The 72089-nt window shown below is 45.6% G+C and overlaps 1 protein-coding gene across 1 annotated transcript; it reads right to left on the reverse strand.

Annotated features, from left to right (window-relative positions):
* Nucleotides 1–533: 533 nt before the first annotated feature.
* On the reverse strand, nt 534–41152 carry SCG5 (secretogranin V). Its single transcript, XM_086937029.1, has 5 exons — nt 40929–41152; nt 30672–30821; nt 22093–22205; nt 16344–16397; nt 534–816 (listed from the first exon to the last, which is right to left on the reverse strand). The coding sequence occupies exons 1-5, from the start codon at nt 41140–41142 to the stop codon at nt 721–723; spliced, it is 627 nt and encodes a 208-aa protein (XP_086793155.1). The 5' UTR covers nt 41143–41152; the 3' UTR covers nt 534–720.
* Nucleotides 41153–72089: the final 30937 nt, after the last annotated feature.

Consider the following 72089-nt stretch of genomic DNA (forward strand, 5'->3'; position numbering starts at 1 on the left):
TACAACTTGGGTTGTGTAATTTTAACCTTCAGTGCTGATAGTACTGTTCATTCTAATTTGTTTGTGTTATTTTGATGCCATTGGCACATAAAAACGGATATACTGAGTCTCTTTTGTCTGTCAATGATAATGTTTGTACATATCTTTGTAACTGTCTAAATGAATGATACCTGTTGGGATACTGTTTGTTTATACACTTATTCTTACCCCAATCCCAACGTGGTTGATGGGTCATACTCCTGTTCTTTTTCATAAGTAATGCAATGCAGCGTTGTTTTGGAAACCCCCCAAAAAGTTTTGCGTCTGGTTTGCGTTAAAAAAAGTCAAGCGAAACCTTTGTAAATCTTGGCTTAATTTCCCTCCAACCAAACCATTTCTTTGCGGCGGGGGTGCTCATGTTCAGTTCTCAATTGCTATCGAGCCGTGTCCGCGCTCTACAAGTTCTCATACATACATATATTCAAGGTGGCAGAAAACCTGTGCTCTTAAATCTGAAACCAGCACTGGAGTAAGACAAGGAAAGAAAAACTTCAAACAGAAACAAATTATATTTTATTGAATATGACAACATGATGATGTGAACAGTGATTCCTTCCAGTCACAACTTCATAAATAATAAATGCAGCTGTCTCCACCAGGGGGCGCAATCAGGGGTCTATGCAGGCGCTATGGGGTGCTGTCGAGGGGACTGCATGTGGTGCCAACAGCCAAGGTCCATTCTTACTCTGCATCTTTCTCCTCTTCTGAAAAATGCGGCACTGACTTCTTTGCTACCACGGTGTCGAGCCGCTGTCCTTGGAGGTACGGGTTTGTGCTCTAAATGCAAACAAAAAACTGTTAAACCACAACACCAAAGGCCATAGGTACGAACAAATTTTTCCATAGACACAGAATGGGTAAAACCCTTTGATACATCTGGCCCTAAATCCAGCAAAGCGAAGACGCAAAGAAGCAAAGCAAAATCTAGGGGCTGTCAACAAGTATCACAACACCAGAGCCACAAAGCGAAGACAAGTAGGAAGATGTAGGGACCATCAATAAGTATCAAAACAGACAGAACTGTGTTGGTCTAATGGTAATCCTGTTACCAGCCCCATTGGGCATTCAGAGGGCCTTGTAATCGGCCCCCACTGCTCCACTTTAGAACATTTTTAAATCCAGAAAAAGTCAAAACACCTTCAATATATGTAGCAGAAAGTCAAAGAGTTCCATGGGTTTCTTCATTGTGTTTTTAATTATGATTTTCAGCATTAATGCTTTCACTCTGAAAGTAGCATGTGCCTATTTTCTTTCTCCATCACAGTGTCCATGGATCCTTTCTACCACCCCCTGCCTAGACAGGAGTTAAAATAAACCAAAGTGGCTGCTTTACCCTCCTGGTAAAATAAATAAAATGTGAATAAAGAATATTCCACATGGCCCCTCATCCGACTCACATTCCTTTTGTTTTAGAGGTCCCATACTTCCAAAATGTTAAGCATAAAATAGTTACAATTCCCAAAATGTAAAAAGACATCCAACATTTAATGGACTTCCTCTTTACAAAAGATGAACCTATGGATAATGTAATTTAATTATTTAGATTACATAAAACTGGTGATTATTTGAAGTGTTATATCGACGCTGGCAGACAAAGCAACAATTTCTTATTTTAAGAACTATAATTATTAGTATGTGACATGATCAAAAATGATATGGAAAAATCTAATCTGAGAAAGAAAGAAGAATTAAAATCAATGGGCTCAATATTTTAAATAGTTTTACATAAACAGGTGGTGTCTACATTCGAAATATTTAGCAACAAATAGGTAACATAGATGATTTATATGAGTTAATTGAAAATTAGGATTTCTTCTCTTAACCACAGATACAAATTAGAACCCTTGAAAGTTGCCAGAAACCTGGGGCATACTTTCATTTCTCTGGGTGTTCAGATTTGTTGGCAGCTAATGTCGAATGTGTGACTGTCACTTTAAAGAGCAATAATAGCCCTATTTATATTTTTCAGTAACTTCAAATTAATATTCTCTTTTATAATTAAGTCTTTGATATTTTAAGAGATCAGTCGTGAAGATGGATACTTACCGAGCTGTGATTAACATTGTTTTTGTTACCTAAACTAGCTACAGGGTGGGGAAGCATCCGCTAGTTTTTATTTTGAATTTACATCTAGTAAAACTAAAAAAAAAACTAAAATAATGCTTCACAAGTCCTTTAATCACATTTAGATTTTGGATCCTGTTTATACTGCTTACGACTTGAGCAGTTTGATATATCGTAGAGGTTTTAATAACTATTCAATACAAGTTTAATATTATTAAGTTTGGAGCCATAAAAATCAGTAAAGCACCTTAAGTAATATAAATAAAATAACTTCAGATTTCAGCTGCATACACTATATGTGTTCAAGGAGTACCACATAAATATACATAAGCCTTTTGGCCACTAGATGGCAGGATTCTGCCGTCTATGTCAGACTATTACACAGGAATGGATCCCTGTCTTAAAGGGTCATTCAGGGAAAAGGAAACGAAAGAATCGCTCCCTACTCACTTCTGACTCACCAAGGACCCCCGACTACAAGGCACCTAGAATTTCCATTTCTCTGATGAGGTCTACTGCGTGTTTTGGTCGCAGATTTTTAAAATTCATATTTGAGGTTTTATGTAGCAGACCACAACATTGTCGACATCAGATCGGTTACCACTTATGGACACGTAATAAAATTACAAACAATTGTGATTTTTAATATCATGGGTAACTTTATTACTATTGTAGAAAGAAAGTGCTTTTTTAAATCATCTGTTGCTATTGCTGGTCTGGTTGAAGTATAAACCACAAACACGTGGTGGATAAACAATGGGTCACCGTATGATATGTTCAATAAACCCACAAATGGGTTCTGGCGACATTAAAAACCGCAAAGCTGAGGCCGAAGCAGTTTTTAAATGTCACCAGAAATCCAAGATGGTACTGGCGGACTATAATTCACATTTCCTGTTATGTAGTGTTTTATTATGTTTATTTTGAGGGTAGTAAATTGTTTTAACAATGGCCACTGATTGGCATTAAAATGTTTAGGTTAACCTTCAACAAGCGAGTTACTTACCTTCAGTGATGCTCTTTCTGGTGGTGGACACTCTATCTAACTGCAGGTTCTCACCTTTAGAATATCCCCAGGCACCAGAGTGGATCCAGATGTTTTTAAAGCAGTGCGCCTGCGTGCAGCGCAGCTCTGCGCTGACTTTGCTCCACTCCGGAAGCGACAGAGCAGAGCTGCATATAAGCGCCACCCCTGAGCACTGACGTCAGTTTCTTGCTTGACTCTTTCCGTGCTGTCGGACACAGAGCCCAAAACAATGGGAGGTACCAATGTACAGATTATAATTTGGGACCTTTTTAGATGGTAAAAGGAGACCGCTCCACAGAAAGGGGAGGTGGTAGGGCAGGTATACGACGTTTACAACGCGAGCGTTACAACGACGTACCATTAGCACGCGGTTATAACAACGAAAGTTGTTACAACGAATTGCGCTGGGTGGCGCTCAAGGATAGTAAATCATTTAATTTACTATCCCAACACCTTCCCTACTATCTTTTTAATTTGCGCCCCCCCAACGCAAGTCGTTGTAACGACTTGCGTTGTTACAACCGCATTGTAATGGTACGCGTTGTAAAAGTGTGCGTGGTAGTGACGTACATCCGGTAGGGCAATGAGGAAACTGCAGTCGGATGCAATATACAGCGCAAAGAGCGTTACTGAAGGTAAGTAACTAGTTCTGTAATGGATACTTGTAAATGAAAATTCCTCACCTTTAGAATAGATGCCAAAGCAGTACCAGGTGAGGAGTCAGTGGAGAGGGCACGACCGAACTGGCAAAATGCCCTTCCCATCGGGCGTGGCTGTCAAGGCAGTAGTGCTTCGTGAATGTGTGCATTGGCACATGGCACAGCCTGGCAGGTATCAAGAATATGGACTTTGCGGGCCAATACGGTGGTAGCAACCTTGGCCATGGTAGAATGGGCCCCAAGTCCTTCCGGAGGCTGGTCTACGGCCAGTGCATAGCAGATTTTATTGCAATGGACTATCCATTTTGACAAAGTCCTTTTCTCCACCTCTGTACCTTTCTTAGCCCTAGAGAACCCCACAGAAAGCTGATTATCCACCAGATAGTCTTTTGTGCGATCGATGCAAGGTTTAGGGCTCTTTTGGGGTCCAATAAATGACGTCTCTCCTCTTTCGATGGGAGAGGCTGAGGAAAGAATGCTGGGAGGGAGATGGATTGCCCAACGTGAACAGGAGTCACAACTTTTGGCAAAAAGACCACCCTGGTCCTCAACACTAGTTTGTCTGGAACAAAGGTGGTGTCTGCCTTGCACTCACTCGTCGGGCAAGCTGAGGTGATCGCAGCGCAAAGACAGTCTTGAGAGTCAGAAGCTATGCAAGACCAAACTGGCATCCCACTGTGGCATGACAAATGTTTGTGATGGGACATGTGTGCCATAAACCACAACACGTGACTTAAACAAGGATGGTTGGTTTAGTAAATGCAAAAAGGTAGAAAGGGCTGGAAAATAACCTTCAATGGGGCGAACTGGCAGACCTTGCTGGGCCAAAGACAAAACAAACTAATAAAACAACAACAGTTTGGCTTGCAAAGGGCCTATCTTGTAGACTCCACACCAGGCCAGACTTGTCCCAGGATCTGGCAAACACAGACTTCATAAACAGGCGTCTGGCAAAAGAAGAATGACGTACACAACCTCAGGTGGCAGATTGAAAGCCATCAACAACAGCAACTCACTGCATGCATGGAGGTGTAGATTGCACAGGCTCAGGTGCAGAACCCTGCACTGTGAGACAAAATATCTGACCAGGCCATCAGCAAAGCTGCAGCATAAGGGGGCAATGCTGAGTGGTTTTTTTTTAACTCTTCCTGCAGCCCGTGGCACTCCTTCAAGCCTCAAAGATCTGCAGGGGCCTCCAGTCATGTTACTGCCAGAGGATCTGCCCTCGGCGCCATCTGAGATCCTCAAACCCACCTCGGGTGCTACCCGGACACCAGTGATGACTTCCATTACAGCTCCAAGACCTGTGCCGGTCCCTTCTTCGTCAATGTTGGCTCCAATGTCACCAGCGCTGGAAGTGGATCCTCTGCCGAGTGACCCCAGTGTCCAAGCTGAATCCTCCTCGACCCCATTTGACATCACGCTCTGATTCCACGCGTGCGCACCTGATCCCTATACTGTCTGATTCAAACAGAAACTCCTGCTACCATGGAGCCGTCCTCAGTTGCTCCACCAGCTTTTTGGTTCTGACAAAACTTGGCAGTCTATACACAGGTTTACAGGAGGTCAGTAGGCTGGATACTTCCTATGATGCAGGCTTTATTTCCAAAGTTGAGCTGCCAATAGAAGAGAATACTTCCCTTGCCGCAGTTATCAGAAGTTCTGCTGAGGTCTTGGATTTAGAACTTCCGTTTATTGAGGTTAAAATTCTTCAGCCTGGGCCATCATCTTCTAAGCCCTTTCTGCCATTTAGTGAAGCCCTACGTGACCCTTTCGGTACTCGATCTAAATCTTGTTTGTCTGACCAGACAGGTGGCCATATACCACTGACAGGCACCTGGCGTCCCTGATTTTCTTACACAGAACTCTTTGCCTCAGAGTTTGGTGGTCCAAGCATCCACCAGCAGGACGAATCCTAATACATTCTCCACAAACCTCCCAGAAAGCGAGCAGAAGATGGAGGCATTTGGTAGGCAAATCTTCTCTTCAGCCAGCCTAGCTTCAAGGTTGATCAATGCTAGTTGTCTACTAGTCTGTTATATGCATGCCCTCTCAGACAAGGGCAGCAAGATTTTGCTAGCGGTCCAGGAGTGTTCAGATCCTCCTTGGCTCAAACTGGTCAGGATGCAGCCAAATATATAATTTGGGGCAGTCTGGACTCATACATTTTTGGTGGGGACAAGGATTCGGCGCTAGTGTGATGCTTTGTCACAACACATGGATGAGATCTACAGGCTTCTTCTGAGATATGCAGGCAGACAATCTGGTTCCATCCTCTTGCACTTCATAAGAAGCCAGGCTACGGCGCACTCTTTGGGCCTTCCAACCCATGCCAGACAGTTCCCTCATCAGTTTCGGTCCTTACGGGTCTACTCCTGAAGTTTGGGGTAGAGACAGTGCCAGGTCCCCGAGCCCCTTCTTCAGGTACCTCCGCCCTTTTGTGGCAGGGGACAGGATCTGGTACTCTACATGCAGGCTATCAGGGGCACAAATCTTCCCAGTTCCCCTCCTCTGCAGCATCTGCCTCAGAACCACTTTAGTTTTCCCTTAGCGGCACACAACCACCCTGTGGAAGGCAGGATTTTACATCTTCTCCAAGGACGGTAGTCTATCACATACGACGGATGGGTCCTCCAGATCCTCCATCAGGCTCTGCCCTTCTGTTCCTCTTCGACCCTCTATAACTTCCAGCCACATCAGAGTGGCTCTGACAAGCACCATTTCCATTTTACTGGAAGAGATGCAAGCTCACCTGTCCCTAGGGCCATTGAGAGGGTGCCATAATGTGTTTACGACAGTAACGGCATGGTTTGAACCCATCGGGAATTCCAGGGCACTCGTAATGAGGCTGTAAGTGCCTTAAATGAGCATGATTCTTCCAAGTGTGCTTGGCCTTTGGATTGTCGCTGTAAGTTGTGGTCCCAGCAGGTGTTCTTCAGGGATGCATGGTAGGCTCCAAAACTGTTGTAATTTGGTAGATTTGTATATTGATGGGAACATGGCTTCAATTACACCAGGTTTCTTATTGCCTCTTTGTTTGATGGCATATGGTTGGGTTTTAGGTTCCAGTCCTTGTGTTTTATAATGTCTATACTGGTCATAGATTGCAGAAGGTCCCTTTGCTTGATGACATCTCAATGGGGTTTGATGCCTAAAGTCGCACCATTTACTGATGGCCGCTTTAAAGAGCAACTATCGGGCCAGCTAAGTGAATGCATGTATATATAGTAACTGATTATTTGAATTCATTCCTTGTTTGTCTGCTCAAGGGCTTCCTTCATTCACTCATCTGTGACCTATTTGTAGTATGGGGGACTTTCTGAAACTGAGCGACAGTGTCCACTTAAGAGAAGGATCCGTGTCTAAGGTCAGTAGCGCATAGCCACATGAATGCTGCTGTGTATAACGAAGGAAGTACAGAGCAGAAACTACCCAAGGATTGCATAAGCAAAGAATGAAGTGCATTTTCAAAGCCTGTAGTGACACGACTATTATTACGTAACCAAGTGATATAGACCATTGCCAAAAGGGGCAGTGCATTAGCAACGGGTATTAGTGCACAGCCTGGGGGTGGGGCTAATGCATAACCAAGAGGAGTGGTGCTTAGTGCTAACTATGAAGGTAGTACATATCCAAAGAGTGGAATGAACAACAAAGTTAATGCATAACTGATGTTGAAAGGAAATAGTCAAGGGTAGTAGGGCAGGGTGTCTCCCCAAACGAAACAGTGCAGATAATAATCAGTGGGGTGTAGTGTATAAGCAACTAGACTGGTGCAGAATGAAAGGAATTAGTGCAAGGGAGAGGTGCAAACCAAGGGGTGTAGTGCATAACCATGGGTTCAGTATGTAACCAAAGGGCAGAGTGCATAACTAAAGGGTGTAGTTATCCAAAGGTGGTAGTGCATAAATAGAGGGTGTAAGGCTTAACCTAGAGTGTAGTGCATAACTAAAATAAGCAGTGCATAATCAAAGGGAGCAGTACATACCAAGGAGTATAGCGCATAACAAAAGGGTGTAGTATGTAACTAAAGTATGCAGTACATAGCCCAGGAGAATAGAGAATAACCAAAGGGTGTGATGCATAAACAAAGGGAGTAGTGCATAACCAAATGGTGTAGTGACTACCAAAGGGTATAGTAAGTAACCAAAGACTTTCATGTATAACCACGGGATGTAGTGTGTATCCAAAGGGTGTAGTGTACAACAAAGGTATAAGTATAATCAAAGAGTATAATACGTAACCAGGCTTCCAAACAAACTGAAGTGTAACCAAAGAGCAGACTGTGAAGGAAAATATGCTACTCTGGGCAATCTGACAGACAAATAAAAGTCAGCCAGAGCTGACGCTACTAGTGAGGAATGACAAAATATCAAAGGTAAATTCTGGGAATAAATAGGATTTGAAGCATTTACCTAGATAATAAACAGAATTTCCTATTTTCAGTTTCTATTTGTTGTGGATTCTGATTGGGTTTATTCAGTGTTTTCAAAGAGTGTGAAAATCAGTGGTTATCAGAACTTACTCTTTTTTTTGCTCCATACGAAATCACGGGGATGGTGTTTTTTCTAGTACTTTTAAAGAAATATTGTTTTATTTCCTTCTCTTCATTTGTATTGCCACATATTCCTCCCATCTATCTTGCTTTTAACTCCCTTCTTTGCACCTGTTTTTTGAGTTTGCTCTTTCAAATATCTTTTCATTATTTCACCTCATTGCCTGTCTGATTTCTCGTTACTCAAACCCCTCTTTTCAGCAGTCTAAACACACCCACTGGCAAGCATGTGCCTGGATGGAGGTATGTTTGTACCTCATTAAGATTAAATTGTAGTTGACAAAGATTATTGTTGGACATTTAAAACACTTTCCTACTCTGTTCATTGGTAAAATTGCGAAGATCAGCAGAATGACGATTTTCTACTTAGAACATAAGATACTGAGCTGTGTTTGGTGCTTGGTTATTTCAAGCCAGTATCAGACTGTCCTGTTTTTTGTCTCAAGATACCAAGGAAGAGTTTTCTACAGTCACATCTGAGCCTGTTTCTGCTCTGCTCGGTCACAGGGATATGACTGCTAGGGTATTGACATTCATACTGTTAGCTGTAAGGTATCAGGGGCGGCTCCTCCGCCATGGCTCAGGGGCGTCGCCCACTGGCAGAGCCAGCAGCTTAAAAAATTAAACAATATTTGATTATCCTTGTATTTTTAAGCGGCTCGCTCAGCCAGCGAGTGCAGGGAGAGGTGGGACATAGGAGGGGGAATGAGGGGTGCTAAGTGCACTCTCTGAGTTCACATGTGTGTTTGGCAAGGGAGAGGTGTGAGGCAGCAGCCAGGGCAGCTAACTCTGGAGCACAGGGCTCACGGTTCGATCCCCGGATCCGGCGGCAGTTCAGCCAGCACCAAGTGACTCTGGGCAACAGCTCGCTTAATCTTCCCGACAGCCCCCAGTGCCTTGAGACACTTAGGGGTAATTTGTTTGTGCTTTACAAATACCGGGTTACTTTTGGCCGGCCGTCTCAGGCTGACCAAAACACGCATGCACACTTAGGTTTCTCCAGCCCGGCTGCATTGAGCCGCCGGGCTGAAGAAACCCCACAGACTCCCTTGTATGAGCAGGGCATCTTTCTAGCCTGCTCAGGCCAATCCCCGCGCTGCAAAGTAGTGCAGGGATTGGACAGGGAGTCTGATGCAGCCCCATTGCTTGCTGGGACACGGACGAAGAAGCACCCGGAGCGACGCGTCCGTCAACTTCAGGCAAGATGTTTCATTTTATTTTTATTCTCCCCCTCTTCCCTCCCTCCCCGGCGCTCCCCTTCCCACTCACCCCTCCTCCCCACTGAGGGTATTGGTGACAGCAAAGTGTTGTGCTGCATGAAGAAGCAGCTCAGGTAGTAAAAAACTTTATAACCTGCAAGATGTCTTGGGTAATTTTCCTTTGCAGTTCATACCAAGAATTACATTTATTTATCGGATTTTACCTTTTTTGAAAACCACAAGAAAGATATCTTAGCATTGATTTTTATGAATCATGTAGATATTTGAAAGCATTGTGGGACTACTGTGTTCCTGCTGAGAATGTGAGAGAACTTCACACGGCACTTTAACTTTGTGTTCTGTGCAGAGTTCGATCGCACTTTTCGTCTTGAGGTAAAGATCAAGCACAGGTGAATATGTTTCTATTAAATGCAGTCACATGAGTTTGTACAAGTGATGCTGCTAAGTGTCCAGCCTTGTTTCAGTGCCATAGGTTTTAAGCTTCTATTTTGAAATGAAGGAAGTAGGAATGAAAGCTTAACTTAGTGACCCTCGGGTTGTTCTATGAACATGTCCTACTTCAATGTGCTGATCAGAATGGGTCGATGCACCTGCTTTTCTTGAAATGGTGCTGCCTGCGACAAATACTATGAAATACAGAGTAGTGAACATTTCTTCTTGTTCCTGAGCTGTACTGACTAAAACTCATGCACTCATTTGTAAGCTTTCTGAGTCAATGTATGTGCCAGAAGCAGCACAATATCAGAAAAACCGGTACAGAAACCCCATCTGGACTTTGATCCTTCTATGCTTGGGGATGTGGCTCATATAGACATGCTTTTCAGAACATCATCAAGTAAACCAAGGAACAGGAGAGCTGGGTGACCAGTTTTATGGGGGACTTTGATTCTGGAGGCATTCGTAAGCACAGGGATCTTTGTTGCCACAAACGTGATACCAGAGTCTTGAGAAAGGAAAAATCCATAACAGTCTCAGTGAAGGAGGAAGACGTCATGGAAGTCCTGGTTTCCCTGGACTGAGCGTCTGCCTATCTGCTACAACGCGGTATTGGTGATCAGCGCTGCTTTGCTTTTGACTGTTATAGTGCTCTAAGTGTAGAAATCGTATTTGTGTATTTGTTTATTTTGTGCCTGGACTTGCATTAATAGCGCGACTTGCCCCGGCGCCCTGCTCTGCTCCCCCCTCCATTTTGGCTTCGGTGTTGTTGTTTTCTTACTCCCTGAGCCCGCCCCGCCTCCCAGCTGAGACGCCCTCCCACTACCTACTTCAGCGCCCCCCAGACCACGAAGCGCTGTGACTCCTCGTCGCTCCTGCCCGAGTGGTCGCTCCCTGGTCTGCCTATCTGCTACAACGCGGTATTGGTGATCAGCGCTGCTTTGCTTTTGACTGTTATAGTGCTCTAAGTGTAGAAATCGTATTTGTGTATTTGTTTATTTTGTGCCTGGACTTGCATTAATAGCGCGACTTGCCCCGGCGCCCTGCTCTGCTCCCCCCTCCATTTTGGCTCCGGTGTTGTTGTTTTCTTACTCCCTGAGCCCGCCCCGCCTCCCAGCTGAGACGCCCTCGCCCCTCCCCCCCTACATCCATTTATGGCCAATGACTCCACGCGCAGCGTCCACGCGCTACGGACACGCCGAAGGTGCGCTAAAGGTAAGCCCGTCTACGCCCGTCCGCGCCTGGACCGCGCCTAGCGCCAGACCCCCTGCCCCTCGCGCCGCCCAGCCCCCCCGCATTACCTACGATGCCGCATCCCTCCTAGCCCTTAACTCCGGTCGCGCCCCGAACTGCGTCCAAGCCGCCCCTGGACACACCCATGGACCCTTCTCCTGCTACTCCTGCAAATTCTGCGGCACCAACAACATCTCCGCTACAACCACACCACAGACTCCCGACCCCAACCACCTACAATGCATCCTTCTCAACACCCGATCGGTCCACAGGCACGCCATTGACCTATGGAACCTACTAGACACCATCTCTCCAGACGTCGCCTTCCTTACGGAAACATGGATGAACGCTTCCTCCGCACCAGACATCACCACTGCCATCCCTGAAGACTATAAGATCACTCGAAAAGACCGTACCAGCCACACAGGAGGAGGAATCGCTATCGTCCATAAGAAATCAATCCGCATCTCAACCAGCTCTGACGCCAACCTCGCCAACTCCGAACACCTTCACTTCCAGATCCACATCGACCCCAAAACCACACTCCGAGGCACTCTCCTCTACAGGCCACCAGGACCTCGCGCAAAATTCAGTGAAGACATCACGGACTTCATCACCCCACACGCGCTCCCCTCCAAAGACTACATCCTTCTGGGAGACCTCAACTTTCACCTTGAAAAGAACAACGACCGCAACACCGCCACCCTTTTGGACAACCTCGCCAACCTCGGACTTAAACAACTTGTCACCACCTCCACCCACATCGCAGGTCACACACTCGACCCCATCTTCACTTCCAGCAACCATGTCTCCTTCAGCCACACCACAGACCTCCTCTGGACTGACCACAGCTGCGTTCACTTCACCTACAACAAACCAAAACCCAGCATCCACCTCCAACCTACCCTGCAAAGAAACTGGAACAAAATCACCACGGACCAAATCTCCGCTTCGCTCCTTCAAAACACCCCAGCCCTCTCCTCCAACACTAACGAAGCCGCCGCCAACCTCACCATTTGGCTATCCAAAACCGCTGACACCCTAGCGCCACTGAAAAAACGTCAAAACAAACCTGGCAGCAAGAAGGCCTCATGGTTCAACGATGATCTCAAGAAGTCCAAGAAACTCTGCCGCACCCTTGAAAAGACCTGGAAAAAAGACCCAACCACCAGCACCAAGGACGCCTTCAAAAACGCCACCCGCATTCACCACCAACTAATCCGAAAAGCCAAGAAAACAGCATTCAAGGATCGACTTGACAACAACGCTCACAACAGCAAGGAACTTTTCAACATCGCCAAGGAATTTTCCAATCCCTCGGCCAACTCCAACGACATCACCCCCTCTCAAACCCTCTGCGACTCCCTAGCCTCATTTTCCACAACAAGATTGCAGACATCCATAACAGCTTTGACAACCAACCCGGAAACCAACCCACCCTACCTATTGCTGATCATCCTCCCCCCGCGAACACCCTTAACGACTGGAACCCAATCTCCACTGAGGACACCATCCGCCTGATGAACTCCATCCACTCAGGATCTCCCACAGACCCATGTCCTCACCACATCTTCAACAAAGCAGACTCCGTCATAGCACCGCACCTCCGAGACGTCATCAACTGCTCCTTCAACTCCGCCACCTTCCCGGAAGACTGGAAACACGCTGAACTCACCGCCCTTCTGAAAAAACCCACAGCGGACCCCACCGAACTCAAAAATTACCGCCCCATCTCACTTCTTCCATTCCCGGCCAAAGTCATCGAGAAAGCTGTCAACAACCAGCTCGCCGCCTTCCTCGAAGCCAACAAATCCCTCGACCCCTCACAATCCGGATTCCGAGCAAAACACAGCACTGAGACCGCCCTCATCGCAGCTACAGACGACATTCGAACTCTACTGGACAATGGTGACACTGTCGCCCTCATCCTCCTTGACCTCTCTGCAGCATTCGACACAGTCTGCCACAAAACACTTTTACAACGCCTCAATAACATCGGAATCCAAGGAAAAGCACTTGAATGGATCACCTCGTTCCTCACCGGAAGAACCCAGAGAGTCCGTCTTCCACCATTCACGTCAGAGGCCTCTGAAGTCATCTGCGGCGTACCACAAGGATCCTCACTCAGCCCCACCCTCTTCAACGTATACATGAGCCCCCTCGCGGCCATCGCACGCCAACACAACCTCAACATCATCTCCTACGCGGATGACACGCAACTGATCCTTTCTCTCACCAATGACCCCAGCACCGCCAAAACTAACCTACACGAAGGAATGAAAGAAGTTGCCGAATGGATGAAACTAAGCCGCCTGAAACTGAACTCAGACAAAACAGAAGTCCTCATCCTAGGTACATCCCCATCTGCATGGGACGACTCCTGGTGGCCGGAAGCCCTCGGAAAAGCACCCATCCCGACAGACCACGCACGGAACCTAGGCGTCATCCTGGACTCTTCACTTTCAATGAACAGACAAGTCAGCGCCGTATCCTCTTCCTGCTTCAACATCCTTCGCATGCTCAAAAAAACATTTCGCTGGATCCCCTCCGACACAAGGAAAACAGTCACCCACGCTCTGGTCACGAGCCGACTGGACTATGGAAACACCCTCTACGCAGGTACTACCGCAAAACTCCAGAAGAAACTCCAACGAATCCAAAACGCCTCAGCCAGACTCATATTAGACATCCCACGCAACAAACACATCTCTGGTCACCTTAAAGACCTCCACTGGCTACCCGTCAATAAGAGGATCACTTTCAGACTGCTTACCCACGCACACAAATCACTCCACGACATCGGTCCAGAATGCCTCAACTCACGACTGTCCTTCTACACCCCCTCCCGCCAACTACGTTCTTCCAGCCAAGCCCTCGCCACTGCACCTCGCATCAACAAGACCACCATGGGAGGCAGATCCTTTTCATACCTAGCTGCTAGAACATGGAACTCACTCCCCGCTTACCTTCGCCTTACCCAGAACCACCTAGCATTCAGAAAGCAACTTAAAACTTGGATATTTGACAAGTAATCCTCCCCCCTTCCTAAGCGCCTTGAAACCCTCTGGGTATGTAGTGCGCTATACAAATTCTCTGACTTGACTTGACTTGACTTCTAGTCTGCTGGCCCTACACAGCAGCATGCAGTCATCTGGGGACCCATGCATTGAACTGGGCTTCCGAAACAGGGAGAAGTAGGTCTTGGGGTTCCAGGGACCTTGCAGATAGTCACAAGGGCATATTGGGCCATAGTAGCATAATAAGTAGCTAAACATGACCTGAGTGGGTCATGGTGGGAACAGCCATTGCAAACAAGCATTGGCATAGCCAATAGGTCTCGCCTTTAGGATGTTATAGGTTTTTTGTTATGTTTCATAATATTGTATGTGCCTTGTGAGACAGGCAACTGCAGCGTATTTGTGTGCATTGAGTGTGAATGTGCAGCCTCCTCTGTGCCTGCAGAGCAGCTGGGGGTGGGGGGCGAGAATGGACTCCAAGAGCCACTTACAAAGCTCTTGCCTGGAAGAAGGGGGCGTGTGTGTAAGCAGAGGCCTCGCTACCTCTGCCTCGGCCACCACTGTCAAAACACGGTTCTGCTGCCTTCCTCCTTCTACAAGTCAACAGCAATGGACCTTGCATTACAGCGAATGGGTTAGAAACATGAAGGGCATCAGGAAAGCGCCACCGAGACAGTTGTATGAGATGTACCACTGATAAATTGACTATTGCAACTCAAGTTGTACGTTTATATTTGTTCAAATTCGTTAAAATGCTGCCATGTTGGACCGCACGTCAGAGTGCTTTCAGACCCAGGGCACAAGATGGGGGAGAGAAAGAGTAATGGTGAGGAGCGTGATTGGAGGGGGTCCCGGAGTGGCCTGGAGTGGGCAAGAAGAAAAGTGGAGTGACATTTGGAGAAGAGGGGGTGGGGTGAGGATACAGAGCACAACAGATCGAGGTCAAGGGTCAGATAAATGCAGAACTGAGTAAGAGAGACCAGTATCGGCAGTGGGCAGACATTGATGGCAGTGTTTCTCCGGGTCATCCACACGACGCTATGGGACTGGCCTTCCACGGTCTAATGGCATTGACGGCCCATGCTAGGCTGGGAGTGCTCAAGCACCGAGGCTCGGCTGCTGCAGTGAGGCATCAGAGGCTTATGGAACTCAAGCGGCTAAGGAGCCAGGAGCTCGCACAGGCATATTCTTGTTATAGCTGTTTTCTGGTACTGGCACAAAACGACATGATAGTTCCCAGTGAGGTCACTGTTGTGTAAGGCCAAAACATAAAATAATGTACAACGAAACCCCAAGAGAAACAGCATAACAGAGCATTGGCAGAGCTGTGCGTGTGCATGGTGGGAGAGAGAATGGCGTGAGAGAGAAGCGGGGGCGAGTGAGCACAGCAGCGCGGTGAACTCACTAATTAAAAACAGATGGTGACATGACCCCGAACAGATGGCGCCCCTGCTCGTAAACGCAAGCCGTAGGCCGTGGGCATAAACATTTCCTGGGAAAGGTGGGACATACACCCGCCTTTGCCCAATTGTGTGCTGTCTTTTTAGAAAGACGCACGCAAAGCCCAATAGAAACATTTTTTTTTAAAAACACACGCACAAGCATGTGAAAAGTTCAGAGTGATTCCAAGAAGTCATTTTACTAAGCAGCGCTAGGCTCGACCTAAAAAATAGCTTAGAGGTTTGGGCTGCGGATATATTGTTTGACACCAGAGGGTGCCAAAGCAGTAACAGTGGAGCAAAATCTGTTTTTCCGATTTTCTACTGAAAAGGAAATATTCTCTTTGGTGGTGTTTAATCATTTATAATCGGGTTTAACTGAAAACCAGAATCCCTAATTATAAATTTCCATACTATTGACAGATAAGGGAACGGAATGCAAGAGAGGTACAACAAGTGGCTCAGGATCACATTGTTTTTTTTAACAAGCAAACCTAGGTTTAGTAGTCGGATCCTACAATTCAAAAGTCAACAGTTAAACTTTGAGTACATTCTCCTCCTCCACGTTGGTGCCTCCTACATTTTACATCCTGAAGCCCATTCGACTGTAACCATAATCAAATGTATATATAAAAATATCAATAGTCATAATTACCCTTTTTCGCCTCTTCTGTCCGCCTTTCATTTTACCGAACAGCAACTTCTTGTTCTGCAAAATAAATCAAAGACACCTTTATTGATCATTAAATATTTGTAGGCTAACATATTTGGACTTGAGACCCTTGGAAACAAACAAATCTTATATGTAGTCCAGAAAAATAAACGTAAGAGTCAAGCGCAACGAAGAGGTAGATGCGCAGCAGTCATAAACATCAACTTTTCAGAGAGAACTCTGGGAGACAAAGCATCGACATCAATCGCAAACATCCAAAGTTGCAAAGAAACATTCACCCAATAACATTTTTAATATCAGGTGCCTTTTAAAGAATGCCAAGTCCCCTTGGCAGGCAGGAGAGGGCTCTTACAGAGCTGGAATAGTTAACAAAGTTTATTTGCATATATTTATCCATAGTGAAATATTTCTGGCAAATCGGGGGTTCACTGCGAGACTTGGTCATAGGCCACATGTTGCAGAGGGTTCTGCCCTCTTCCTACTAACGTATCGATTCTACCTAAAAAAAAATACATTCTTTTATGGAGCCGGTTTACTATTTTTCGCTGCATGTTTGCCTCCTGGTGGTGCAATCTAATGGTGCAAATGCAATAAATGCATCTTGTACTGAACTGTCAGTCCACCTAATCCTCCCCTACACTTTAGGCAGACACAACTATATCTGTGCAGTCAAGGTTTGGTTTGAAAGGAAACATAAGACAAAGGACTTCATAGTGGTGGTGCACAAGGGGAAGTACTAGATAAGGGAAGGGATGAGGCGAAAAAGCTGAGGAGAAGTGCTCTGTTTTGTTGAATGAGGTGAAGAAGTAGTTCTGTGTGCTCTATTTTGTCGAGAGGAGGTGTGGTGTTGTATGGAGATAAGATGAAGTGGTATGTGGTGTTGTATGAGGTCAAGAGGCATAGCTATGAATGATGGAGAGCAATGGTAGGGTAGCTGTGTTGTGGTGTGTTGTGTTGGAGGAGGTGAGGACAAGCCCAGTGGTTTACCAGTGCCCCTTTTCCATAGCATCAGAACTATTTTGTACCTGGACCTAATGAGTACCTGTCGCTCAAGGCCAGCACATCAGCAACAATGAGTCGACCATGACATGTACGGAAAAGACACGTAGATCGACCTTAAGCGACAGAAGGACGTGTCATAAATGTGCAGACTGAGGACTATACATCCAGAATGGGATGCAATGGAACCAGCTTCCATTTGAAGGCATTGTCACATCATCTCACTTGATAGCCATAATGCAAAAAAGATTATCAGACCATTATCGACCAATTGTGAATGCTGGATTTGTTATCAGATACTAGTTGTAAGGTCAAGGGAGGGTCCTAAAAGTTGGTCATACATTCTTATGACACAAAATGTAATTCACTTATTGTGTATTTTTATATTGCATTGTGTATATTTTACTATTTTGGAAGAGTGCCAAGAAATAAACTCTCATTCTTAAGCCCTCATTAGCTGATCCTTACAATGATTCAAAAGGTTTTAGGACAAAGACAACATCAGGAACAAAAGGAGAGATTACCTATATAGTAGAAAAAAACACTTTGGGGAGCCATCTCCCCATGATAATGTGGTATCTCTTTACTAAAACTCTCTTTAAATGACACCTAAGAGTCATGATTTCTGATTTCAATACACCTACACAAGCAAAATGAATTTGTGTGACAAACAACTATTAATCTTTATTAATCCCTCCCATGCACAAAGTTAAAACTAGAGGGTCACAAACTTGTCAATTATGTTATTGCTGTTAGTGCCCCACACAGGGCTCCACCTTCATCAGGAATTTGTTTGGAGATAGCCAAGACTGAGAATCAGCCATTAGGTTCGGCTGGGCCGACTTCTCTCTCAGTTCGCAAGGTAATCGACAAATTGGTATCTATTGGTAACATCATGGTGTACCCTCCTGAGCTGGTTGAGAAACTGTGAGACCTGGGCATAACATGGAACGCCAACCTCTCTAGTGATCCCCAACATTGCTGCAAAGGGCGCCCTTTGCCAGATATGCAGCTTTCACAACTTTGGGCCGATAGTTATCCTGGTCCTCGTGGTTACAATGTCTCTTCTAGCCTAACTCAGGGCCACCTACCTTGGCTTCAAAGGGAGACCATTGCACAGACCTGAGCGGACCTAGGACTATGCATCCCGCCTGTTCTGCGGTCGGAATGGATCTAGATACATCAGACCAGCCAAAAAAAGCACTGCTTTCCCCCTCAGCAGAGCAGGAGCTGGAGCTGATGTTAAAGAGGAGCTTTTCAGTCCAGGACGAAAGCCTGAGGAAGGCGATGGAACAGAAAAGTCTCTTTCATGCGCCTCCCTTCACGAGGGCCAGAGGAAGGGCAAAGGTGGAGGTGTGGCGAGCCTGAGCCCAACAGCACACTGGTGGAAGTAGAAGCAGCTAGCCACAGAATGCTCTTTGGGCAGGCCTCTGACAGCTGTTCGATCCATCTACTCAGAAAAAGGAGCTTTCTGTTTGGCTATCTAGCTCCTTATTTCAATCCCGGCGTTAATGATTGTTAAATACCATTTACCCAAACTACAAGCCAGATCTGCAGCAAGGGCTTATAAAGTTTAAAATGTTCATAATTCAGTGTTCTCGTGAAAGGTTAGATACATTTCCCTAGCGCCAAGAGATCGTCTGGTGGATGTGCGCTCTACAAATGGACACTAACTTAACATAGCATAACATTCTTTCACAATCATTACACAAAGTGTGATGAGACACAGTGGGTCCAAGATGGCGCCTATCTGGTAAAACCCCAAGGTTCTCCCCTTTCGTATTAAGATTTCATGATCTTACTCGTCTGGTTCTGGAGGATGGGTCAGCTCAGTTTCTATAGATTACACGTACTTTTCACCCATTTTGGTTCCAGATTTGAAAACGCCAGATTTTAACGTAATTGAGTAAAATCAGTTTACTACTTCTGCTTTTTAACCTCTGGGTAATAACAACATTGATATTTTAAATGTGCTTATCCATTTGCATAAAACACAATGCTTGTTTGGCCAGGTGCGTTAAGCAGCAGGTGAGATGATTTGGGGTTTCAGCCCTTTCGGGTGGCTTTAATCCTAACTGAAATCTTGTTGATAGAATACTCCTGTTTCCTTGCTTAGTAAACATGCTACGAGTCTAGGTTTACTGTATCAATCTATTGCCTTTCGATAACTTAAATGGCAACATTTTTGTTTTGAAATTATTGATTTATTATATGTGGTATAAGAATTTGATGTTAATTGAATCATATGTAATACCTATTTTTTATTAAAAAAACTTAAGGCCGACTTTTTTGCATGGAATCATTTGATCATATTATATCTAGCAACAAAGATAAAAATTCTACCATAAAGCATCAAAGTTTTTGCATGAGTATTGGAAATTCTGTTCTCAGAGCACGATGCTTACTTCACGCCTTCAATAATGCAAGACTTTGAATGCGAAATAGGACTTCTATCTTTGGACGACTAAACAAACTTTCATCAGTTTGTCCACGTAATATTTGAAACATATGCAACCTTTTCTTTTCCTGATTTGATTGTTTTATAAGGTGACAACATAAGTTTTTCATTTTTAGGTCTCACCTAGGCAGCGCTTGCGCTTTCTTTTCAAGACATGCTGTATTCAGGTATGAACTTGAAGGTCTGCTCATTTTCTGCCCTCCTTTTCAATTGGCTCCTGTTATTGTCCTTTCTAAATGGTTGCTTGATTAGTGGAAAGGCTTAGTAGTCCCTCCTTAGTACTCCAATTCTCCTTTTGTAACTTCCCATGATAACTGACATTTTTACATGTGTTTTGTTACTCATTATGTTTTATTTACAGTCTGTGAGCGTGATTTTCTTAAATGCTTTTCTCCTATTGCAAGCACAACATGTTTTCCTGCAACAGCAACCACTTTTTAACTCTTTGCTGACTGTCTGCTCATCCTCCCCGTCTCGCCCCTGGGTGCTGTGCTTTATGTTGCAGCATGGTGCCCGCTTTTCAGCTCCATGCCGACTGGCTGCTCCTCATCACCGTTCCAAACCCAGGCCCCGCGCTTTAGGTTTCAGCACAACGCCCGCTTTCATATTAACAACAACACAGGCACCACGCTTACTATATTAGTAGGCGCCCGCTTTTATAAAGCACTTCTGCACGCCGCTCCTAATCAGCAACAATGGCAGCGCGTGTTTTCTTTTCAGGCCGGCTCACACAACTTCCTTCGTCCTTACATTCGCAGGGGTCGCGGGCACACCCTCCATGACCCTAGGATGTGTCCGATGTTGACGTTTCCTCTGATGCCTCTCTCCATATGGGAATGAAGCCGATTTGTGTGGGTGTCATCGGTGTCCCTTGGGCGTGGATTGCGTATGCGTGGTGGTATCACCTGGGTCCCAGGAGAAAGTACTCAGGAAGGATACACAGTTGTGTCCCACTTGCATTTCTAGATTTTTCTCACAGAAAATGGCCCTTTTGTAAAATGTCCTAACTGCAGGTAAACGTAACGAGCACAAAATGTCAACTTCGCCACTTGAGCATTTAATTCAGTGTCAGTTTTTTTTCGTTTGGTATTCTGACACTTAGGCAGATCTCAACATAAAATGTCTAACGGCTTACAATGCAGTAAAGACAAGAGTGAGAGTAGACTATGGATGATCTGCTCATGCAAGGGGTGAACCGTATAAGAGATGCACACTCATGGCGGACAGGTTTTTTTTCCCCCAAAACACCAGCCAGATAGCGCTTCCCGAGCCAGAGGTAAAACATCCCGCGCTGTGCCTGCCCAGCACCTTAAGGCTTCATTAATGTGGGCACCTGTGACACACACACTACTTTCTTTCACTGCTGCAGCCTGGGGGTGAGGGCTGGCCTAGGGGTATTGGGCAGAGATATGCTGAGGCAGGCACTGTCTGGGAGGAAGAGCAGCTGTGGCAGCAGCTAGCACAGTGCTGTAGGACAGCGACTGTCTACACAACTTAAAGGTGGGGTGTCCCTTTCACATACACAGGTTTCAATTCAGCCCCAGTATAAGTCACCACATGATCTTGCCTCGCTGCAGCACTGAGTGAACGACCTGTCCCAATGGCCACGCATTGTCAATGAGGCACGCACAAAACTGGCGGCTCAGGCAGCAGAGCGAAGAAGAAACAGAACTGTGGTTTCTCTATCGGCAAACGAGACACTGTGATTCTTGTATGTAATGTGACTCAGTGGCCCCGGCTGGATGAGTCAGTCTCAGCTGTGATCAGTGCCAGCTAACTGTGATGAGTGAACTGTACACACTGAGGCGTCAGGCGGTACAATGTGCAGTGCACTCTACCAAAGCAGCACATGCTCTGGACGGTTGTCTCCCGTCTTGCTTGTGACTGCCTCACCGCAACGGTGCGGTCAGGAGGCACTATACTGCATGACTTATGCATTATAGTGCGGTGATGCGGACCACCACACTAAAATGCGTTAGTCTAACCCCTGATGCATGGTACTTGCCAGGGCTGCCCCAGCCCCAAGAAACGAATCATAGAATGATATTGTAAAGTTATCGAACTGAACCATAGCCCCGTAGTGATACAATACCTTCATAACAGTGACTTTAAAAGGTTCTCGGGAGAGAAAATACTATTATTGTTTGCTGCTTACTGACAGTCAGTAGTCTGCACCTGGTCAGCTACAGTCTCTCCTGGAAGTAAAGCAACGGAAGAGGCCGAGCTGAGAGTGCTTCCAAGGACATTAAAAGGGACAGACCCAAATCTACTCACCCACTTTCCAAGGCCTTGGTAGTCGTGCTCTGGATCGAACAGGTGCTGGTGCAGCTGGAACTCCCGGCTGAAATCCGCTGTGTCTGGTGTGTCTTCCAAGCAGCCATCCCCAACTAGAAACCATGAAAAGCATTGTATGAACATTATATGTACAAGAGAATGAAAGTACCTAAGTAAACCACTGTGGGTTCTAAGCAATGTAAAGAACCTCATACAAGTATCAGGCCCAAAGGATGTCATATATTGTCATAATCCCAATAAAGTGTCAAATGCCACAAAAGATGGGTTCAAAGCGTTACCCATTAGGAAAAAAGAGAGAGAAAGGACAACATTTGAGAAGAAACCAAAGTAGGAGTATGAGAAAATTGATCAAACATGACTTTGAAAGACAAAGATAACCTTCTTTACAAGGTCCTCTGGAGTAGTGGTGGGCGAATGAGACCGCGTGGGTGCAGATAGAGCAAGAGCTAGCAATCTGCAGAAAAGATTTATTTTGTTAAAACTGCAAAACAAAAGTGACAACCACAGTCCAATGGGATAATGGGGTGGATTCAAGGGCACGAAAAAGGAATACTGCTTTTAATGTGATTGTCCATACTTCCACAGATGGTGATGCCCTAGCCCAGGGACCTATTCGGATTGGCAACCATTTAACCAATCACAAGTGGGTTTTGTTTTAATCAAAAGTCATCTTGATTATCTCCTCAGCAGTCAAAGAGAATTCGTTTTGGCACATACTTTCCATCAAGTGTTTAGGACTCATCAAAACTTGAAGTGTTTTGTGGCCTGATTCTGTATAGTGCTCCCATTTCCTGTGCTTTTTTAATATCCGAGGAAGAGGAACCCTAAAATTTGGATTAAGCCTGGGATTAGCAACTGCACACCAGGGACAAAATGATCATGTCCTTGAAGAATTCACAGAACATACAACATACTTATCCCTTCTGGAGGAATGGTCTTAAAAAATTCTGAAGAAGGCCCATCAGCTTGTAACCGATGTTCCTCAAAGACTTTCCTGGATTTTTACATAGTGCTACTCTTACTTGACTTTCAAAATCAAAAACTATATGGAACACTAGTTTTTAAATGACAAATGCACTTCTTGAAAGTCTCTGGCGGAGAAGAAATTTGTCATTGCGCCTACTCAAATTTCAATACGTTTTTTTAACCATGGATTTTGCAGGTTTTTTTTATCTGGTTGAAAATATCAGCCTAAAGTATGTTCTAAAGGGGAAAATCACACCAAACTGTACTTTTAGTGGGAAAATACCCCCTCAAAATGCTATTTTCTTAAAGGAAAATTCCCTTGCAAAAACACTTTCAGTAGGAATAGTTTCCCCAAAATGAGCCAAGTACGCAGAATCATTTACCTAATTTTGCGCACAAAGTGATGATATTGCACACTTGTATCAGTCTTCCCAAATCCTTTCAGTAAGAAAATGGCTAAACAATTGAGGTGGATAGGAGTCCACCACAAGGAATAAGGCCACAACCTTATTAGTGTAAAACAGAGATTCAATAACTTAAACCTGGGCTCGACTCCCTGGTAGCTACAGCGCATAACAGACAGGCTTAATTTAGGGAAATGTGTAAAGTATTTACCAGTAACAAAACTGTTAATAAGTTGAAACACAACACAATAAAAAACCCACAACCAATTTAGTAAACTAGAGGAAAATTTGTACAATGACACCAAAATGAAAATAAAGTCCAATAAGTATAACTTGAGATCTGAATTTCTAAAGATGTAAGGTAAAAATCACCAGGGAAACCTAAAGCACCACAGTGGACACTGTTTGCGGCTGACTGGGACATAGGCTCTATTTCAGGCTGACCATGATGGAGCCTGGGTCGGATACACCAAGTGGGTTCGCCTTGGTCCAAAATCTTCTGACGTAGGGCTACGACGATGGAGTACCCTCTCAGTCTAACTGCTTGATTTTGAGTTGGGCAGACCGCCAGATTTAGGCTGATGGTGTAAAATGTCCTCCTTCAGAGTAAACATTCCTCCAATGGCTTGAGGGAGTACTGGCCATTGGAGGTAAGTCATATGACCACCCATCCTATTTACAGAGGAAAGTCTTGTGGCTTTTTTTTACCATTCCTTATCCTGGTGGTGTGGTATAGTAAAAATTAAAAAATGAACCCCATGACATGGGGAAACACTCCAATGGTGTTGGGGTCATTAGTTTTTACTTTTCAAAAAACAAACTCCCGCTTTGGGAGTTTGCTTTTGGAAAAGCAAAAACGTAATAAAGTTTCATGTAAGCATCTGTCACCAAAGACAGACAGCCACCATACTAAATGGCTTTGTAAGAACCTCTGTGATGGCAGTTCACACCATAGAGTTCAGCACAGGAAGGGCAGTGAACTCTAAGGTTGGTTGGAGGATATAAAGTCCTCTGCCACCCTCTGTGCCATACTTCTTTTGTCAACCTCTAAATCAGGCTCTTGGTGTCTGAATTGAAAGTCAAAATCCTCCAGTGGGGCAAGTTTACAGATTGTATTTATTGGAGTCTTCTCGAAGTTGGATGCGTTTGTGTGGTTTGGCATTCGTTTTGATAGGAAAAGCTCAGAATGGGGCAAATTCAAATTTTGAGGTCGCCCAAATCCTCGTGCCGGGTGGATACTTTTCACACCTTTGCCCGGCCAAGATTTCTACCTTCAGATTTAGGGCCTGTTTTAAAATTTGGTGACCGAGTAGTGTCCGTTGGGCGTTGGGATGTGGAGGACATCACCTCCACCATCCCGAGGTGCCTCCGCTGCCAGAATGACTGTTGGTCGATCATCTCTGTATACTGAAAGGAACCACTAGCATAGCAGTTCCTTTCAATGTACTGAAAGTTGGTGTTAAGCCACCATCAGTTTTGACAGCCACACACCATACTATTGACGTTTGTTTTTCAAAAAGCAAAAACCTTCTAAAGCAAGAGTTTGTTTTTGAAGAACAAAAAACGAATGACCTCTGAGAATTTTCTCCCAGTCTGTTGGGGTCATTATTGATTTTTTTCCTGCCCCTAATTGCCATGTCTTTCCTGGGGAATGATGGACAGGAATAAATGGATTACACCATCCACCCTAAATATTGCAGATGGTGTAATGTCCTTCTTCTGAAAAACCCTAATGCCCTTGGCCTTCAGAGGAAGAATTCCATTAGCAAGCCAACAGGGGCACCTTCAATGGGATACTTAAGGTCTGCTCGCCTCTAAACATGACACAGTACACTGCCACACTCTAAATTAGACTCCTAGTCCTTTTTATGCAGCTCAACACCCTCCAGTAGGCCAAGCTTTAAGCTGTATCCGGTGAAGACCCTTTGAAATAGGGGATGCTGAAGAGGTCTAGGAAGACCAAACAGTTTCCAAGTCCCAAGATTTCAGAGTTACTGGAGCAGTTCATATTGATCACTTCTTGGGCTCCAAGGCCTCTCAGGGACAGCACTCAGAAGCCAAGTCTAACTCAAGAGAAGATCACCAGCAGGGTCCAGTTCAGGTCCTGTTGCTGATCATCAGTTGGGTACTTCGGGAAAATTGCCTTTTGCAGCTTGTTTTGCCTCTGTAGCCACACAGGAGGTCAGCCTACTAACCTCTGAATTGCAGTTCTTAGATCTCAGTACAAGTTGGAGTTGGTCCAGCCATTCTGGTTCCCACACAATTGAAACAACCGGTCCAGCCCACTTCCGTTCTTCCATCAGTGGTCTGATAAGCTGTGGGTGTAATGTCACTTTTGTTGGATTCATCAACGAGTGGGTGGGATGATAGCCATTCCCTCCCTTATCAATGAGGAAAAAGTTCCCAAGGGCAAACCTTCTAATTTTTCAAGTACAACCTGTTTTCCTTAATGCAAACTATCTGACAGTGCAACATTGCAAATAAAATCCTAGATGACAGAACCTTTTTGCCCTTGGAGATGGCTTGTTTGCCAGCCAGGGGTGTGTTTAGGGAAATGAGCAGTCCCTTTCTCCTCAGGTACACCAAACTGGCATAAGGTCTAGCGTACTGTCCCACTGCACTGATATTAAACTAGCAATAGAAAAAAGTCTTCTCTTCCCCAGGTCTCCCTTTCCACATACCTATTAATAAACCCTCGGCAGATGCCTTTCCTGCCTTCATGTGTGTCACATATCTCACAATCAGATCTTCTTGCCAAAAGGTCCATGCCATTGTTTCAGCTATGAGAGCAGTTTCCACACCTCATTAAAAAGAGAAGCTCGGACAGGCCAGCTCCTGGATAGCTAATGCTCATTAGCCACTGGAGGTTCAAGTCTAACAAATCCACTGAATTGAATTTTTAATGAACATTAAAAATAGTGTTTGAATTATTTCAGTACTTTGTTCCAACCAGAGATATCAGAATTTTGATGTCACAATGAACTTTGATTTTTCTCAAAGGACAGCTTTAGCCCTTCACAGTGATAACAGCTTTTGGGTACTAGTAACTGTAGGTATATGCCAACATTAAATTCATACGTGTTCAACATTTAAATGCTAGGCACTGTACCATGTGGTCTACAATGCCTTTTTAGGGGTGACTTACTTTATATTTAAAATTAGGGTTTTTTCCTGTCAAAAAGGGTTATTTTTACAGTTTTGCCATCAGGTTTAAAAGCTGCAGGAGTCACACTATACAGGTAGGTCTGAGGCTATGTTTTGTATGTCAGCCTAGGGATGATGGCTCAACAAGTGCTGTAGTCCACAGTTGACATTTAACTTTTGAATGCTATTGATGTATTTTCCCATATCACATACTATGGCCTTACTGGAAAGTTAAGTAGGCCATTTAGGAGTTAGTCAATTTTACCACGGGTCAGGAGTCAGAACACACATACTGGGGCATGGACAGTAATGCCCTAGTATTGCAGAGTTTGAATATAAGCAATACCTGTCAGCAAAAAATCAGGGCGACCACGCAAAAAGAGACACTTACTCACACATTCCCAGTCCTAGGTGGACAGTTCTTCAATCTGCAGTCAGACAGATATTGGGATCTAATATATTCAATCGCATCACCCTTGTTTGGTGGCAGATTATGTGGTTACCTCTACAAGCTCACATGTGTATCTATCCATTAACATATGAATTTATGTGTGTGTTATTTCTACAGAGCAAACCCAGCCCAAAAGGCAGAGGACAATAAATAAAATAATTTAATGTTTCATACATTTGAATAAAAAAATATGTAAAAGACCCTATTGGTCCCTTCTTCAAATGTGAGAAATGTATAGTTCTAAATGGTCCTGTAAAACGAATGACCTGCTATGTTACTATAATGTTGTTTTAACACATTCTAAGCACTGAATCAGTGTGGCCATACTTTAGTGAAGCAACGTGTGGATTACAGGGACCTGTAATTGCCAAATGGAGGACAAGTATTTTTGTGCCAGGGAGGAGAGGAGTGTTAAGCCAATACGTGTGTGATATGGCAGTAGCTTCATAGGCCACATTGCCCAGGGCAAAACAGGCACAGTATTATAAATCCCCACTGAATTCTAAATCCCAGATGGTGGTTTAGCACCGTAGTAAAGTTTTACATTGTCTATTTCGTCTCCTGCATTTTTTGCCCCGTTAAGGATTATTTCTATCATAGTTCAATGTAGGCTCTTACAACTTGGAGTAATTAGCACATGTGCAGAGTAAATGAGTCAATGAGGCTTACAATGTGCAATGAAAGAAGTGAGCAGGAGGTGCCAACCTCAGCTTCTGAAGAATGACACAGACCACCTGCCAATAACCTAAGATCTGCAAAGTGAAAACTTTTCTGCTTGAAGAAGACATGAGAATATCTGTCCAAACCCATGTCCTATCTCAATTGGATGGAGGCAACCCGCTGTTCACCAGCATCCTCAAATCTCTTCTGATCACATGAAGATCACCTTCACGCTGCTGCCCAATAGATCAAGGACCTCATTGGGTTTGGTAGAATCTCAACCACCGTCGAAGAATTCCAGTAGCTTCCTCTAGTGGCACATATTCCCTTCCAAGTCAGCAGCATCACCTACCACATAGTAAACTTGAGCACACCACCATATCCATAACGCAACATCCATACCTCTGGTGGGTTGTGTGACACTCACAGCAGCAACCTCATCAGGCTAAAGATAAAATACAAATGCTGGAGGGAGATGAGAGGACACCAAAGCTGCTCTTGCCATGTTCCTAGGATCTGGAACCCTGTCTCTAACCAAATGCTTTAAGTATCCTACCTATTGCTCTTAAGGAAGGAACTGAAAACCCTCTTCTTCAAGCAACACCTGTTAAATCGTAGTTTACAAACGTGAACATCACCGGCTCCATCTTGCCTAACAAGAGCCACTGTCCGCACGTAAACGGCATTCATTTCAGGTGCCGCGACCATCTCGAGCTTTGCAAGTCACCTACGATTCAGCCTGGCCTCGCAACCATCCCCGGTGCCCTGATTCAGCAAGGCCAAATGCACTAAGGTCATAAAACCTTGTCCTCGTGACAAGACCCCGGAGCCACTTCCCGCCCTAAACACGTTTGTCCATTCATCCTCCACACTCGAGCAGGCCCTTCTGATAACCCCCAACTGCACCTGGCCACTCGATCCAGTCCCAGGCTGTAAACCACGCCTTGCGGATGTAGTTTATTGCCCCCAGACAGCAGGACTTGTTGCCCGAACAGAAATGCTTGATCTTATCGCTTTCATAAACCTTAGATCTGACCGATCCCCTCATCTACAGATCCTGTCGGAATGTCCAGCTGCGAGATATCAATCACTAATTAAGATCCAGGTGGGGGACGATAAACTGTTGGGACTCTGTGAGAACCTGCTGGTGCGGGTATTCCTAGGATGTTTGACAACCAATAAAGTTACTGTAAATTGTATAAAAAGGGGAGCAGTGGAGAAGTCGTTAGAACACCTCCTGAAGACATTCCTTGTGTCAGACCTGACGTGTTCTCCTCTGGAGTTATAAACCTGTTCTTGCTTTCCAGTTTCCAGCACCTGCCTCTTTATTTTGGTAACTAATGATATTGGGAATTAGAGGTATCTTGCTCCAAACAGCCAGGGTATTCATTAGAGATTGGCTGTTTTTCCACACACCTGTGCAACCCTCTGGGTGATGGGCTCTCACAGGTAAGCCCCTTGCCCTGCTGCACCCTCTAGCATATACAATTCCCCACCCCTACCTTTGTACAGCTTTCCATTACTTTGCACTAGATTTGTGCTGTATGAGTCACAAACATACATAAATACAATTTATAGCAGAACAAACATGCATTATATACTATGAATCTGAGCCTGCCCGGAAGGTCTCTTTGAGACATATGTGTCTTTGTCTGACAACATCATTTTTACATTGATAGTGGGTTATAGTAAACAATCAATCCTTCTTGGAATCCTTGAAGGTGCAAACTTGGCGTTTCTAAGCAGGCTTTTGCCATTTTAATCATTTCCTTAAAACTGAATGAACTTGTTAGAAATTATGTTGCTGAAGCATAGGACCTCTGCAGGGCGTCAGGCTGCTCATCTCTTGGGAACACCCATGCCTCATTCTGAAGCCTGATTCAAATTCATTGAGCAAACCTTCAATAAACAAGCAAGGTTGTGACTGGGCTGTGACTGGGCTGTGACTTTTCGAGGAACTTTGTAATGATAACTTAGTTGTTGGGCAACATCCACTGCAGGGGCCCGATTCACAGAACTAACTTAAGACAAAATCCTACATTTTGGTATTCACAGAAGGCACTTAGGGGCATATGTATGAAAAGATTTTTTATTCGCAAATGCTGCGATTCACAATAAAACTGTGTTTGCAAATAAAGAAATCGCAAAACCGGATGTACGAGACATTTTCTCATTACATTTTTGAGGAATCGCTAATTTTGCAATTCTCAATTTTGCGTAAGCATTTAATGAATCGCAAATTGCGATTCCTTAAATGCTATGTAACAAGCACCCAAGTTCTGCGATTTCTCCTTAAGAAATCGCAAATTGCCACCAACTTCAAGTTGGTGGTAATTTGCGATTTCTTTCACATTTTGGCATTTTTCAAGGTGCCTTGTGGCGCACATACATGTCCTTAGGGCATGTATGTGCGCCATATGTGCACACATGCTCATTTCAGGGGTGAACAGGGTGTCCTTAGGACACCCTTGAAATTATTCTCAATTTGCGATTCTCAAATTGTGAATCGCAAATTGAGAATGACTTCCCATTCATTCCTATGGGCCACTTGGCCCGTAGGAATGAATGGGAAGGTTTTCCATGATTGCGATTTCGCAATTTGCTAATCGCAATTAAGGAATACCAAGAAATCGCAAATTATTTGCGATTTTTTAAATACATCCCGTTTGCGATTCTCAAAAAATCGCTATTTGAGAATCGCAAAAACTGATTTTGATACATATGCCCCTTACTCATTTTGGTATTCACAAAAGGCACTCACTCATTTTGGTGTTCACAGAAGTTAGGAGTCCTAACTTTAGGACTCCTAAATGCCTTCTGTGAATACCGAAAGTCTTAAAGTTTGGATTTTTCTCAGTTTCAACCTCTGTGTTAATTAACTTGTGACCTTGTAAATTGATCACACCCTGGCAGCTGTAACAGACGTGGGTTACCTGTCTTCCCGAGTGGGCAGGGGTTTGGTGGATCCGGATAACCCTGGTCCTCACTGAAGTCCTTGGGGATATTGTCGCCTGTCAGCTCGGCCACGATGTTTGGGATGTTCCCATAAGGTCCCAAGTGTTGCAGGCCTTCCTGGGCACCACCTGCAGAGGAGAGCAAGACTTGGGTCATGAGCCAAGAGTTCATTAGGACCCCAGCAGAGGTGCACCACATGCCACCTTCAAATAGGAATCTGGATGAAACTCAACCAACATTCATATATTCAACTTCCATTAATAATTAAGTCAAACAAGCTGAGCTGTTGGAAAAAAGATGAACAGAGAAACCAGAGTAATGATAGTGCGTGGATTGATTTTGTACATTCTGTTCATTTGCCCTTTCAAGATCGAGTGGCACTCAGGCAAAGATATGGGGGTCACTCTACCCAATGTACATCGGAAGCCCATCGGATGAATTCCGACTGATGCGAGCACAAGCAACGGGCTCGATTACAGGATAGGAAATGCACTCAATGGAGCAGAAGAAAGAAGAAAGAGTTTGCAGTCAGAAGATCAGTCTAGAAGAGGCCAAACAGAGGGAAGGCATGGGTGACCCCACATGGATGCAAGAGTCTCAGAATTGGAACAGGACCTCGCCCAGCGCTGGTGATGCTGTGAACAGGGAAATAAGGTGCAAGGTGCGGGGAGACCCCTATAGTGCTGTAACTCATGGTCAAAGTGTGGGTTTCAAAACCCTTAATGGTCTAGAAAGTGAGGATTTAACACTGCAGTCAAATGCCGTTCTATATTATGTCGTGTGACACAATGCAACTTCTGTGATATCCATTCTTCAAACAGTGTGAGGGATTTTTCTGTTTTTGGGTATAGTGAAGATGTTTGTGTAAACGCTGGTCTTTCACTTTCCTCCTACTTTTCTTGCCTCTTCTATTTAAATCCTCCTCTTTTCTTTCTCATGTTGATGGGCTGGTGGTGTCTGAGTGGGTGGTAGAAGTGGGTCTCTGATCAGGCTAATGTGCGGGAAGTGGTGACACAAAGATGGGTATCTTGGTAAAGAGAAGATGGGAGGTGATTCTAAAGATGGTATGAAATGAGGTATCCTCAATGTCGAAGGTCTAACTCCCCCACCAACTAGTTTCTCATAAGTTGGGTGATCTCTATGCAAAACCTGTGAATTATCCCACTATCAAAGAGTTAAAGTTTAGGGGAGGAACGTCTATCAGGTCATTCTTGCACAAGATGGTTTTGCCAGAATTAACTATAACGTCCTCACATGGGCTATGCCTACATTACATGGGCAGATAAGCTTCTGTACCTTGGCCAGACCTGATGTGGACATAATGTCTATAGAAGCCTGGACTTGGCACATATATGAGAAGGGCTTGATATGCAACAACCCCATCTTACAGGACAGAGTGCTACAAGGGGGGATTCAACCCAATATGTCACGTGTCTGAACACAGCAGCGGACAAGTGACACAAATCACCTCTAGGAGAGCTTTAACGAAACACTGAGGGGAGTTTTGGTGGCACAGAGGGCTGCCAGAAGACTGAGGATGCTGGGGGTGCTGGGGGAAGGGGATTTTAGGAGTAGAGGTGTGGCAGGCAGACAATCTGAGGGATCAGATACCTGCAGAACTACAGGGTCGAACTCAAGCACTATTCACGGACGACGCAGTGAGTAAATTGAGGGTCGCTAAACAAAAACACTAGCTGAAAGAATTGACTATTTTAGATGCTAACCCGTGATGTAGCAATATGACTGAACAGTACACACAAATAGTGGACAAACAAATGTGTATCCAGACTAGAAAAAGGAATACAGTAGGCCAACTCCACGCCTACTATAGTAAACTTTGTGCTAGCGAAATAAAAGTGATATGTCAAAAGCAGAGTCTTAATAGCAAAGTATAAGCTGGGAAGAAAAAGGTTTCAAAGGGAGTAAAAGAATGCTGGTTGGTAAGTCACAGTGAGAATGGATTTACCTTCAATCTGTACAGAGTTTTGGAAGCATTTTGTGGCCTCGATTAGAAGATATATTTTTAATTTTTTTAGTTCAAAGTATTTTATTCAACTTTTACAGACAGAGGTAGACAGTGGTAAACAAAATAAATACACAGCCTGAAAGGATGGATACAGCATAGGGAGAGGGTGTAGGCTGTGCATAAGATGATGAATCAGTTGATATTCTGCAAAAATTGAGTGAACAGTATAATGCATTGAATATAAAGCATAGACACATAATTCTAGAACATATAGGATGCATATCCTGACAGCATAATCTGATCTTCTGATCTTATATTACATATGGTTTTAGCTGTAGAATCATGTATACCGATTGTATACCATGCTTACCTAACAGCAGCGTTATACTCTTGATGATTAGGGACGTGTAGACTAAAAATAGGCAGAGGTATACACCATGTCAACTATGACCCTACAGAATGCACACGGTGAATAGAAAGGATTTGTCTCACAAGTATGCGGGGGTGTTAGTGATAGAGTTTGTGTGGTCTAGCGACAAGGGGCATGGAGATGTGCTGAAGGAGTATACACATCATAAGGAGATATTGAGGAGCAGAAGCCATACAATGGTTCATGGTGGTTTGTAAGTAAAGCTCCTTGTATCTAGTGTCTGCTAAATTGAGTGTCGAGAGCCCCTATGGGGAAATTTGGGGAGCAATGCTGTCAGCAGTCCTCAGGAACGAGAGCCATACCTGCCATTTGGCGAAGGAGACCGCTATGTAGTTTTTCCAGTTGGATACGATTAGTTTGCAAGCTAGAGTGAGCATTAAATCCAGGAGGAACCGGTCATTGTTGCTTCTGAGTTGGGGATCCAAAGGGCCCAGTAAGACGTATGAGAACTCTCTTATGGGAGAATCTTTAATGTGTAAGCGATGTAATCAAAAACCTTAGTCCAATAGGTTTGAAGGAGTGGGCAGCTGAATAGCATGTGTACAAGGGAGCCCTTGTGTTTGTCGCAGCACCAGCAGGTGGGGTTTTTAGTAAGACCGACCTTGAAGAGTTTTGCGTGAGTCCAGTAAGTCCTGTTAATTAGCATGAATTTAGTTCGTGATAATATTGGTGAGATTTTATGTGAAAAGGGGGATTTGTTAATGGTGGACCAGTTAAAGGCAATGTTTATTTTGGTAGGTTCAGATTCCCATTTCTGTTGGTTACGAGATAAAGATTTGCTTTGGTTCGGCATGAGGATTTTATATATGTGTGACATTAGGTGTCTACTCCTACCTTGGATAGGTGAACAGAGGGCAGCGATAGAGGGGCGGGAACCCAATAGGTTTATTTTCGTAAGCCCCACTTTAAGCTGAAGGAATTTGTAAAAATCCAAGTTAGTAAGATTGAACCGGTTTTGCACGGTTGAGAATGGCAGCGGGGAGGGTTTTCACAAAAGTCTTGCACTAGGTTAATGCCTTTGCATGACCAGTCTGGCCAGTAGAATGAGGAACCATCAATTTTGAGTGCTTGATTATACCAAAGTGACGATAAGTGGGTACGTTTTATTTTGATCTCGAGTTGAGAATCTAGACGTAGGATGGCTCTTTTGGTGTTCTGTATGATGTTTCTAGAGTATGGTAGGTGGGAGGTATCCATCGTAGCTATTGCGATGAGTGGGATGTTCTGTATCAGGGACTTTTCTATCAACACCCAGGGTGGAATGTATGATGGATTGTCAGTAAACCAGTTTGCGCCCTGCTTGCAGAGAAAGATATTTTAGATATAGATATTTTTAATAGTGTTCAGAGGGAGGCCCTCTTCCACGATTTCATTCCTTAACACTGGTGTGTAAAACTTGGCAAAATAACTGGCAAACAGACTGGATAAACTTCTGCCCAAAATTATAGGCAGAGAACTAGTGGTCTTTTTTAGAAACGGCTAGACGCCAATGATATTCACAAGACGGTGAATTTGATACATCTCGTGTAAAGAGATACAATGGCATCTGTTGATGCCAAAAATATATGTAATGGTGAGGAATGGTTCTTCATGTTTTCAAACTGAAAATTATGAGACGAGATCCTGATGCACACTCAGAAGATGCTGTTTAAAGCTCCCAACAGGTGGACTACAAGTGAATGGGGGCTGATTAGAAAGATTCAATTTAATATAGGACACAAGATAGGGGTGACATTGCATTTCTCATCTGATGCCCCCCATTCTGAACCAGGGGTATTCGAGGTGACTAAGAACCATTGGACAGTGGGATGTCTGAAAGTCAACGAATCCAAGTCAGTTTTGATGCTTTTACATAAACCAAACTAAGAAACCTGGCTCATGGATGGATAGGAAGGGATGAATATTGGCAATGAAAATATTTGATGATCTAGATGAAAAAGTTACTTACCTTTGGTAATATTCTTTCTGGTACACTAAAATTGCAGATTCCTCATCTTTTGAATATTCCCCAAGCGTTAGACTGGATCTGGAAACTTTTTCAGCAGTACCTCTGCACGCGGGTAGGTGGTGCTGTGCCACACTGACACCATTCCTCACCAACAATGACATGCAGAGTCTATATAGGCGCCACTCCAGTTGCTTTTGAGATTGTCAGTACTCATAGACGCAGATCCCCAAAAGCAAATTGGTTGTAACCAGTGTTCAGATTCCTAGACTTTGGATCTTATTAATGGGGAGTGTCCAATCACAGAACAGCGAGGATGGGAGGGTCAGTGAGGAATCTGCAGCTAGATAGAGTCTCTACTAGAAAGAGTGTTATCAATGGTAACTAGTTTGTTACTCTGATGGAGACTTGTAGCCACAGTTTCCTCTCCTTTTCAATACATGCCAGAGCAGTACCAGTTTGGAGGTGGGTCTGTGAATGGACTCAAACCAGAAAGAGGACCAAGAGGGCAAAAGGCCTTTTCTCTGCAAAACTGACTATCCAGACAATAGTGCTTTGTCAAGGTTTGAAGGGACATCCATGTTGCAACCTGGCAAAAGTCTAGCACAGGAATCGCAACGTGGTCGTTACAACGACCGCGTTGTGATTCCGCATACCATTACTCCGCAAGTCGGAACAACAACTTGCGGAGGGGGGCGCAGGATGTTGGAATAGTATAATTTACTATTCTAACTCCAGTATGTGCGGACACTAGGGAAGGTGTTGGATTTTAAATCCAACACCTCGCCCCACCTACGCAAGTCGTTGTTCCGAGTAATGATATGCAGAATCACAACGCGGTCGTTGTAATGACCGCGTTGTGATTCCCTGAGAGGAAAAAGTTTTGTGGTAAACGTTGTTTACCTTCTGACATGTGTGGTGGAGCTGTGTGAAAGCACATAGTTACTGGACAGAGGTAATTTGGATCCCATCAATAATGAACAGGAATCATCCAATAGTGATCCCCCTAATGCTTGTAACAAGTACACTGGTTTTAGTCTATGTGTGAAAAAGGCTTACCGTTCCAGGGAGGACATATTGGCTCCACAAAGTGTTGGGCAACTACGCCATGTAGAACTTGATGCACTAGGAAAATTTTCTTCTAACAAACCTTACTAACTTTCATTAACATTGTATTAATCTGATTATTGAACCGGATTTGTGTAGAGCTGTGGGACATACTATGTCCTTAGGATGTTATACACTATTTGAGCCTATTGCTTCTGGGCCCAGGAGACATTTGAGGGGGTGAGCTCAAATACTCTGTTTGCTCGTGCATGTGGCTAGTCTTTGTCAGTGATAGTTTACTGTATGATATTTAGGACAATATTTATGTGTCAGTATTTCTGTATATAACATTCTGAAATGCAGGCACAGAACGGTATGAGAGCAATGCTCACTACTGGCAGGATTAATGTGGTAAACAAAGCAATGCTCACCACTCCTATGAGTGCATGTGGGCTCAGAGTGACTTTAGCGACTAACTAGATTTTTGAGCCGACAAAAGTTTACTTTACAGAGAAGAAGACTTTGTCTGCTCTTAGGCAAATTAACATTTTAGATGATATTGCCGATGATTATGATTACTGTGGGAATCAGCCAGAAACCACATATTGGTGGCCAGTGATAAATTGTCTGGCCATAGTGAAGGAGTGGTAATGTGTGCGTGACCACTGACATGGTCAAAGTGGTAGACAGAGTATCCTTGGTGAGTATTACTGTTTACAACTGGTGTTCCAGGGCTTGGGTAGTGCAGCTCTGCAAGTGGTTAGCCAAGACTCTTTGTATCTCAAGTGACCTGTCAGGGCTTTTTCTAGGAGGTGGTATAGGTGTTGATACAGATACAGGATGGCATAGTAAAAGTAGATGTCCAGTCTGTGTTGTTTATTTTAGAACAGGTTGGCATCCTGAGTTTGGCCCTCTTAGTTGCCAAGCCTTTACAATGACAGTCCACAAGTAAAAGGAGAGACTTGCCTTCTCTGAGCACCACTCTGCTCGCAGTGGGGTTTGGTCAAAAATAAGAATCCACAATTTCTAAATCTCAGCCTATACTTATGAGTGTCCAGGCCTCTTCCATCCATGGAGTTCTCATGCTCCAGACACTTGAGAACTACCCACAGGGAAAGCAGATGAACCTCTAACTCCTTTCGCTCACAGACACATTCAGTTACAGTTTTGCGCTATCAGAAATTCCTCCCAAGTACACACAGATATATTGGTCGCACTAATGGAAAATAATATCTTTTTATTCTCTTGATCTCACACTGCCATTGCTCTATCCATCTCTCCTTCCGATCTTACTCTCCAGTGCAAATGTCAAACATGAAGCTGGCATTCTACTTTGATACCAAAGGGCCTATTTACGAGATGGTCTTGAGCACATATAAGAGTGCCCAGAAGATTCTTCATGTGCCACCAGAGCAGACACCACACGGAATGGTACATGTTAGGGAAAATGCAAAAAGAATAATTGATGGACAGAATGCAGAACAATGTCATACATTCACCCCAGTACAGAGATCTGGGCCTAAATCTATTATTTGTTTGCTCCTCATGCCATTCCAGTTTGAACCCAGCCACATGCAGATCAGTCTTGACCTTGCTCCCTATGGGAACAGTCCAGTCCGAACTGCCAGCCCAGGTCCTCCCTGGATGGGAAACAAGCATCCTAGGACCAGTTTTGGGGTTTCATCCTTCATCAGCCAGGCTAGCTTGACTCCAGTGGCATGGAGAGCAGGGGAACCCAGCCATATGCAAATCAGTCTTCACCATGCTCAAGCCTTGAGCCTGGCTGATGAGGGGTGTTACCCCAAAACCGTTCCCAGGATGCTTGTTTCTCGTCCAAAGGAAGACCTGGCTTGGCAGTTCAGGCTGGAATGTTCCCATGAGGCACAGGGTCAAGAATGATTTGCATATGGCTGGGTCTGAACTGGGGTGGCGAAGTGAGCTAAAGAACGATGATGTATTCAACCCAGACCTGTGACTGGGGTGAATGTCTAAAAAGTTTCAGTGCTCCATCCATCATCTCCTTGTGTTTGCTTTGTTCACCCTAAGTTGGCAGGGTATGCCCAGAAGTGGGTCCCTTGCTCACTTTGCCACTGGATTCAAGCTAGCCTGGCTTATGAGGGGTGTTATCCCTAAACCGGTCCCAGGATGCTTGTGTCCAGTCCAGGGAAAACATGGCTTGGCAGTTCGGGCTGGACTGTTCCCATGAGGCACAGGGTCAAGACTGGTTTGGATATGACTGGGTCTGAACTGGGGCGGCGAAGTGAGCTAACGAACGATGATGGATTCAACCCTGATCTGTGACTGGGGGTGAGTGTCTGAAAAGTTTCAACGCTCCGTCCATCATGTCCTTGTGTTTGACATGCTAAGGAAAACTATGGTGAAAAAAGACAAATTAATAGATGGCAGACTCCTCTAGAACCTTAAAAGAGCAACATGCATCGGACATCAAAAAGTTTACAATGGTGTATAAAATTATTATTTTCAAATGAAAAAATAGGAATTGTGAATTAAACCAAGAAGATCTTCCAAATAAACGAGAAAATCTCCAAGGAAGCTTGTCAAATTATCTTTTTTTGCTGTATCTTTGGCTGCATCTCAGGATCCGTGCTAGATGGTCTAATTTATATGCTGGCGGATTTAAATCGAGCGAACCTTTGGTGTAACAACGGTGGAGGCTGCCCTGTCCCCACTGAGGTTGCACCCCACCAACGGCCTGATGGAATAAGGGCCGTGGGAGGTTGGCCTTTATGTCTGCCTACCTAATTTAAAGGAAAGGACATACAGGCCAGTTTACCATGCCCGCCACCACCAGAAAAACCCTGGCAGCAAGGGGCATTGAAAACTGCAAAATGCCACCTTTGCCATAGGACATAACTCCAGTGATGAGGAGGGCATTGTTTTATTATTTTTTTTAAACATTATTTTTTACTTTTTCTTATGGCTCTGTCATGTTTGACAGAGCCAAACAATAAATTTACAATACAGTGGCAGGAAAATCCTTGACGGTGGTTCCTGTCAATGCTTGAAATGCTTGAAGGAAGTGATGCATGTCCACTTGCAGTGGAGACGGATTGACCCACTTTGAAATGTTTTAACAGTGGAGCAGGGGTGTTAGAGGGTAATCGTTGAACGGGTAGTCAGGGTATAACTTTGTCTTTAAGGGGCCAGCCTTTAGCAGGGTTGAGTAGTGCCTGTGGACAGGGAATGGTGTTTCCAACGTTGAGAATGGGTGTGACATGGACTTAATCATAGAAGATGGAAAGATCTTCTCTTTGTAGGCAGTTGCTTCTAGTGAAGAGACGATCGTGGCAACGTCCTTGTATGGATAAGCGGGTGAAATCCTTGGTAAACCACAGGGGAGCCTTAGCTTGGAATGGATTGCTTGACTATTCAGATCTAGGGATTGATGGCGTTAACTCTGTTAATCAAACTTTGTTGAAGGAAATGGGTTATTAATGGGTCCAGGTAGGCAGCATGAGTTGGGTGTTAATGCAATGACTGCCTGCATTGAATGCAATGTATCTTTACTTGTTGGCATAGGAGGTTGTGCGGAAACAAAAGTTAGATTCAGCTTTTGGTTATGTATTTTTGTGCAAGGCGCTAAGTTTCAAGATGAAGCTGTCCTGTACAACTCTGATGAGCTGTTGCCTTCTGCATCATCCCTATCAAAATATCTCTTTATGGTTTACCTATGTCCTTTTGCAATGGGGTTCTAACAGAGGCTACCAGATTTCTTTTGTCAAACCTGCACTGAAGAAGCCTTTTTAAGACACTTTTTTGTTACTAGCTTATCCTTAAACATTTGATCTCTATATTCCTGCTAAAATTATCCAAAAAGTAATGATTAGCCAATGACAGAACTATATACAATCTACATGACCAACAGCTGTGATGGCATCAATCAGACCAATGAGGAACTGCAGGCAGAAGATGAACAGCCATCATCTGACCAATGATGGTCAGTTTCAGTTTAGTCGCCCTTCACACCCTCCCCCGAGCACTCATAGATAAGCTAAAATACAGGGAGCCAGAATTGTAGGATAAAGTAAGCCTGTTTCCAGCACTAGGCTTTCACATAACCAATTATTGCTTTCTGGGACATGTCATGTTTGTTAGTTTCAAATAAACCAATTGGTGTAGTGTGCTAGACCTTAATAGTCTGCAAAAGAAAAAGACCATGGCCATATTACTGATTGGGTGAACTTTCTACGTGTTCTCTGTAGCACGCCTTCCTTTTATGTGTGCTCTGGCAAAGACAGGAACAGTGTGCCCAATCACAAAGAAAATGGACAAACATCAGCACAGGAGCAAAGTCTGACAGTTCACACCTGCATTGAAGAGAGTGCATCGGTGAAAGGCAGAGTTGTGGTTTCATCCAGCTGACCCATCTTCGGTTTTAGAAGGGGGCAGGGATATCCTGTATGTGACTGTACCTGCCTGCTGGGGGGATGTGTGGGGGGTCCATCAGTCCCCAATGTGCCTCTGCCAGGAGTAGTTCTAGGGGATGCACTGGCTATGCACCACTTCCAATCATTACGCCTCCTAACATATTTGCCATTGCTCCTGTGTCTATAATATTGCGCCCCTTCTATAATACCAAAATTAGCGGTCGGTACTAAAAGCATGTTCAAAAACCTGTTCGCCCCTGCTGCACTTTGAGTAACACAGCATTGTGACATAAAGTTCAGTGTCAGGTTGACACACAGACACAGGATCAATCTACTATAACTGCATATTTAGTGGGGTACTATTGGGAGTGGATGAGGGCTATAGTTTGACTTCATCCAAGTTTGACAAAAAGAAGTTAAAAAGGCAAAAACACACAAACATCGATTGGTAGCCCCTACCTTCAATGCTCTGGGGTCCCACCAGGTTCATGGCTTGGTGTGCGGGGTACTCCACGCGGGGCCTGGCAATTCCCAGCTGTTCCATAACGCCATGGAGCAGATGTTGAATATCGGCTTCCGACACGCGGTCTGGAGTCCTGGGACTGTGAGACGAACACAGCGCTGATCCAAGGACCATCAAAATGGCCGCGCTCTGCAGAATCGGAGGTCCCATGGTTTCCACCTGGAAGGATGGCAAACAAGCATGAATCATAATACAAACAACAAATAAAATGACAGCATTAGCCCAGATATAGATAACATGCGTAATTTTATGTTGTGTGTGGTGCGGGGGAACACGTGTGGCACTACCGCCCTTGTCACAACAAGGCAGGATGCAAATGTGTGATTCTCACTCACCCTGAGGGCCTATGGTCACAGATGCATAGGCATACTACTGTTGCAAGTATGAATACTACTGCAAACACTCATTAACACCTCTTTCAAGTATCCGTGGACTATCTACTGGCCACAGGTTCAAGTCCCTGCAGAACCGGCCCCACCTTTCTTTGAATTTAATAAAGCGAGAATCATTGAATTGAGTAACAGACACCCAGGGGCGTAGCTTAGTCAGTGATAGTTGAGGGGTGTGACTCTCACATTTTCCAACTAAAAAAGAGTTGGGCGGCGGGTTGGAGGGGTGAGATGACCAGGGCTTGGGATGGACTGTTCCCATGAGGAACAAGGTCAGTACTGATTTTTATTAGGTTAATCAATCAATCATTTACAAAGTGCGGCAAATCACCTGTGAGTGTCTCAAGGCGCTGGAGTTGCTAGCTGCTGTGTTGTGATATGTTCATTCGAACAGCCAGGTCTTGAGTCATTTCCTGAATTGTTGAGCGATGAGGCAGTCCTGAGGTGCAGGGGAAGGTCCTTCCAAGCTTTGGCTGACAGGTGTGAGAAAGAACATCCTCCGCTGTTGGCTCGGCCTATCCGTGAGGTGTCTGCGAGGAAGAGAGAGGCAGATCGTAGGTGTCTGGTCCGTTGGTGGAAGATCATGCATTTGTTGATGTATTCTGGTCATTCTTTGTGCAGGGCTTTGTATGCATGGGTCAACATCTTGAACTGGCATCTCTTCTGGATCAGGAGCCAGTGTAACTTCTTGAGGTGGGGTGTGATGTGGGTCCATCTGCGGAGGTCGAGGATGAGCCTTACCGCTGGATTTTGTATAATCTGTAGTCTCTTTAGGAGGCATGTGGTGATTCCAACGTAGAGCGTGTTCCTGTAGTCCAGTCTGCTGGTGTTGAGGGCTTGCTTTATGGTCTTTCTGGTGTTGGCAGATCTTGCGGACCATGCATAGGGTGTAGAAGCAGGCAGATGAGACTGTGTTTACCTGTTTCTTTGTGGATAGCTTGCTGTCGAGGATGATGCTGAGGTTGCGGGAGTGAATTTAACAGGCCACCATGCGTCATTCAATAGCAAGGTGTTGTTCCCAAAGATGAGGACTTCCATATTGTCTGTGTTGAGCTTGAGACAGTTGTCCTTATCTAGTCGGTGATGTTCATCATACATCTATGAAGTCGGATCTTGTGGTGGAGGGCTCTCCTAGCGAGAGGATGAGCTGGGTGTCGTCACCGTAGGAGATGATGTTGAGTCAATGCGATCTGAAGTTGTTGACCAGGAGGGCCATGTATGTGTTGAAGAGTGGGGGAACAAAGGGACTAAGATGATCTTCTTGGGTTCCGAGGGAGGCGGATTCTCTGGGTTCTTCCAGTGAGGTGAGAGGGGAGGGGATCCATTTGAGGGCATCTTCCTGGATGTAGTGGAGTCTGTTGATCAAGATGTGATGGGAGACAGTGTAAAAGGCAACTTAAAGGAGGATGAGGGCTTCTGTTTTGTCGCAGTTTAGGAGTTCCCAAATGTCATCGGTGGCTGTGACCAGGGCTGTCTCAGTGCTGTGGTTGGCTCAGAATCCTGATTGTGAGGGGTCCAGGAGAATGTTGGTTTCCAGGCATTTGGTGAGATGCTGGTTGATTGCCTTCTCAAGATCCTTTGCTGGACGGCTGGTAGTTCTTTGATACTGCTGGGTCGGTGGATGGTTTCTTCAGGAGGGGACTTTCTTCAGCGTGTTTCCAGTCCTCAGGGAAGGAGGCCTAGGTGATGAAGGTATTCAGGAGTTTCTTGAGCTCGTCACCAATCATCTTGCTCCTCAGGTTGAAGACATGGTGGGGACAGGGGTTTGTGGTTGCTCCAGATTGCACACAGTTAATTATGGAGATTGTGGCTTGGGTTGTGAGAGGGTCCCAGTGGGAGAGCAAGTGTTCAGGTTTGTGTTTGTGGGTGTGCGCAGGTTGATGCTGCCGGCAGTAGGGGGTTGGGGTTTGAGGTTTTTCGTTGATGACTGAGATCGTGTCGTGGAAGAAGTCTGCCAGGGTGTCGCATAGTTCTTGGGAGGGGTGAAGCGTTTTTTGCTGCAGTTTGTGCTGGCTTCTGTGTGATCTGCTAGTGCATTCTTCTTTGTTTCTTTCAGGAAGCGGTTGTTCCGGTTGAGTGCTGCCTTGAATGTGGTATGGTCTCCTGTTTCTTTGCTGGTGCGCCACATCCTTTCTAGTTGCCAGAAGTTGCTTTCGGTGGATTTCAGTTCCGCAGTAAACCAGCTGGCTCTATTGGAAGGTCCTTTTGATTTTTCTAGCTTGGTAGAGGTGATTATGTCAGCGCATTCTGAGATCCATTGGGAGAAATTCTTTGCAGACTGTTCTGGGTTGAATGTTGTCTGGGAGGTGGGAGTTGAGGGCGTTGTTCAATAGGTCTTTGCATATCTTTTTCCAGTTTCTGTGCGTGGAGTTGGGGTCATGGTGCCAGTGTTGGTAGGTCCTGAGATGGTGAAGTGGACACTGTAGTGGTTGGTCAAGGTCAACTGTGCCTTGTGGCTGTACTTGACTCTGTAATTGGATGTGAAATTGGGGTCAAGCATGTATCCATATATGACAGTTCTTCCCGCGCGCAGCGTTCACGCGCAGCGACCGCGCCGAAGGTGCGCCAAAGGTAAGCCCGTCTACGCCCGTCCACGCCTGGACCGCGCCCAGCGCCAGACCCCCTGCCCCTCGCGCTGCCCAGCTCTCCCGCATCACCTACGATGCCGCCACCCTCCTAGCCCTTAACCCCGGTCGCGCCCCCAACTGCGTCCAAGCCGCTCCTGGACACACCCATGGACCTTTCTCTTGCTACTCCTGCAAATTCAGCGGCACCGACAACATCTCCGCTACGACCACACCACAGATTCCCGACCCCAACCACCTACAATGCATCCTTCTCAACACCCGATCGGTCCACAGACACGCCATTGACCTATGGAATCTACTAGACACCATCTCTCCAGACGTCGCCTTCCTAACAGAAACATGGATGAACGCTTCCTCCGCCCCAGACATCACCATTGCCATCCCTGAAGATTATAAGATCACACGCAAGGACCGTACCGGCCACACAGGAGGAGGAATCGCTATCGTCCATAAAAAATCACTCCACATCTCAACCAGCTCTGACGTCAACCTCGCCAACTCTGAACACCTTCACTTCCAGATCCACATCGACCCCAAGACCACACTCAGAGGCACCCTCCTCTACAGACCACCAGGACCCCGCGCAAAATTCAGTGAAGACATCACGGACTTCATCACTCCACACGCGCTCCCCTCCAAAGATTACATCCTTCTGGGAGACCTCAACTTTCACCTTGAAAAGCACAACGACCGCAACACCACCACCCTCTTAGACAACCTCGCCAACCTCGGACTTAAACAACTGGTCACTTCCCCCACCCACATCGCAGGTCACACACTCGACCCCATCTTCACCTCCAGCAATCATGTCTCCTTCAGCCACACTACGGATCTCCTCTGGACTGACCACAGCTGCGTTCACTTCACCTACAACAAGCCGAAACCCATCAACCACCTCCAACCAACTCTGCAAAGAAACTGGAACAAAATCACCATCGACCAGATCTCCTCATCGCTCCTTCTAAACACCCCAGCCCACTCTTCTAACCCAGACCAAGCCGCCACCAACTTCACCCTATGGTTATCCAACACCGCCGACATCCTAGCACCACTGAAAAAACATCAAAGCAAACCTGGCAGCAAGAAGGCCTCATGGTTCAACGATGATCTTAAGAAGTCCAAGAAACTCTGCCGCTCCCTTGAGAAGGCCTGGAAAAAAGACCCAACCACTAGCACCAAGGACGCCTTCAAAAACGCCACCCACACACACCACCAACTAATCCGAAAGGCCAAGAAAACAGCATTCAAGGATCGACTAGACAACAACGCCCACAACAGCAAGGAACTTTTCAACATCGTCAAGGAATTTACCAACCCCTCGGCCAACTCCAATGACATCACCCCCTCTCAATCACTCTGCGACTCCCTGGCTTTATTCTTCCACAACAAAATTGCAGACATCCACAACAGCTTCGACAACCAACCCGGAGATCAACCCACCCAACCATATGCTGAACATTCTCCCCCCTTGAACACCCTCAATGACTGGAACCCAATCTCCACTGAGGACACCATCCGCCTGATGAACTCCATCCACTCAGGATCCCCCACAGACCCATGTCCTCACCACATCTTCAACAAAGCAGACTCCGTCATAGCACCGCACCTCCGAGACGTCATCAACTGCTCCTTCAACTCCGCCACCTTCCCGGAAAGCTGGAAACACGCTGAACTCACCGCCCTTCTGAAAAAACCCACAGCGGACCCCACCGAACTCAAAAATTACCGCCCCATATCGCTCCTTCCTTTCCCGGCCAAAGTCATCGAGAAAGCTGTCAACAACCAACTCGCCGCTTTCCTCGAAGCCAACAAATCCCTCGACTCCTCACAATCTGGCTTCCGAGCAAAACACAGCACTGAGACCGCCCTCATCGCAGCAACAGACGACATTCGAACTCTACTGGACAATGGAGACACAGTCGCCCTCATCCTCCTCGACCTCTCTGCAGCCTTCGACACAGTCTGCCACAGCACCCTTTTACAACGCCTCAGAAACATCGGAATACAAGGAAAAGCACTTGAATGGATCACCTCGTTCCTCACCGGAAGAACCCAGAGAGTCCGCCTTCCACCATTCAAGTCCGAGGCCACTGAAGTCATCTGTGGCGTACCACAAGGATCCTCACTCAGTCCCACCCTCTTCAACGTATACATGAGCCCCCTTACGGCCATCGCTCGCCAACACAATCTCAACATCATCTCCTACGCGGATGACACTCAACTGATCCTTTCTCTCACCAATGACCCCAGCACCGCCAAAACCAACCTACACGAAGGAATGAAAGAAGTTGCCGAATGGATGAAACACAGCCGTCTGAAACTGAACTCAGATAAAACAGAAGTCCTCATCTTAGGTACATCCCCCTCTGCATGGGACGACTCTTGGTGGCTGGAATCCCTCGGAAAAGCACCCATCCCGACAGACCACGCACGGAACCTAGGCGTTATCCTGGATTCTTCACTTTCAATGAACAGACAAGTCAGCGCCGTATCCTCATCCTGCTTCAACATTCTTCGCATGCTCAAAAAAACATTTAGCTGGATCCCCACCGAAACCAGAAAAACAGTCACCCATGCTCTGGTCACGAGCCGACTGGACTACGGAAACACCCTCTACGCAGGTACTACCGCTAAAATCCAGAAGAAACTCCAACGAATCCAAAACGCCTCAGCCAGGATCATATTAGACATCCCGCGTAACGAACAGATCTCTGGCCACCTGAAAGACCTCCACTGGCTACCCGTCAATAAGAGGATCACTTTCCGACTGCTAACCCACGCACACAAATCACTCTACGACATCGGACCAGAATGCCTCAACTCACGACTGTCCTTCTACACCCCCTCCCGCCAACTACGTTCTTCCAGCCAAGCCCTCGCCACTGTACCCCGCATCAACAAGACCACCATGGGAGGGAGATCCTTCTCATACCTGGCAGCTAAAACATGGAACTCACTCCCCACTCACCTTCGCCTTACCCAGAACCACCTAGCATTCAGAAAGCAACTTAAAACGTGGATATTTGACAAGTAATCCTCCTCCCCTCCCTAAGCGCCTTGAGACCCTCTGGGTATGTAGTGCGCTATATAAATTCTTTGACTTGACTTGACTTGACAAGTTGCTTGAAGCCAATGCTGGAACTGCTTTACAGTAGGTTGGTTGTGTTGGTGTCACTGGGGTCATCGAGGTGGAAGTTAAGATCCCCAAGGGGGATGTAGTGCTCGGAGTTGATGGTGATTGGGGCGATGAGGTCAGGGATGGCATTGCAGAAGCTAGGGCATTGCTCTGGTGGTCTGTGGGCAAGGGTGCCTCTGATTGTGCTTTTTCCAACTGTGGGGAGTTGGAAGTTGAGCTGGTCCATTATTGGGTTTAGTCATCTGGGGAGGACGTGCCAGGCCAGGTCTTCCTGGACTGGAAACAAGCATCCTAGGACTGGTTCGGGCTTTCAGCCCTCTTCAGCCAGGATAGCTTGACTCCAGTGGCATGGAGAGCAAGGGACCCACATCTGGGCATACCCATCCCACTCGGGTGTCAAATGCAAAAAGAACAATTGATGGACAGAATGCAGAAAAAAGTCATTAATTCACCCCAGTACATAGATCTGGGCCTAAATCCATCGTTTCTTTTCTCACCATGCCATTCCAGTTTGGACCCAGCAGCATATGCAAATCAGTCTTGACCCTGCGCCCAATGGGAACAGTCCAGCCCGAACTGCCAGGTCCTCCCTGGACTGGAAACAAGCATCCTAGGATCGGTTTCAGGCTTTCATCCCTCATCAGCCAGGATAGCTTGACTCCAGTGGCATGGAGAGCACCGGACCCACGTCTGGTCTGGTCATACCCGTCCCACTGGGGGTGACTAATGCAAAAAGAACAATTGATGGACAGAATGCAGAATAATATCATACGTTTACCACAGTACAGAGATCTGGGCCTAAATCCACCGTTTTTTTGCTCACCATGCCATTCCAGTTTGGACCCAGCCATATGCAAATCTTTCTTAACCCTGCACCCAATGGGAACAGTCCAGCCCGAATTGCCAGGCCAGGTCCTCCCGGGACTGGAAACAAGCATCCTAGGGCCGGTTTCAGCCCTCATCAGCCAGGATAGCTTGACTCCAGTGGCAATGGAGAGCATAGAACCCACGTCTGGGCATACCCATCCCACTTGGGGTGACAAATGCAAAAAGAACAATTGATGGATTCAAACTAGCCTGACTGATGAAGGGTGATGCCCTGAAACCGGTCCCAGGATGCTGATTTCCGGTCCAGGGAGGACCCGGCTTGGCAGTTCGGGCTGGACTGTTCCCATACGGAATAGGGTCAAGACTGATTTGCATATGGCTGGGTCCAAACTGAGGTGGTGTGGTGAGCAAAAGAATGATGGATTAAACCCAGATCCTTGTAACTGGGGGTGACGGTTTGCATTGTCCAGCATTCTGCCCATCAATTGATTCTTTTGCACAAGTGGGAGAGATGGCAAGCTTCTTTGGAATGTTAGTTGTCTACTTAGGTAGGTACAAGCTTGGCGCTTCTACAATCTTCACCTGGAGTTTGAGGAGCTGCTTGTGGCCCCAGATAGAGATTCTGGAGTGCTCATGTGGCATGTGAAGGAAAAACCTGGAGTTGGCCAGAATGCCGATGGTGAGCAGGAGGTGCATTGACCCAACTGTATGCGTTGATCGAGAGCTTGGGCTGGTCACAACCGTGTGTATGACTTAGTATTATTAGAGACTGGAGTTGCTGTTCATCAGTGGAGTCTGGTAAGCTGAAAAATATAATGTCACTTGAGAGTACCATGAAGGTAGAAGAACTGAGGAGAGCTTCATAGGATGCCTCATACGACCAGCCTGAGAGATGTTTTACCCATTGTGGACCCTGCTCGTGTAGTTCTCCACAATAACCCCACCTGGGGGCCAACAAAGGACCTCAGATAGACCAAGAGATTGTCAGGCAGGCAATAGGCCTATCCTGAGCCAGGGCAGTTAGCTGTGGACTAGAAGCCAAGAAAATACTTACAAGATATCTGCTCATTCTAGCCATGCCTTTACCACCACCCCCACTAAAGCTTGCCACTGCGAACACTTTGCACCCAAACCCAAAACTCCTATGATAATGTTGGTTATCTCGGGAGAGGAAATTACTTTAATCTGTCATAAACATTTATTCATGAAGAAAGGAGAACACACCTAATTTGAATTAATCAAAAGGAAATGTATTGATAAGGTAATCATTTTTTTCTTTTTATAATTTTTTCTGGTTGTAACATAGTAACGCTGTCACAAAAAAACAAAGATTGTTGAAAATGACGCAAGGCTAGCTAATTGGGGATAAGGTGATCTAGAGGTGACCAGGTGCTTTAAGTGAATAAACTATATACAGTGCTGTACAAGAGGTATCTAAAATGTTCCATTCAGTAGACGCTAGGGGTCGCGTAACTAATTAGCATAAATGTTTATAACAGATTAAAGTGATTTCCTTACCCTACAGAACCAACATTCGCATATACTCTAGACACCCAGGTTCAGAGGGTCACCGGGTCACCCCATTATGAGTATGGCAGGAAACGGTTCAGGAAATACTGGTTATTCCAGTGGGAAGAATTATTGCCCACTACATGTTATTGGGGAATAACATGCAGAACTCTTTATTTTGGACCAATTCCAGCTAGTTTCTGTCTGGTGTTTCTTGCGGAGACTGGACCCACAGTGTTCCATCTGGACTTGAACCCCCGATAAGGCTGGTAATGCTAGTTACCGACCCCATCAGGGTTACCGGTCCACATATGAGGGCATTGGTGGGTGGTGATCGCTTAAGTATAAAAGAGGGTGACTTCTTCAGGGCCCCTGGATGTATGAAGTCCCTATGAGCTGTGAAAAATGCCTGACTTAAGTTTGAGCTTGATTTTTCATCTGCATGGTTATGAAGAACAGAAAGGTTCTTAGGATGGGCTTTCACCTTATCAAAATCGGCAGCTCGTCCTGCAGTAATTCTCTTGCACACTTTAATTGTCCCGAGCAGTGCAGCATTAAACCCTATGTAGGCCCCAAGGCAGTCAAAATTTTGAGGCCCCCCTGTCGCAAATTGCACAGGGTTTTTTTTACAAACTGCCAGCTGCCAGAAGATGAGCTTTTAAGAGACAAACTGTTATGAGAATCGGATGTCCCTGGTTTATAAGTTGTTACATTGATACAGTATTTTCTCAATAGAATCTTTAATGTAAAGTTTTCATTTCTTTGAGTTGATTCATTTTTTTCTATCTTTCGTAAACAATATTCAAGAAAGCTTGATTGTAATTTTCTTTCAAGATCAAATCAATATTATTTATGATCCATTGTCGAGGTGCCCCTAAAAGGAGTGGGGCCCCTTAGGCCACCGGTGCCTACTTTGCCTATTTGGTAATCCGGAACTGGTCTAGAGAGAACTGATGCGCCTCACGACTCGGTTTATTCTTTGCATTCCAGTTCTTAGAGATACTTTACCTCATTGTATACTCAGGACTACCGGCTCATCCAGGCCAGGGGCTTTATTGCATTCTTGTAAATGCGGAAAAAAAGGCTGCACTGGAGTGACTGCACCAGCATGGACCTGGGGGTCAGAGCTCAGCCAGGCTTCCAGTTGGAGCTGTGCTTGTCTCTCCTGAATAGTAAAATAGAGCCATGTCTTGAGTGTCTCACAAATACGCACATAATCTCCGCTGGAACGTTGGATATGTAAATTCACATTATACATATACATTGTGACTAGCCTGAAAGTTGGGCTGCTTTTTACTCCTTACAATGTGCTCTCTTAGTATCCTTCAGCCCAAGTCAGACTCTTTGCTAAGATCAACTTTATTAATTTCTTACTAACGTAGGGGCATATTAACAAGGGCTTCATCTCTGCTTTTTTGGCTCAAAAAGCCAAAAAAGCAAAGAGAAAATGATCACCCTATTTACAAGAGGGTGCTAACATGCATAATCACATGTTAGCACCCTTTTTCCCTATGCCTCCCTTTGCTTCTCTAATGAGATGCAAAATGGGCGTCACTGGGCGTACCCCGGATGAACAACCTTGCAAATATTGCTGATGTGCACATCACAATATTTACAAGGCTGCCCCAGCATTTTAGCACATGTTAATTTTTGGAGAAAAACTAATGTCTGCTTAAATGCAGTTACCTATCCTTAACATTGGGGTGGATTATGCTGATACGACTCTGTGGGTCGTATCAGCAAGGTTATTGCCGTTTTGCTGGGAAAAACGCTGGAAAACCAGCGATGTTCCCTGCAAAACGGCAATAAACTTGCTATCTCTAGGATTTGTATCGCCCTGGAGAAACTCGTTGTTTACAACGCGCTACTAGGGCGATAAATTCCAGCGATAGCCTGCGATAATAAATTTATCGCTAAGCAAGGCCAGCGATAATTATCGTTGACCGTGATAATATGCACCCTGGTTTTATTAGGCTGAAGTTAAAGGGATCTCAGATCTTTCTTTGTTGGACAGACAAAGAAAATGAGTAGAAGTTTCTACAACACAAGCGCCAGTCAGATTGCTTTGTGGCGGGTAGATTTTCAAATAGATAGACATTTTCTCCACTAACTCGTCCCCCAGTTCCAGTGTAACAATGTTCAGAGCTCCAGAGAAAACTATATTTTGATGTTTGGGAGGTCCTGCCCCCTCAAAAAACAAAAAAATAAACAATTTATGTGCCAATTTGTTGCCATCTGGCGCCATCATGTGGCAATTTAAGGAGTTGCCATAAGGCAAGTACCTACAGTGGCCTTCATGTAGCACTGGATCTACACCTCCCTTAGCATGATTCAAGAGCCTGCATGGAGTCTGTGATCTTGACTGAACATCTGCACTGGGGTGTCCTAGCTAGTCCTAGGCGAAACTTTCATCACACTGGGGTAATCCCACATAATTTCGGGCATTTTGAGGTACGTGAAATTCCTGAAATTAAGCCACGTTGCGCAACTTCAAGTCCGTTTGGGTGAAAATCATGTTGCAGCAGCACAAATGTATAGAACATGAGTGGTTGTTTTACGCAGCACTTGTGTTCTTTTCGTTATTTCTAAATTGTCACAAAATGTGTCCCAGTGCCAAAACTGAAGCAAATGTGCATTTCATGCTAAAGTTCAGTGCTAAATGTCAGATTTACATGTTGCTTAATTTTTCCAAAACGTGGTGTATTTACGCAAAAGGAAATTACACGAATTTCGCACACCCCCAAGTGCTGCCTCTCTCATAGGAAAGAAGGAAACTAATAGACACGTCCTGGACTACAAGGAAGCTAGCAGAGGAAGGGTTGCATCGAAGACATCCTAGAAAGACAATCTCAAACAAGAGACATCGTTTTAGACCCTGGAACATTAAAGCATTTAGCACACCAGGCCCGGCTCCAGGAATTTTTATTTGGGTGGGCCAAGGGTGCCTTTGGGTGGGCCACTGCGGGATCGATTTGTTGCATATATTTCTGGACAGGCCTCCTTCAGGGCCCTCCTTTGTCTCTTCTTAGTCTTGCAAGGCCCAGTAAAACGCACTCTTTTCCAAATCTCTCAAAAAGTGTTTTTATCCATGTAATGTTCCTTTGATGGGAAGAGGAGGTTTCTGAGGTGGGAGTATCAGGCAAGTGACACTTCTCGGGCTCCCTCTGTGCGAGCCTTCAGGGAGAATCCCTCTTCGTTACTACCTCCACCTGACCCCAGACTCTGCAACACACTCCCTTACAGGCTTGAATATCCACTACTCCTCTCCAGTGCACATTATGTCACAGCTGACCTCGGGCTCCAGCCCCATATCAGGCACCATTGGGCTCCACTTTCATTTTGCCCGGTAAAAACATTAGAAAAATCACCTTCAAACTTAAAACATTGAATATAGCAGTAAATGTAATTAGCACACTCTTTAAAGTATATTCCACAGTAGCCCTTATGACCTGATTGCTAATTAAATAAATAAAAACAGAAAGGCCATGACAGGCCCGTTTTTATCGCTGATGCAAAAGTCTTATTTGGCGCCACACCAATAACCTCTATCTCCTTAAATACCTTTACTACCACCTTCGGAAAGTGCCCCTCATCCCTCCATGACCCCCCTATTGACCTCCTCCTCAGATTTCCTCACTGCCTCACGCCACAAGTGCCCCCTCATAGCCCCATAGCCCCTCCCCCTCATGACCGCCTTCTTGGAGACCAGTACCCCTTATCTCTCTGTAGCCCCTCTGTAGCCCCTCCCACTCATGACCTCATTGTCTGACTCCCTCACTACCACCCTCCACCAGTGCCCCTCATCTCTCCCCTCCACCCCATGACCTCTTCCTCGGATGCCCTCACTGCCACCCTCCACAAGTGCCCCTCATCTCTCCGTTGCAACTCCCCCTCATGACCTCCTCCTCGGACTCCCTCACTGCCACCCTCCAACAGTGCCCCTTATCGCTCCATAGCCCCTCCTACTACCCTCCAACAGTGCCCCTCATCGCTCCATAGCCCCTCCCACTACCTCCTCCTCGGATTCCCTCACTGCCACCCTCCAACAGTGCCACTCACCTTTACGTAGCCACTCTCTCATATGCATTTTATTTGTTGATTAGCGCTATTCATATCAGTGTGGTGTGTGTCAGTATTTTGCATCACACACACATTATACAGAGACAATGAATCATACAAGTATGTAAATCAGTCTATAGGGAATGTTACATAAGCCAATGAGGATTACAAGTTGTATGAATCACATGTCATCCATACTGGTGGGTGGGATATTTTAAGAGGGTTTGGTCTGGGGAAACACAACCTTAGGATTTAAAGAGTATTCCATGGGGGTCAGCTTTACTGATAAAAATGTATATCTGTCCAAACATACTAATTTTAGCAACATTAGAATAATGAAAGACTGGGGAAGTTCTAACTATATCACAAAACAAAAAATGTGAAGTACTAACTATACCATTCATGTTTGTAGGCAGCTCTTACATGACAGTTCATAGGTCACTGTCCTATGATACGATTGTAACTTCTGAACTGCAAGTAACACATGGGTCTCTGTGAAAATCGCAGTAACCCACTGAGCTATCCAGATACAATACAGTTCATCTGCATTTAAAAATTACTAACAGACAATTGAATGCTCTCCAGAATGTTCATTAATCACCAGCGTTATCTGGGCATTTTCTAATGTGTTATTGTTGTCCTGCACCAGCCATGATCAAGATAAAAACCGTTTAAATGAAGCACACATGGTGTCCTGCTGGGCCTGTGCAGATTTCAAAAAGAAAAAAAATGTAGCAACACATTATCTTACCCACTCCATTAGTCAAACTTTGTGTCACAGCCTGATGTGATAAGCCACTGCAGGGGTTAGGAAAGGTGACTAAGAATGAACAAATTTCTTTTCGCCTGAGCTGCGTAGAAAAAGAACGCAGCAGAACAGTAGGCAAAGGTTACCAAAGGTTACCAATGTCAAAGAAAGGATTCATCACCTTTCCCATGCCGAGATGAAGGGGTGAAAAAAGTAAACAAAGCCTCGTTAACATGTTAATGGTCTTCAAAGACCTGTGAAGTACTCGGGTGCAGGGCTGCGATGTCTGTGTGTGTGCGCCCGGGAAAGCTGTCTCGGCCCGGGCTGACACACACGACTTGCACGTTGCGCGCCTGCCTTCAGCCCTCACTACTGAGGGCCAAGGCTACTGTTTGGGTGGGCCAGGCTTATATTTGGGTGGGCCTGGCCCACCCGGCCCACCCGCTAGAACCGGGCCTGTAGCACACCGAGTTTAAAAGGTAAAATATTAATAAAAATGTCAAAAGTAATGTTCCTAACAATAAGATAAATCATCATGTTCTCGAGGACCCGTGTGTGACAGTCGTCTGCAACGGGGCTGTCACTTGGTTTCGTTATTAATTGTAACATAAGTAACCATGCCATGGCATCGGAAGGATGAGACGTAAATATGCCCCATCCGGGGTTTGAACGTGTGATCAGCAGGTTGCGCGCTTTCTAGCTTCACCTCTGTCCCCACCTCGCCGCTCCCTCCACAAACACCTGACCCGCTTGGCTGCTGCATCACCTTGTTGCCATGGCAAGCAGCAGCTGTGGTACTTTTCCTATGAAACACACACTGCCCATCACCTGGACAGCGTGACGTCACGCTCTCTCGGATTGGCTGATTTTCCACCAGAACCACTTACTAAACACTCGATTAAACCAGCTGTCTAGCGTTACCTCAGCTCCAACCGGATGGGACATTTATTATTTATGAGACTTTTTATTTTAAATAACGTTGAATGTAGATAAGTGACCAATTTTCAGTACACTTATCGTTATCAATAAAACAAACACACGTCACAGGCTGAATTTTCTTAAGGGTTAAACTCAGATTTTATGATCACACAATAACCCCGTTCTATCTTATTAAACTGAGTCAGGAGAAGGGCTGACACAGGAACCTGTCACCGGGAGGCAGCAGGGGCATTTTTTACAGTAAGCCCCCAACCCACTGCGTTTTTCTCGCCAGTCCAGACGTATTTCTCACGAGAATTTCGGTATAATAATTCGATTATAAGGAATTGCAAAGGAGGCTGGTGTCAGCGCAAATGTGAGCTGGGGAGTCGCTGCGGCTATAGAATATTTTGTTAGGATTAAATGCTCCAATATTTCTGTTCGAAGCCCGAAATTCATTCCCACCCTCCCAAGCCGCAGGCAGAGAATACAAAATAAAATTCCGCTTACCAGGAGAAAATGGAGGCTGTCGGCTGGCAGTGTCGGGGAGAGATGGAGAGATGAGGTGGGCGGAGAGGGGAGGGCTGTGATGCCGAGGGAGGGGTGAACAGATGGGACAGAGAGGAGAGGGATGCCCAGCCGTGAAAGATGAGGGGGCGGGGCTCGAACAGGTGAGGAGCCGAGCTGAGACCTCGAATATTAATGTGGCGCTGCAGGGCAGAACAGAGGTGCACGCTTTTGCTTCAAATTGGATTTTTTTTTTTTGCATTAAAAAATTGGTTTCACGACTGCCTGTTTTTTCATCCCCCAAAGGCTATATGGCCCTTCCTGGATTAAGAAGACATGAACCATAGTTTAGAGGCTCAGACACAGGCAGTTGAACTCAAATCAGCCCTGGCAAAGTATACCAGACCAGCCCCCATGCGGTGCATAGCGAACGACCTCAGCAAGCGAGCTTGGCCACTACAGGGGGATTGGGGTGCCCCCCGTGAAAAATTTGGGGAAAATGACACAAATGGTACATTCTATGACACATTTTCATCATATATTTAACATGCATTCGTTTTTAATGCATAGTAAATGATGCCCCTACCATGCACCAGGATACCACAATCTTTGTTCGGGTTCTTCAATGATTTCCTCACCATCACCCTACCACTGTGCCCCTCATCTCTCCATGCCCCTCTCTCACATGTATTTAATTTGTTTTATAATGTCTATCATACCAGTGTAGGGTGTCAGAGCACTTAACATCACACACAAATACAGAGATAATTAATCATACATGTGTAAATCAGTGTATAGAAAATGTTACTTTAGACCTGGCACCATTGGCATGGGTCTCCCTTCCATTTTTTGCTGTTGCCTCATGTGTTTTTGCTGGTGTTAGGTGCTTTGGGCACTGTGCCACTGCTGTCCAGTGCCACAGTGCAAGTGCTCCCTACTGTAAATTGATGTATTGATTAGTGGTTCCATGATTGGATGTTTGGTTTACTTGTCAGACCCTAGTACAGTGCACTGAGTGTGCCCAGGGCGTGTAAATCCAAATGCTGCTAGTGGGCTTGCAGCACTGGTTGTGCCACCCACAGAAGCAGCCTTGTAAAATGTGTCTAAGGTCTGCCATTGCAGAGCCTGCGTGCAGTCTGGTACTGTCATGCTGACTGGGCAAGTGCCCCCACTTGCCAGTCCCTAAACCTTCCCTTTTCTTCATATTAGTCACCCCCTATGGTAGGCCCAAGGGCAGGGTGCATTGTAAGTATAAGGTAGGACAAGCCCTGATGTGTGTGGTTTTTTTTTTTTTTTTTTTTTTTTTTTTTTTTTGTCCTCATACGCCAATAAAGATGTTTTCAGTATTTGATTGTACCAAGAATCTTTATGGGAGCTCTTTGTGCAGACACCCAGAAAAAAGTCTCACACAGGGCCACCATGTGGACAGTCAGTTCAGTCTCTCTTTTCCGAACCCATAGACTGATCTTCGGGTGGATCATTCTGCAGAAAGGGCTAATCATTGGACAAAGTTGTTATAAACCATCGAGCCAAATAATGCAGGGAGTCCAAAAAAGCTTCCTTCTCTTCCATACCATACTATCCAGACTGAGAGTGTGCCTAATTGCCCTAATCCAATTTACATACGTCGGAACAATAGTGCTCACCCATAGTTTACATATTTCCCTGCGGGCTAAGACAATTAAATAAAGAAATAACTTATTATTATCTCGTGATACATTTTCATAATTGGAAGGAATTCCAAAAAAAACTTGTTGCGTACTAACCTGTATTTCATACCCAAAAAGGGCTTTCATACCTTCTTGTATATCAAACCAAAATTCTCTAAGTGCGGGACAGGTCATAAACATGTGCAGGTCATCTGCTTTTTCCAATTTGCACTTTGGACAGCAGGGAGTAGGCCCCTTCGAAAATTTGGCAAGCCTGGCTGGAGACCAATATACTCTATGAAGAGAAAACAAGTGGTTCCGCTTTAAATTGGCAGGTGAGACCGTGAGATGTAATAAATCAAAGGATACTTGCCATAAATTCTGCAAGTCGGTGTCCTGTACTTGGTCCCTCCATAGCTGATCTGGGAGGGCGAACTCTCCATCTTCTTCCTCAAGTATTGTCCAATAAAGGACTGATGTTTTAAGAGTTCTGGGATTTTTCATTAGGAGCTCATCGAAAACAGTCTTAACACCTTTATCCCCTGTAACAGCCTGGGTCCAGCTTTTAATTTGGAAATACTTGAATTTAGATAGATTCTTGTCTGTGAGAGCAGAAATGTCTTCCCAGCTCAAAAGATTCCCTCCAGGCAATAACTGACCCCATGTTCTGATATTTGCATTCTGCAAAGCAATAGATAGTAAATCTTTAGTCCATTCAGGAGAGCCAGGAGAGTCCCATATTGGGGCGAGAGCGGAATAATATGGAATATTCAGCGCTCTTCTAGCTCTGGCCCACACATATGCCATGTCTCTAAAAACCTTTAGTCTCACTTTTTTAAAGTACCGCATGTCTCCAAACTTAAACAAAAATGCATTAGATCCTCCCTGGATCTCTGATAGCATGTTTTGAAACATAAAGTCTGTTTCTGTCTCCCGTAGAGTGTCAAATAACCTTATTCCTGCTTTCAATAATAGGGTCCAAGCATATACTCTCAAATCCGGTGTGCATAATCCACCCTTGCCTTTCTTCCTGCGAAGCTTTTTCCAAGAGATCCTGATGCCTTTGGAGGCCCAAATAAAGGAGTTCCATTTAGCTTGAATCTTACTTATTTTGGCTTCATTAAAGGCCAGTGGAATGTTCTGGAATATGTAGATTATTTTAGGTAGCAGCATCATTTTTACTACATTGATTCTTCCAATTAGAGTCAGAGGCAAGAGTGATGTGTGTGGCTTGTCCTAATAGTGAATTATAGCCATTTTCGTTTTTCACTATTGCAAGGCTACCTGTTCTCCATACGCCAGAATGAGCTGTTAGAATTATTACATTTTATAATCCTAACTGACTCAGAGAACATGGTGGAAATTCGAGTTTAGTATGCCTGGACTCAGAATAATAAAATACATCTTTGAGTGAAGTTTATTTTAATATTCTGTGTTTGCAAATACCACTTTTAGAAAGTAGGTATTTGCTTGCCTAACCTTTCAAACCTGCCTCTGCTAGGTTGTGTATTCCCTTGTCTGGGTTTGTGAGTGACAGGGCTGGGGGAATCCAGGAGACAGGCTGGAGCTGCCCGGTGTTGAATAGAGAGATCTGCATCTAGATGGGAGGGAGGAGTTGCACCTGGGACCTGGGACCTGGACAGTTCCATCTCCCACTGCGAAGCCCTGGCCACTTTCTTTCTGGACAAAGTTAAGAAAATCTACCAGGCGTTCCCGAGCACTCTGCCACCAGTGATTCCCTGGAGCGGCTCCAGTAGCTGTCCATCGCTGCACTCCCTTCCCACTCTTTCTAATGAGGAGTTTGCTAAGTGGGCCCTGCGAGTCAAGTCTGGCTCGCCTGCAGACCCGGTAAGATCTGCCCTTTTCAGGGATGCTGCTTTTCAGGGACGCACTATAGTGTGTTCTCTGATTAACCTCTCCCTGACTTCCGGCCTGGTCCCTGCCAAGTGGAAGCAAGCGGTGGTTTCCCCGATCCTAAAAAAACCATCTCTGGATCCGCTGAGACCAGAAAACTACCGCCCTATATCTTTGCTCCCTTGGCCGGCCAAGGTCATGGAGGCCCATGTAAATCTGGCCCTCACGGAGCATATGACCCAAGTTAATGTCCTGGATCCCACGCAGAATGGGTTTCGTGCTGGCCACAGCACTGAGACGGCCCTTCTGGCAATGGTTGAGCATTTGCGGATTGTGCTCGATGCAGGTCAAACGGCAGCGCTTATTTTATTAGACCTGAGCGCTGCCTTTGACACTGTTTCCCATCGCATCCTTCTACACCGCCTGCAGGACATTGGCATTTGTGGCTCTGCTCTGCAGTGGTTCCGCTCCTTCCTTAGTGATCGCTCCTTCTGCGTTGCCACCCCTCCTTTTCAGTCCAAGTACCATCCTTTGGACCTGGGGGTCCCTCAGGGCTCCTCGCTGAGTCCCACGCTTTTTAACCTGTACGTGCAGCCGCTGGCTGAGGTCGCCAGGCAATGGGGCCTAACCATGGTCTCCTACGCCGACGACACTCAGTTGGCGGTTACGATCAGCGGGGATGCCAAGCAGGATGCCCTCAGGTTCCGAAGTGGACTAAGAGAGGTGGCCAGCTGGATGAATAACAACTGTTTCCAGCTGAACGCGACAAAAACGGAGGTGATGATCGTTGGAAGGGATGCGGACCACTGGGGGGACGGATGGTGGCCTCCCGAGATGGGATCAGCGCCGGCCCCTGTCCTGGAACTCAGGAATCTGGGAGTATGGCTCGACCACACGTTAAGCTTTGTGACTCACACGAAGAGAGTGGCGGCCTGCTGTTTTGGAGTATTACGCGGGCTAAAACCCCTGCTCAGATTTTTTGATGCTCCGACTAGACAGCTGGTCATTCAAGCAATGATTATCTCTCGGCTGGACTACGCCAGTTCACTCCTTTTAGGAGCGAACCAAGCTGAGATCCTTCGTTTACAGCGAGTCCAAAACGCTGCGGCTAGGGCGGTGGTAGGTTTGCCCCGGACCTGCCCCACCTCTAATACTCTGCGGTCCCTGCACTGGCTCCCGATAAACAAGAGAATTCAATTCAAGGCTCTTTGCCTGGTTTTTAAAATTCTTCGAGAGTCGGCACCTGTGATACTTAACAAACTGCTCTCTCCCTACGTTCCTACCCGCTCACTCCGATCCCTTGGACAATCCTTGGTGGTTGTCCCCCGTTTTAGACTTAGCCGGATGGGGGGTCGCTCCTTCCGAGTGAAAGCTGCTACCCTCTGGAACGCGCTCCCCTTGGAAATCCGCCTCATGGATGATCTAATATCCTTTCGTAGGGCCCTGAAAACCTTCTTGTTTTAAATGTTCCCTGTTTTAAGTGTTCTGCTTTTTTGTTGCTGGATTTTGTGTTATGTTGTGTCTACCTTTCCCTGCGCCAGGACGCTCCTTCGCTGGAGCAGCTGTGCGCATTAAAAATGTAAATAACATAACATAACAATAGGGCTGGGCCTTCCCTCTACAATGCCGGCTCCACCCCCTGTGGTGCGTCTGATGTCTCTGCCCTGCACACTGAAAGAAGAGAAGGAAGACTTTCAACAAAGTGCTCCAGGACTGTACTTGCCTTCCACAATGATGGCTCCACCTCCTGTGGGTCGTCTGATGTTCCTGCCCTGCACTGTTAAAGGAGAGGAGAAGTCTGGTAAACAGCGTGCTTCAGAACTGGTTTGGACTGGGCACAGGCCCCTCTCTCCCCTCAGAGAACAAAGGATTTTGGGGTATAAATATTGGGACCCTGATCCCATGAAATTAGATCATCTCTGGACTTACAAGACGAAACCTCTGCTGAGGAGAGGAACCTGAAGAAACTGAGGAGAGACTATTCCCAAGCTGAAGTGCTGCCTGGGGGATTGGCCTGCAGTGGTTGCCTTACTGCCAAAGAGAGGAGAAAGAACTTTGTGGACTTTACTTTTAACTTGTGCAAAAGATCTCTGAGAGCTTGCCCCCTGACCGAAGTCCCAGGACCAGTGAACTTCACCAGCCTTTGTGAATTGCTGCTGGAAACACTGTTTTAGTGGCTACAGAGGCAGGGAGCTGTGACCGACTCTCACGACCGGCCCGGTGTCCTGTAGACACCGCACCAAGCAACATCCGCCTCGAACAACGCAAGCTCTGAGCTCACCGACTCCGTCTCGACGCCGTCACCGAGCCGTTGCCTGCACCGTGACTGGAAGGACACCGCAACGTGCAACGCCTCGCTACACCGACTCGTACTGGTCGACGCGGACCCTGCTGCTGACTCAGAGTCCTGTGATCGCACCGAAGTTGCGCACCGCCTCGCACGCTTCGCGACGCACCGCCCGACTCACACCGCTGTCCGGACTGATTGACGCCAGTTCCCGAACTCCGGCTCAGTCGCCGCACCGCAATGAAGCACCGTCTCGCCCTGCAACGCACGCCGTGGATCAACCAAATCTGGCAACGTGCCGCTGCCTGCACCACATCGAGGGACAATGGGTCCTGCAACCCTTTCTTTTCTGCACCACGACGAACACTGGAACAGGCTCGCACGTCCGTTCCGGCCGCATCAAGTAAAAGGTACTGTGTCTGAGTCTGTCGACATTTGAGTGGGCCGTTGTCCGCTGGATTTGTTAGACTCTGTGTTTTTTCAGCAACGCTGTAGCCGGACAAGGCTACCGACTAGCACAGAACTTTGAATTAAGCCTTTTTAACCAGAACTCTTGCAATCTAATAGTACTGTCGATTCCTTTTGTCGTTTATTGGTCTTGTGGTAACTCTATATAAAATATACTTATTTTTGATATACAACCTTGTTTGGTGTACATTTGTAGTGTTGTCACTGGGTTACTGTGTGTGGTCACAAATGCTTAACTTACAACGCCTCTGAGATAAAGCCTTGCTGCTCGTGCCAAGCTACCAAGGGGTTGAGCAGGGGTTATTTTTGGAGGGTAATCCCCTTATCCTGACTAGAGGAGAGGGTCCCTATTTGTCACAAGTACCTACCTGTGCCAACTAGAGACCCCCAATTCTAACAGTTACATAAGACAAAAGGGACTAGAAGGTGTAGGATTCATGTCATCCATACTGGCAGGCACTTTTTAAGAGTGCTTGGTCTGGAGAAACACAAACTCAGGATTCAGAACATAACACAGTGGTTGGGGTTGGCTTAACGAATAACAATTGATTTTTACCCTAACAAAACCTTTTAAGCAACATTAGGGCAATGAAAGACTGGGAGGAAAAATATAACTTTCTACCTGTACCATGCAGGTTGCATGCAGCACTTTGATTGCAGTTCATGGGTCCCTGTGCTAGATTATGATTGCAACTTATGAACTGTAACTATCACAAAAGAGGGTTTTTAATCACAAAGGGCAAGAACTGGGCGCTCTGCCATAGGTGTGAGCAATGTGTGATGGAACTGTTCGGTAGGTTGTGGTGCAACTGGCGAGTGGATGAGACCCTATAACCACTCTAGAGTATGTCCGCAAAGCCAGACATACAAAAGTACAATATACAAGAATGCCTTATGCACACACGTTAGAAATCTTAAACAGTAGTGTCTAAGTCAGATACACACAATCGAATTAGGCAAAAGACAATAGTAAAATTCAAAAATCTTTGCACTTGTCGCTGTGATTATAAAGTTTAATGGTTCCACAACCAGCCGACACGTGTTTCGTCGTGTTAGGAACAGTGTGTTCGCGACTCTTCATGGCTGCGATGAGCAAAAGGAAAGAAATAAGGTTGCTCCACCGGTGATAATTCCGCCCCGGCGGGGCTCGTGACCATTTGCTTGGAAAGTCTTGGGAGATTGCTAAGTAAAGAGTAGGTCGTGTTGTTTATATTCACAGCAAGGATAAAGCCACGTCGATAAACGGTGTACGCCGCGATTCTTTGTGTTGGAGATCGCACTTGGGGAGTGTTCGATTAGGTTGTAACCAATCAGGTGCGTGTTTGGTCAGATGTACAGCGTGTGTACACTCCCAAACTCCCGGGTCACCGTTTTCCGAATCACACTGCTTGCTGCAATACGACATGGAAGCAATTGTGGCAACACCATCAACCGGCCTTCCTCTGATGGTGGCCATGAAGGCATTTAACGCCAAACAAATTCTCTTACCTCCAGAAAATTGAGGTGGTGTTGATCTTCCACCAGAGATCCGAGACCTCTGATATCCACCTCTCCCAAACCCAGAAGTGATGCACCCGTCATCACTGTCACATCTGCATGGGGTAGGAAGAGGAGTTTGCCACTGACACAATTACAATCCAGTAGCCACCACTGCTGATAATCTGCCCATTGGGACTTGAGATCGCACTGCAGAGTCCACATATGCCATCTTTCATGTTTCACCTGCAGGATGCAGGAACAATCTCAGCAGCCTCAAAGTCATCTGCACTGAGAGTCGGACTGAGGTTGAAACACTGGACTCGTAGCCTGAATGTCCTGGGTGTTCCGCTCCTGGAGAAAGACACAAAACAGTCCTGTATCTAGATGAAGAGGAGAGGTTTGTGAAGGAGTCGAGTGTGACTTCAGCATGTTAATACTAAACACCAATATTAAGCGTCCACGGGTGGTTGATGGCTGCTTGGGGCAAGCCCGCCTTTAAAAGCCAGTTGTTAAGGTAGGGGACGGCGGGTACCGCAAACCTCCGAAAGTGTGCTGCAACCACTGCCATCACTTTTGTGAACACCTGAGGGGCATTGGTGAGGCCATAAGAGGGCATCCCAAACTGCGAAATGTCTTGGCCCATCGTGCACCACAGGTAGTGCCTATGGGGCTGCAGGTGGGGATATGAATATAAACATCCTGCAGATGTCTAAGGGGTCTATGGCCGACAGTATCTGAGCTAGCATAAGCATCTTGAGTTTGTCCTGCCACAGGAAGGCATTGAAAGGGCAGATATCTAAATAATGATGATGGCCTCTGTCCTTCTTCTGCATAAGGAAGTAGTGGGAGTGACACCCAGTTAGTACTTTTAAGGCCGTAACACTCGCTAGGGCCCCTTTAGACAAAGAGCATACACTTCCTTCTACAAAACAGACATGTGGTCCTTTGTCAACAGGCCTGATGGTGGTGGGATGTGCATCAGGGTGGAGAGTGTGGTAAATAAAATATTACCCTGTCATAATTTCTATACTTAAACAAAGGGTCATGCATTAAATGAGAGGCAGAGTCCGTGGTGTCCGATTCAAAAGGGCTTTATTTCAATAACTGCAGTTAAGGGAGAATCGGATTCCATCACCACTAAGGTTCAGGAAGGGTCGTCATCTAAATCTTTATTCACACAACACATTATATATAGTTAAACCATACATTGCATTGGATAGAGAAGGCGGAGCGCTCCAGGCGGAGCAAGTGAAAGAGAGATAAGAGCACATGGGCGTAAAAGAGGCGTGTAAGGAGGCGTACACGTGGGTGTTCACATAATGAGTCATAGGTGTGTCATAGGTGGGTGGATGCATAGAGGGGGTCTGCATGGTCAGTAGGAACCTTTACCCTACTTGTGCGCGCAAAACTGGTCATGACATGAACTTGACGTGTAACTGGGGGGGAAACTGGAGGGAGCTGACTTTAGCACTAGTAGGGGAGTCTGGGATGTCAGAACGACCTGTACCTTTGGCATATCTGATATCTGATGTTTGGAGGATGTATCTTCTGAAGTAAAGGTCGCTCGAGCAAAGGCTGCTCATCACTAAATGCTAGTGTGTGCATATATTTCTTCGTGCATTGCGTGGGGCCATGGGCCTTCTTATGGAAACGGGTGCAGTAAATCACTTGGATGGAGACAGGAAGGCTAGGCCCTATCATCTGCAGGCGGAATATGTTTATCCCTTTCGTTAGTCAGGAATGTGTTTCTGTGGAGCTGAACAGATAACTGAAGGCAAAATACTGTCTTTGGCAGGCCAGGCTGGGCACCTCTCGGCTGAGCAGGAAGTAAGGGAGAGGTCAGGGATACATAACCATTCTGCAGCTTTCAGAGTATCAGGGGGCTCAGGGCCTGAATTCGGATCCTGGCTCGGCTGTGCCATGAAAACGTGTGCATCTCGACTTTTAAATGTGTACCATGTAAATGCATTGGCAACATAGGCCTCAGTGCAGAATTAACGTTTCATTCATGGAGGGCCTAATAACTGACATGCTAACATTGGACGGAAATGCAGAGGCATTATTAGTACAGTCATGAGAAGGGAATTACATGATGACATGGACATACATGGAACATGGGTACATAGATAGGGTGTGAGTGGGGGACACACTGGCCACGTAAAATTTCTATTTCCTCATTCCCTCTTTGTCCCCTACTGTGCCCTTCAGGACACGTCTATTTTCATGAGACCATCTATTTGTTCATATAGCATCATTTGCTCGTCTTTATTCATTCTTGTACGGGAACGTGGACGTGGACAGGGAATACAGGCAGTGGCACACAAGCCGCAAATAGCTGGGCCACATTGCAGACAGAGACAGCAACTGAATATGACTAGTAGTATTACTCCTAGGAATGACAGTACTTTCCATCCCCAGGCTGATATTACACTCCAGAGCCAACCGGACCAAGTCCATGTGCCTGGATTTTGATGCATCTCGTGAGCTATCTTATGGAGTCTTGTTATAGCTGCGTATACGGATGGCGCGTTATTTGGGATAAACACGCAACAACTGGAGCCGATCACTCTACAAGCCCCGCCCCTATCTGCCAGGATGACGTCAAGAACAAGGCGATTCTGAAGAACAACAAGTCTCATAGCAGACTGCTCCTCTGTCAAGTTTCCTAAAGCAGAAGTAGTCTCATTCACTACTGCTTCTAGAGTTCTTGTCAACCTGCGCATTAATTTACTGTTTTGGACGGGACCTATGAACCAGAAATATCCTTTAATGAAATCTGAGTATTGCTCCCATGCTGTCTCAGTCTGAGTTTGGTCGACAACTGGGGAATCGGTCTCCCTCTTGTGTCTAACATGAACTAGTCGTGAGTCTCGATAATAATGGGATGGGGCTAGAAAAACAGGTGGCAGTAGGAACGCTATACAACACGTCCCACCCCAGTCTAAGGGCAGACGTACATAGGCTGTCTGACCGCAAATGAAATAGGAATGACGGGAAGCTTTGAAAGTAGACTTTCCTTTATCATTAAACTCGATCACAGTATTACAATCACTGTGTCCTAAATGTACTGAGCCTTTCTTTCTAACGCATAATTCACCTTTTACTGGTAACACTGTTATGAACGGTGAACCTATATTTGTCTCGGACTGGACATTCAGAATCATGAGGTTAAGGGAAACATTTCCTAATTCGTACACTTCATTTTCTAGATCTGTTCCTTTCCTTTGGGGAAAACCAGCTTTGTCGGGGAAACATGCCTTATTCATTACTATATTCAGGTTCCCCCAAATCCATTCACTCTGGGAATCTGTGAACCTTCTGTCTTGTGTTGATGACATTAAAACAAACCATGCTCCACACGAACCATTGTGTGAAAACGGATAAGGAAAGAGGGGCAGAACTCCCTTCGTTTTCTGATAAGGAGGGAGTCGGACACATACCCAGCAATTTGTTACATTGCTGGTCTGGTGAGAATGGTGTAACATGCGAATAAAAGTATTGTTGCGCAGTGCTAGTCGATAAGACAATTCATGGGGTGGCAGGTCACTGAATGTGTGCTCCACAGTGTCATTGAAGGAGAAATGTATATGTGAACCAAGAGGAGGAAATAAAACATGTAGCGTCAAGCTTATACATATAATCAATATACTTAGAAGAAACATAATGATCAGAGTTACTATACATCTACTGCGTAAGTTTTTGCAGTATTTCTCTTTCATCTCTCTCTGCCTATCTCTCTGTCTATTTGGCTCTACGATCTTATACATGTCAGGAACCTGTCTAACCGCTTCACCCGAGGGGGACTTAAACAATTAAACGCTGTCTGACTTACTAGACCGTAGCTTTAATTTATACTCCTGTTGCGGAGTCCTTTCTAGCAAAGGGAGTTTCGAGTCCCTGATATCTGGGCAGTCCTTTATTTCCTTTACTGATCCAAGTCCATGGAAGCGTTTCACGTGGTGGGCATGAATCCAGCCCTTTCTTCCCTCGACCTTGACGGCGGTCCTCGTTGTTAACAGTACCAGCTTCGGTGCACGCCAGCGGGGCTCGAGAGGACTTGAACGATCAAAATTCCGGATGAAGACAGTGTCCCCAGGGACAATCGAGTGTTCTTTCACCTGGTTGTTGTCGGGGAAAGCGGCTGCAACCTGTGAACGACAAGAAAGGAGTGCAGACATCAAGGAAGCCAGGTAATCTGTCAGCATATTACTGTCGACATCTGTTATTCTTTTTGGCATAGGCGTACCCCACATATTCGGCGGTCTACCAAAGATCACCTCGTACGGGGACAGTCCTGTTCTGGAATGAGCTACCATACGCATGTAAAAGAGAGCAACCGGCAAGGCTACCATCCAATCCACGCCTTTTTCTGCACAGACTTTCGCTAACTTAGTCTTAAGTGTCTGATTGTGTCTCTCGACGAGACCTGCTGCCTCTGGGTGTCGTACGCAATGGAATCTCCACTGGTACCCTAACAGAAGAGATACTTGTTTCATTAATTCAGAGGAGAATGGCTGACCGTTATCTGAGTACACAACACGGGGCAAGCCGTACCGCGGAAAGAATTCTCGGACCAACTGCCTGGCAGTGGTTACAGCAGTGTAATCTAGGACTGGGTACGCTTCTGTCCATCTAGACCAGGGGTCTCCAACCCGTCGATCGCGAGCTACCGGTAGCTCGCCAAACCCCCATGAGTAGCTCGTGCCTTGCATCTTAATTTTGTAGCCTATCATTCTCATTCATTACTCTTAGGCCTTTTTCATAGACGTTACCTGCAAAGTGGGGTGGGGGCAGGCCAAAGATGATGACGCTAGTGCTGAGCTGCGTCTCCACACCACATGTCTTTCACAACATGTAACCGCAGTCTTGATCGTGTGCGAGGTGTGCAGAGCAAGCAGCAGGTGGGCTGGAACGGGGCAGGATTTCCCGGAAAGCCTGGTAGCATGCAGGTTACTTAAGCAGTAATGAACTGGTTCGAACCCGTGGCCTTCAGCAGCAGATAATCGGTAAGAACTGGCCTAGCCAGTAAACATCTTAATGCTCTGTTCTTTAGATGAGATTTGCGCTTTCTATGCTTAGCTGCTGGCCGGGCATGAAAGACTGGGAATGTCTTTTTCTCCCGCTTTCCATCGCGGGGTTATAAATCAGGGGGTGTTGGAAAGTTTCAGTTTCCTTTACTGAAGGCACAAGATAAACAAACTCTCCCCGTCTGCACTCCAACAAAGAATGCAAAGTGTTCCACTCTTCAGAACCGCTATGAATTTAAGTTCCAAGTGAACTCTTTCATACCTTCTGTGGTCAGGTCACCGCCAGAGCGTGGTCACACTCGCCCAAATTATATGTGTTTATATCCAATATTCACAGATAGTGATGTGTGTTTTCAGTATTTAACACAGCAGTAGCTCATTAACATTACTGCAAATAATCTCTGTTAGGCGTCCCATTTCTAATATGATATCGTGTTTCAATCTAAAAGACACTTTTTTTGGATATTGCATGACATATTAATTAACACAACATTTCTATTCCTTTAAATATAATTTTCCGTTAATTTATTTTGAAAGTGGGTGATGTGCAAGAATGTTACAGGCATTTTGCAGCTCTGTTTAAAAATTATTAATGGTCATTCGGGCAAGGATCTCTGCTGCAGAACATAGCTGGCTCTATCGGCCCCTCTGAATGGGTAGGGCTCTGGCCCGAGCCCACTTTCCCCATGCAGTCTCTCTTCCTAGCGCATGTAGTAATCAACACCACTACTACAGCAGTTTTTCTGGGTAGCAACTTTCGGATCATGGACAGATCGGGAGTCTTCTAGTTAAATCCTCAGTTTGGAGGTTGAGTTTGACTGCTTCTTGGGAACAGAGGTTATCTGTTAAGCGTGCTTCAACAACAAAATAGCCAGCCTTACTCTTTATTTAAAAAAAGCAGTTACAAAACAGGTATTTCACATACTTACATAAAGAGTTGGATCCCAAGTTGTTTTACAGATGCATTCATTGTGAGCCTCTGCCCTTGCCTAGTAGCTGCATTGGCTCTGTGGTTTTGCAGATTTTACTTGCACATTAAATGTGGTCCAAAAAAAACTGGTGTGAAACTCTGCTTAATTAATGACTACATTTAATCATTGAACGTGTCAAACTCTTTTCTTTCTCCAAATAATTAGCATCTGTTTCGTAAGTTATCCTGTTTACAAAGGAAGCTATGGGAGGGTATGTACTTGCCTAGATAGAATAGCCACATGAAGAACTGGAAACCTTTCCATTGGCCCCGGGCCTAAAGCATCTGTGGGAGGGAGAGTGGCCCCTTTTGTTCAAACCACAGTATGGGCTCTGAAGAAATTAGGGCGGCTTACAGTCAATATAACTGGGCGTGTGGGGTCCCTCAAACATGCGCGAGTTGTTTGTCCTTAAGTAGCTCACAACGATTTTCACTGATCAGAAGTAGCTCTCACTACAGAAAAGGTTGGAGGCCCCTGATCTAGACAGTGCACATACAACTACTAGGACGTATTTGTATCCTCGACATCTGTCCATCTGAATATAATCCATCTGGAGGACTTCAAAAGGGTGGTCAGGAGGATGAAATCCACCTTGTTCCACCGGAATGCCTTTGCCTGGATTTAACTGACAACAGATCATGCAGGTACGCACTTTCTGTTTTGCTGCTGCACGCAGATGCTTGTTGAACCAGATATTCTGTAAACTGTCTAACATTGCCTTTTCTCCTAAGTGTGCTGGACTATGTGCTGTATTTATGATGACTTGAACCATGGAGTCAGGGAGAAACCACGTGGCCTTGCCTTTTGTCATCCAACCCTGGTCTGTCTGGACCCCTCCTTGTTCAGTCCATTTCTTTATTTCGTCTGGAGTGGCATGTGTATACTGTCTAGTTGTCTCTTTAATGCTTGACTGTAAATACTAGGACTTTCTGTGAATCCTTGAGGAACCCTCGTAAATTTGAAACTGCGTCCATTTAAACAGAATCCGAAAAGGTACTGGCTCTCAAGATGTATTGGAACACTGAAGAAGGCGTTCTTGAGATCGATTACAGTAAAGAACGTCGCTTCGGAATCAATTGCAGTCAGTAATGAAGAAATGTCTGGAACCACTGGGTATTGGGGTATTATGCACTTGTTCAGTTCCCGAAGGTCAATCACAAGTCTGTAGACTGGTGGTGCATTAGGATCAGTTCGTTTAAGAATAGGGATGACAGGAGAATTACATACATTTGAGTCAGTTTCTACTACCACTCCCTGTGCAATGAGTTCGTCAACAATTCTCAATAATGCTACTACGGCATCAGGTGGTAACTTGTATTGTCGGATTCGTGGCAGTACTACTCCTTGTCTAAGAGTGACACGGTATGGCGTAATGTGCATGTAACCTACATCAGTCGGACCTTGCGCCCATAAATGCTGTGGTACATTCTGGAGTCTGGGATCAAAATCTCTCATCACATAATGTCCTTTAAAATCACGTAAAAACAATCTCACTCCTTCCGGAGAACAACATATTACTGCTCCCAGTTCTTTCAATGTCTTTATACCAAGCACATTTTCTGGACATGACTTAGTAAGTAACAAGTCTGTAGTACGGGACAATGGACCGACTCCTAAGGAAACTGGCTTTGACACTTCGTTAACAATAGGCTTTCCTGAAAATCCCAGGGAAATATTCTGTGAGCCTGAGAGGGGTGCCCCTGGAACCTCGTCATGACTGATGGTAGTCCTGCTCGCCCCTGTGTCAATCAGAAATTTTCTATCCCTTCCCAATACACGACTATGTACATAGGGACCGTCTTGATCTACAGGAACTTCAATAAGAGGCAAGCCAACCTCCCTCTCTAGGCTATTTCATGAATACTGTTGATATTCTGGATAGTCCGACTGTGCGTATTGGTACATTTGTTGCGTGACATGTTGTGTGGCAGCTATGGGTTGGGGTACAGCTACTGTCTGTTGCGTGTTCTGTGGGGTATTATCCTGTCTAGGAAGACGCAGTCTTTCTTTTGTCTTGCCTGTAGCTATATTGTGTTTCAGGACAGCGCATTCATTCACATAGTGACCTGGTTGCTTGCAATAATTACAGTTCCCTTTAACAGGTGTCGTGCCCTTTTTATGGCCATCAGCTGGTACTGATTGTGCGACTAGCACTTTCATTTTCGTATCTTTCATACGTCTCCTTTCATGTTCCTGTTCCTCTCTAATTCTGTTCTGGTGGTATTGTAACATTTGTAACATTTGGGAAGGGCTGTTTGCTTGCCAGGTACTCTCAACCTTCAGTACTCTATTCTTGATCGGAGGTAAGGAATTCTCCACTAATTTGCTCACAAAAAGATGTGGATACGATTCACTATTTGTCTTAAGGCCACTATTAATAGTAAAGCATTTTTCAAATCTAGAATAAAAGTCACTGGTGTCTTCATCTGGTTTCTGTTTACAGGCTGAAATAGCATCCCAATCTTCCTTTCTAGTAACCAATAATCTCGGCAGGACCTGTATCAATAGTTCAGGTAGTGCTTTAGCTTTTTCCCCAAGACCAACACCAGGTCCTCGGAGTTTATCCTCATGTTCCAATTCTGTCCAACTGATCTTTTTCTCTCCCACCTCCCATTCTTTTTCTTTAAGCTTTTCGTAAATGCCTGCTGGTAGCAGTACCTTTAATAACTTAATGATGTCA

Source organism: Lissotriton vulgaris, chromosome 9 (assembly GCF_964263255.1).
Source record: "Lissotriton vulgaris chromosome 9, aLisVul1.2, whole genome shotgun sequence".
NCBI classification, from domain to species: domain Eukaryota; kingdom Metazoa; phylum Chordata; class Amphibia; order Caudata; family Salamandridae; genus Lissotriton; species Lissotriton vulgaris.

Coding starts and splice junctions, on each gene's coding strand:
- SCG5 (XM_086937029.1), bottom strand. CDS start 41,142: ATGGGACCTCCGATTCTGCAGAGCGCGGCCATTTTGATGGTCCTTGGA. Junction 22,206..30,671: donor CTGCCCACTCGGGAAGACAG/GTAACCCACGTC, acceptor CATGGTTTCTAG/TTGGGGATGGCTGCTTGGAA. Junction 16,398..22,092: donor ACCAAGGCCTTGGAAAGTGG/GTGAGTAGATTT, acceptor TTTATTTTGCAG/AACAAGAAGTTGCTGTTCGG.